The sequence below is a fragment of the Impatiens glandulifera genome, chromosome 2 (genome assembly GCF_907164915.1).
Source record: "Impatiens glandulifera chromosome 2, dImpGla2.1, whole genome shotgun sequence".
Classification (NCBI taxonomy): domain Eukaryota; kingdom Viridiplantae; phylum Streptophyta; class Magnoliopsida; order Ericales; family Balsaminaceae; genus Impatiens; species Impatiens glandulifera.
The window spans coordinates 28,466,092-28,538,180 of NC_061863.1; the positions used below are offsets into that span (position 1 = coordinate 28,466,092).

At 35.7% G+C, this 72,089-nt stretch overlaps 1 protein-coding gene, 1 long non-coding RNA gene and 1 pseudogene across 2 annotated transcripts; all 3 read right to left on the minus strand.

Moving 5' to 3' along the window:
• Positions 1-27,721: 27,721 nt before the first annotated feature.
• On the minus strand, positions 27,722-29,293 carry LOC124926933 (annotated as a pseudogene).
• Positions 28,955-30,791, minus strand: LOC124924548. The gene is made up of 8 exons (XM_047464569.1): positions 30,776-30,791; positions 30,612-30,693; positions 30,521-30,563; positions 29,815-29,931; positions 29,638-29,727; positions 29,461-29,559; positions 29,300-29,386; positions 28,955-29,105 (listed from the first exon to the last, which is right to left on the minus strand). Exons 1-7 carry the CDS (start codon positions 30,789-30,791, stop codon positions 29,303-29,305), a joined length of 531 nt encoding a protein of 176 aa, XP_047320525.1. The 3' UTR covers positions 28,955-29,105; positions 29,300-29,302.
• A 13,511-nt stretch (positions 30,792-44,302) lies between these two features.
• LOC124924024 lies at positions 44,303-47,459 on the minus strand. Its single transcript, XR_007098289.1, has 3 exons — positions 47,361-47,459; positions 44,447-44,511; positions 44,303-44,373 (listed from the first exon to the last, which is right to left on the minus strand). It is a non-coding gene; the product is annotated as an uncharacterized LOC124924024 (long non-coding RNA).
• Between the last annotated feature and the right edge of the window lie 24,630 nt (positions 47,460-72,089).

Below are 72,089 nucleotides of genomic sequence, written 5' to 3' on the forward strand. Positions count from 1 at the left end.
TTATTTGCTTACTTACCTATCATATTTCAGATTTTCCTCCACCCTCATTTCCTCTCTCTTTGTCATCTATAGGAAGTTTTCAGTTTGCAATTTACTGGTACGCATGAGATTTCTACTTTTTAACCTTCTTTCATTATTTGAATGAAAAATCAAATGTATGAAAAGAAACGGTTTTTAGAATAATTTAAATGTCAATTTTATTCCGAAAGTATTTAAAACTAATGTCTATTGTGGGTATGAAAAAAATAGAGATTAGTCATTGTTGTTACATGTTTAAATGTTGAAGAAATACTAATAGTTTTCAATTAAACAGATTTTTAGGTTTTTTTGTCTCAATTTTACTCTGTTGTTGATATATTATCTGTTCTTACATGAACAGATACTTATTTTTGTTTATAAGTGAACTAATTAAGTGAATTCAATGTTAATTACTGAAACCATACTCTTTTTGATTTTTTGATCTGTAAATGATTTTTTTCAAATTTGTATTGTCATTTTACAATATTATCCTTTTTTGCTTATCATAATGTGAAATTTTCATCAAATAAAAATATCAGATCTGTATTGGTTCAGTTTTACTTTATTTGAAAATAAATCTTAATTAAACTAACGAAGCTATATGATTTGATATATTAGTTACATTATGTTATTTCATTCCCATAAGAGTGTTTAAGTTCCATTATTGATAGATTCTCTATACTAATCATTAGTTATGTCTTTTTCAAAAGAGTTCAAGAACTTTAAATCAAAATAGTTTTGAATGTGAGGTGAGAAATTAAATAAATTGGAAAAACAATAACTATGGAATGGATCAATTTAATGGGGTATCTTATTTCAGATGAAATCTTTAGTGTTTTGTTATACACATGTCTTCTTGTGCTGATTTTTATATCTCCTTGTTGCAGAAATAGGAAAAAAAATTACAGACCTTTTTAAAAGCTCATAAAGCAGATTATAAGAATTCAGATAAAGAATCCACACTAAACACAACCATGTGCTGCATTTGCTTTATGATAAGAATCATCTAAAGAAAATGAAGAACAATGAGCAAGGATATGTTTCAGTTCTTATAAAGAAGATTGAAGAGACATAGAGCAATTCAAGATCCAAAATTGAAGTCTTAATGGCACATTCCAACGGCCTTCAACTGAAGATGAATAAAATGACTTCAAACAACATTTAAGCTTCAAGTCTAGTAAACAACCTAAACATCGGATCCAACACCAACACCATCGAGAGTATGATAATAGAACTGGACGCATTAAGAACAGAGAATAACCGTCTACCCGTCTACACAGTACAATATCTGAAATGGAGAAAGAGAATAGAAAAACAATGAGTCATCAAAACAACATCATAAAAAAGTTAAGCAACGAGAACAAGGAAGTGAAACAAATAACGGAGAAGAAGACCAACAATACAGCTGGAGAGTTACGTTAGAATTTAGAAGACCGTATTCAAATGATGAGCAGGAGAATAAATGTGACAGAATACCTTCATATTGAGAACAAGATAGTCTACATGAAAACAAGAGACAAGTAATCGAAAGAAAAGACTGATATGATAATTATTGAGGACATGATGGAGGAACTCAAAGGGGTGAGAGTTAAGTTCGAGAAATTCAACAATTATATTATGAAGAGAGTTTCAACGTTTTCTTGTTGGGCTGTATTTGCGAAGAATGGGATAGGAAGAAAGTAATGGAGGAGAAGAAACATGATGAAGATAAAATGGAATTAAGGGAGAAGGTGAAGGAAATGGAGAAGGTTGTGAATGAGAAGGAAGAAGAGATTGCTATGATTGGGGAGGAAAAGATGAGCCTATTATACAGTAATGTTATTGGATTGATTATCATCGAAACGATAGAACGGCTTACTTGAAATAAATTTTCTCAAGAAATCGTCGAAACCTTAGGATTTTGCGAATTAGGAAGAGCTCAAGTATGATGTCGAATTTTGGAAATGAATGAAAGGCGCTTCTATTTCAAAACAAATAATTCCTGAAACATTATAGAAACTTTAGATTTTGAATTATGAAATTTAACATTGTTCAAGATTTGGTTAATCTAAACTATATTATCAACCTCTAATAAGCTTATGAAACAGGAATAAAATGTATTATTTACAATTGTGGAAGCTTGGTGGGCCCATAACCCACATGTCCAAGATCGAAACCTGGTTTTGATATTTTTTGTCTTTAACTATTTAATTTAGTTCATCTTCAATTATATTTAGGTTTGAATGTTTTTAATCTAGGTAATTAAGATATAATCATACAAATGTCCTGATACATATTTATTGTTTATAGTATGTTCCTACATACAAATGTTATGAAACATATTTTTTGTTTATAATATGTTCCTATAAAGTATTTGTTAGTAGACAAATGGGTATTGAAAACTAATTAGTTAAGAAGGTGTAGATTTGTGAGTTTTATAAAAAGTTTGAATTTTGAAGTTAGTCAATATTCTTAAAGATATATTAAATATATTTTATCTAATCAATTCTAGACACCTCTTTAATGAGTTATGAGAATGATCTTGAAAAAAGATATATTCTCTCTCAAATGTTATATGATATATCTGGCATTCTTTCCCATAAGAAATTATTAATAAAAATGCGTAAAATAATTCATAATTTAAAATGTTATATTTTAAAGATAAATAAAAATAGTTTTTGTTATTTTAGTTTATGTTTTTTTGATTGATATGATATGAGAAGGATTTTCAGACGACAGTATAGTCAAAATAATATTTTTCTAACGAAGCACATTGTGCGATATCATTATGTTCGTGATGTTATTGCTCATGGTGATAATTATGTGAGCAGTACTGTTGATATGATGATGAAGAAGCTCCCTATTGCTAAGTTTAAACTTAGTTGGTCTTGGTTGAAGCACATTGGGCTTTTGAAAGAGGTGGACACTACTATGGTTATTGTCTATATTTTGAAGATCAAATTTGTTTTAACATGCTAGATCCATGTCAATGTGGAGATTGTTAGATTATGGTGACCCGGATGGGTTTTGATCGGGGTTTGGGCCTAGGCTCGAGATATAATAATATAATATGATATAATATAAATCCTAACTATTCATTGGGCCCACTAGACCCAATTATGATAGGATCGGCTTTATAGATAGAGACGGGGTTCTGGCTAAGGATGAAGGCTTATTAAAAATGGTTTGAAAGAAATCCTGTTAGGGATTTAATTCACTTTCTATTCTACGCAAACACTTGTAAACACCTGAAACAGATTCAAGGCAGAATTGTTTACTTGGGTTTGAAGCTCAAGATGAAATATGAAAAGATGACAAAAATGAAGAACACAGTAGTTTGTTTATGGATGTTCGGAGAAACTCTCCTACGTCACCCCATCTTCCAACCACCAGAAGGATTCACTATAATATGATTCGAATCAAATACAGTTTACACACACTTAGCTCACTATTGAACAGAACACTTTCTGTTCAATTACAAGATGAAGAATATCACTCAACTAAAGGTGTTTTGATTCTAGCTCTCTCTTGATTTACACACAGTACAATCAGAAAGCAGCTTCACAGTATGAGTTTAGTAAGAAAGATGATTGCGTAGTTTCTCTCTCTGTAAAATCAGATTGCTTGTTTGTTGTGTAAGGTAGATTGTAAAATCCAGTAAGTTCAAGTGCTTCGTCCGTTGTCCTTGAAATTTTTTAAATACTGAGCAGGAGAAAGGAACTTCCTAAGCCCGGAGGCTTTAAGATACTCAAACATCCTTTGTATTCCGGGAGATTGGAAGGGGATACGGATTGAAAATCCACTTGAATCGACTTTGGATGGCAAGACGACATTTCGATTTGATGAACAAGGGTTTGAACGATTCGAGTTTTAAAGAGAGAGATTGATTTCAAAGGTCTTCTATCTTTTAGAGTGAATAATCCTATAAATATCAGGGTTTTTAATCATATAGGAGAAAACTAATGATTATTCCTACCGTCAAGAACTTCAAAAGTTAGTTCCCAATAAACATAGCATTTAATGTTAGCATGAAACCGAACGTTTAATAATAAGTGTACAAGCAAAAGTTGTCAGAAATATTAGTCATTCCTTGCGTATTGAGAGACACGTGTCTTCAATTCTTTTGAGCAATGACTGATTTAGTTTTCAACGGGAAATAAAACTTGAGCAGAGATAATTAAAGGACAGCTGCCCAAATATCCAGAAGATGAAGAGTCTAATTACATCAGTAGTTAGACGTTTATTCTCCTTTTCACATTTTCACCTCCCTTTTGAAAATCAGTCTATTAGACGTGTCCGTCTAATTATGCAATAACATCACGTGAGACACGTGTGTCTTGTTAAACGTGAGCATCCTCTTGCTCATGACGTAAAAACGTCTAATCGTCTATTAGACGTATCCGTCTAACCATGCAGGTTAAAATAACTAAGACGATAATTTCAGATGAGGATGAAACTGCTAAAGTAGACGAGTGTCTAAGTAGTTGTGTTTCTCAAAACTCTGAATCCTTAGGACAAATTAAGATCTCCGTCCTTTATATCTGTTCAGTTGCGTTTTGAACAATATGTTTCCCTTAATTTATGCACGTAATCACATCAATCAAGATCAACAAGACCTAACATGTTTCTAAAGTGAGAAAAATTAGCTTCCGGTATGGGTTTCGTGAAAATGTCTGCAGTTTGTTGATCTGTAGGAACATGTTCAAGATGAATCTGCTTCTGATTGACGTGTTCTCGGATGAAGTGATGCCTGATTTCAATATGCTTTGTCCGAGAATGCAGAACTGGGTTGTAGGAGATTGCGATATCACTTGTGTTGTCGCAGAAAATTGGAGATTCATCAGCCTCAATCCCATAGTCTATGAGTTGTTGTTGAATCCACATAAACTTGAGAGCAACAACTTCCAGCTGCAAGATACTCTGCTTTAGCTGTAGATGTGGTGACTGACGTCTGCGTCTTACTGAACAATGTGATTAGACGATCTCCAAGGAACTGGCAAGTTCCACTTGTGCTTTTTCTATTAATTTTGCATCCTGCATAATCTGCATCTGAGAAACTAATTAAATTGAAACTAGAATCCTTCGGATACCACAGTCCCACATTTTGAGTTCCCTTTAAGTATTTAAGAATACGTTTAGCAGTAGTAAAATGAGAGAGTTTAGGATCAGTTTGAAATCTGCCACAGACACCAACAACAAATTGAATGTCTGGTCTGCTAGCAGTTACATACAGCAAAGAACCGATGAGTCCTCTATATGCTGTTACATCGACACTTTGGCCACCTTCATCTTTATCCAATTTAACTAAAGAACTCATTGGAGTAGCTGCTGCAGAACAGTTCTCCAAACCAAACATCTTTAGTAGTTCTTTTGTGTATTTGGCCTGGTTGATAAGAATTCCGTTTTCTAGCTGACGGATTTGAAGCCCAACTGAATTTGTTTTTACTGCATATGAACGCTTTCTGGTTCTTCTTTGCTTGAGAGTTTGCACCGTAGATCTGATTAAGCTTATCCCATATCTCTTTAGCAGTGGAACATGACTTGATCTCACAAAACATATTCATGTTGAGCGACTGGTACAAAATATTCTTAGCAACGTTATCCAGGTTGTTGGTTATCTTATCTTCAGTAGTCCACTCACTTCTTGGCCTCGAAATCTTTATGGGGCCATCGGTAATACCGCTCCAGATATCATAGTCAATAGCAGCCAAGTGAGCTTGCATTCTTATCACCCAACATTCGTAGTTGTCCCTTGACAGAAAAGGAATTTCATTGATGATAGACATGCTACGGGTTCTTGATGCTTGAGAATAGAAATAAGGCTCTGATACCAATTGATAGGATGAACTTTATCGATAGAGACGGGGTCTGGCTAAGGATGAAGGCTTATGAAAAACGGTTTGAAAGAAATCCTGTTAGGGATTTAATTCGCTTTCTATTCTACGCAAGCACTTGTAAACACTTGAAACAGATTCAAGGCGGAATTGTTTACTTGGGTTTGAAGCTCAAGATGAAATATGAAAAGATGACAGAAATGAAGAACACAGCAGTTTGTTTATGGATGTTCGGAGAAACTCTCCTACGTCACCCCTTCTTCCAACCACCGGAAGGATTCACTATCATATGATTCGAATCAAATACTGATAGAAAAATTAAGTAAAGTTAATTTTTGGACCGGCCAGAAAAACTAAACAACTATTAACTTCTATGTGCAGGAACAGATCGAATTGCACAAACCGGCTGGAGCCTCATAAACCGGTTGAAGAACACTTCAAAGAAATCCAGTTCCAAGTGATCAAGTCAATATCAGAGGAACTGGTTTTAACTCTCTCAAGAGACCGGCTAGCAAAGACCAGTTTACATTCCAGCCGGACTATACTGTGTAAGAAACAACCGGAAACTACAATCTGCAGAGATGACGTAATATGACGAAATAGACGTGTCTCGAAGGGATAAACGAAGATAAGGTCCGATCAGAAGCATGCGAGGAAAACAATGATGCTTTACTGATCCGACTTCGACAGCCGGAAGGTGCATGCCTGACACGTGTCTGAATCTGCAAACCGGCAACGTCATCTTTACCTGAGGAGTGTCTGCATGCTTGCCAAGTGTTGAGGAAGGTGAAACGTGCAACCAACCTCCCTGCACCGGCATGACGCTGGATTAACCAATCCCATGGTGAGAGAAGAAAGTAACCGTTGGGATCATCCTCACTATAAAAGGAAGACGAAGCGACCTCATTAATGGCGACACAAGTTACGAAAATCTTAGAGAGATAAAGAAATCTTACGCGCGATCTAAAACCGTTGTGTCATTTACCGGAAGCTTTGCTTTGTTTGTGTTTTGTGTTGTGTATTACATCAAGAGTGAGTTGGTGTAACCGGCGAGTAGCGAGTTGGGCTCGACCGACTGTGTAATTGTTGTAACTCTGAAAGTTAGTGGAGATCCTTCTCATAACCTGAGAAGAAGGGGTGACGTAGGAGAGTTTTCTCCGAACATCCATAAAAAATCTTGTCTCGTGCTATTTCCTTTATTTACTGCTTACTCACCTAACCTAACCACAAACCAGAAACAATCTTACTCCTTATATCAAAAACCGGTTCACTCATATTTCTAAAACCGACTCCTCCTAAACATCATCTAAGTCGCATACGTTGCTTCAGACTGAAACAGACATTTCCGCCCTTGAACCCAGTTCAAGAGTCTGTGACAGTTTGCGAAGTGCTGAGAACGGTTATAGTCTCTAACCGGACTATCACCAAAGTGTTGTGCATGTTGTAAGAGGCTACCCTTTCAGAAACCGGAAACACCCCAGTCCTCCAAGGGCGTCCCCGATTCTAACAAGTGGTATCAGAGCGAGGTTCTTAGCACTCAAGCAATCGAAGAAGATGGGAAGCATGACCCACAGCGACAAGCCGCCAATGCTAAACAGTGAAGCGTTTAGCAGTTGGAAGAAACAAATGTATCTACATCTGATTACTCTAGATGATGAGATGAGCCAATCAAGATCAACAAGGAGCTAGACGAATGGACAAATGAAGATCGAAGACGGAGTAATCTGGACAACCATTGCATGAGGCACATCTATAAGACAATAGACGATAACACCCTGAACAAGATATCAGCCTGCGATAATACAAAGGAAGCCTGGAAAACGATCATTCAAATCCATGAAGGAAATGAAAGAATAAAGGATAACAAAATCTTGGTGGCTACACAGAAATATGAAAACATCAGGATGAAACCGAGGGAAAATATGAAGGAATTCAGTAACCGGTTCACCAGTGTGGTCAACGAGCTTCAAACACTCGGAAAGAAATACGACAACCGAGAAGTAATTATCAAAGCCTTAAGATCATTGCCGAGCACATGGGATATCAAGACCATGGTGATGAGGGAATCAAGCACCCTCGGGCAGATGAAGTTGCATGATGTGTTTGAGGATCTAAAAGCCTACGAGTTCGAGATTAAGTCTCGGATCGAAGATGAAGCATCCACGTCAACGGCAACTAGAGCTTTGGTTACATCGGTGGAACCGACGGTCCAAGTATCAACCGTTCCGGCTCCAGTCAAAAATGTTGATCAGATCAGTGAGGATGTGATGGCGATGTTAGCTCAGAAATTTGGGAGATTCATGAAGAAGAATCAACCACCATCTAACAACAACTTTAATTATAATTATGTAGATAAATCAAATAAAAGATGTTATAACTGTGACGGTTTTGGACATTTCAGGTCAGAATGTAGAAAATCGAGGAGAGATGACAGAAAACCGGAAGGAAACTATCAAGGTAACTATCAAGGCAACAACTATCAAGGCAATCGGTAACAGGGTAACAACTACCAAGGGAACAACTACCGGAAAAATGACAACCAACGGAACGACTACCGGAGAAACGACGACCAACATGCCGACGAAGGGATGGAAATTCAGAAAGCACTCATTGCATCCGACGGAGGAAGCGAATGGGCGTATTCCGACAACGAAGATAATGAAGAAATGGTAACATGCTTCATGGCAAACGACGAAGAGGTATTTGATTTCTCTTCTGATGAGTTCTCTAAGGAAGATTTGATTTCTGCACTCAACGAAATGGTCGCTGAGTTCAGAAACATATCTGCATACATACCAACTCCGGTAGAACCTAAAACCGTAGAGTCAAGTGGTATCGCTGATAAGTCATGCGAAACCGCAATGTATGAACCAGATGAACAATCCTTAGATAATGAGGAGACAGATCAACCGGTAACTAAAACCGATGAACGAGCACTGTATGTTACGGCTGCGTGGGAGAGATCTCGTCAAGCCGTAAAACAGATGTGTAATTATAAAAGACACCCTAAATGTAGATTTGGTATCGGTTACGAACAAAACAAACAAAACGAATCAAATCAACCTAACGAAATGAAACTCACGAAAGACAATCTTCCATTCATAAGATTTATCAAGAGTTCAACAACCGAAAATGAGGAAAAACATGATCTAAAACCGGAAGAAGAACTAAAATATGTAAGTCCGACTGAATTAGAAAATTGGCCTCATCTTGAGAGAAGGAAAGCCAACAGGAAACAAAATAAAACAAGCAGATCTAGGTCTCAAAGAAACTCATCACCACAACATAAGGCATTCTTGAGTAATAGTCAAGAAGTTAAGCCAAACATTATAAGAACAGATACTGGGAAAGTGATCCGACTTATTCAAGTCTGGATCCCAAAGGGACTAATCAACCATGGACCCAACTGAATGTGGGTACCAAAAGGGTGTAAATAATTTTCTTTTGCAGATTAGGAGAAGCAACCGGCTAAAGGACTCGGAATGGTATCTGGACAGAGGATGCTCAAGACACATGACCGGCAACGATGAGCTACTAACCGACATCAAGTATGAAACCGGAGCAGTCATAACATTCGGTGACAACTCGAAAGGTAAAACCGTGGGCAAGGGTAAGATTGTCCATGGTAACCTATCCATAAATAATGTATTACTGGTAGAAGAACTGCATTTTAATCTATTAAGTATAAGTCAAATGTGCGATGTAGGTTATAAAGTTAAATTTCATAAAAATGCATGTTTAGTTAAGAATCAGCAAAATGATATTCTTTTAACCGGTAACCGAATGGGAAATATTTACAAAGTTAATTGAAAAACTGATTTTGAAAAACCTGTGTGCATGATAGCCGGAAATTATCCAAACTGGCTTTGGCATAAACGGCTAAACCACTTGAATTTCAAAACAATAAGCTTTATATGTTCTAAAGAACTAGTCTACGGCTTTCCAAATGTTAAGTTTTCAAAAGATAAAGTATGTGTTGCATGTCAAATGGGTAAACAAATAAAGTCATCTTTCAAAAGTAAAGGAAATTATCAATCTGAACGATGTTTAGAACTTCTACATATGGATCTGTTTGGTCCGGTTAAAGTAACTAGTCTAGGAGGCATGCATTACACTATGGTAGTCATTGATGAATATTCTAAATTTACTTGGGTAACATTTCTAGCCTCTAAAAACCAAGCAACTCCAAACCTGATCAAATTGATTTTGAGAATACAAAATGAAAAATCTATTCGAGTAAAAAAAGTCAGAAGTGATAGAGGAACTGAGTTTATAAATAGAAGATTAACCACTTTTCTTGATGATTCCGGTATTAGACACGAGTTGTCTAGTGCCAGAACTCCTCAACAAAACGGCCTGGCTGAGAGAAGAAACCGAACTCTCAAGGAAACCGCAAGGTCAATGATAGCTGATTCGGGTATTGTTCAAAAGTTTTGGGCTGAAGCTATCAATGCCGCATGCTATACACAAAACCGATCTTTAGTAACTAAACGTTTTTCCAAAACCCCTTTTGAAATATACTATGATCGAATACCAAACATACGGTATTTTCGAATTTTTGGTAGCAAATGTTTTGTTCACAACAACGGCAAGAATTACTTGACCGCTTTTGATGCTAAATCCGATGAGGGAATAATGTTGGGATATTCAGCTATAAGTAAAGCCTATATGATATATAATACTAGGACTTTAACAGTTGAAGAAACAGCCCACGTTGTTTTTGATGAATCGGTTGAACGAAACACTGCATTACCCTTCGACCTTCACAACAGAATGGAAAATTTCAATATCTATTCTGATGATGAAGACGAGGTTTCGGTCTTTAGACGAGTTGTCAATGACCAAGCGGTTGATGTTGAACCTCAGCCTGTTCAAGCTGCAGTACCGTAGAAAGTTGACTCTTCAGTTTCGACTGAAGAAATCGGTCAGTCTGACTCTGTTCAGCCTACCGATCAGTCTAACCTTGACCAGCCAACCGAAAGCTTGATAGACACGTCTCGGATAAACCTCAGAAGGAATAAAAATCATCCTCTTGAACTAGTAATAGGTAACATATCCTCACCCGTCCGAACTAGGCAACAAAATTTGGAACACTATGAAAACTCCGCTTTCATATCACAAATTGAGCCGAAAAAGGTGGATGAAGCATTGTCAGATCCCGATTGGATCCTAGCAATGCAAGAGGAATTAAACGAGTTTGAGAGAAATAAAGTCTGGTATCTAGTCCCTTGACCGAAAAATAAATCGGTTATAGGAACACGATGGGTATTCAGAAATAAACTCAATGAAGACGGTTTAGTTACGAGGAACAAGGCCCGGTTAATGGCTCAAGGCTACAAACAGGAAGAAGGTGTTGATTTTGAAAAATCATTTGCCCCTGTAGCTAGACTTGAGACCATTAGAATATTTTTAGCATATGCAGCTTTCAAAAATTTCAATGTTTTTCAAATGGATGTTAAAAGTGCTTTTCTAAACGGTAAAGTAAATGAAGAGGTATATGTTAATCAACCTCCAGGTTTCAAAAATCCAGAACACGAAAACCATGTTTACCGGCTAAAGAAAGCCCTTTACGGTTTGAAACAGGCTCTAAGAGCCTGGTACGATACGTTAACACAATTCCTATTTGATCACAAATTTACAATAGGCTTAGTTGACAAAACACTTTTCAAATTTGAGAGAAAGGAACACATATTACTTGTTCAAATTTATGTCGATGATATTATCTTCGGATCAACTGATCCAAAATTATGTGATAAATTCTGAAAAATGATGACAGACAAATTTCAAATGAGTATGATGGGAGAACTGAGTTTCTTCCTAGGACTTCAGGTTAAGCAGATTGAAGCCGGAAATTTTATAAGCCAACCAAAGTACACAGCTGAACTATTGAAGAAGTTTGGAATGGATACATGCGCGGAGGCGGCTACGCCAATGAGCCCTTCCGTAAAGCTAGACAAAGATGAGGATGGTCAAGCCATTGACATCACAACATATCGAGGAATGATTAGATCATTGCTTTACCTAACAGCCAGCCGACCTGACATTTTGTTTGCGGTTGGAGTATGCGGGAGATTCCAAGCCAATCCAAAGCAATCACATTACACTGCGGCCAAAAGAATATTAAAATATCTGAAGGGAACTCAAGAAGTGGGACTTTGGTATCCAAAAGACTCGAGTTTCAACCTCATATGCTACTCAGACTCTGATTACGCAGGATGCAAGATCGATAGAAAGAGTACAAGTGGAACCTGCCAGTTCCTAGGTGACCGGCTAGTTACCTGGAGCAGCAAGAAACAGACCTCAGTTGTAACATCAACCGCAGAGGCAGAGTATATAGTAGTCGGAAGCTGCTGTGCACAACTCCTCTAGATCCAACAACAACTAAGGGACTTTGGCGTAGTAGCCAAGGAATCACCAATATTCTGTGATAACACCAGCGCGATAGCGATCACATACAATCCGGTATTGCACTCAAGAACAAAGCACATTGATATAAGACACCATTTCATCCGGGAGCATGTTCAGGAGAAACACATCCGGTTGGAATACGTCTCGACCGAGCAACAAGTAGCTGACATCTTCACCAAACCGCTATAGGAAGCTAAGTTCTCTCATTTTAGAAATATTCTAGGAATTACTGACGTTAAGCAACTTATATCATGATCATGCATGCATACTGCTTACATACATAATAATGAAAAACCGGGATATGTGTTCAGGGAGAAGCTCTCGCTTCTCTAACCATATTCAAATAGGTCATTGAAAATTCAAGAATGCTAACCGGGAGGAAGTCTCCAGTTATGCCTAATCACTTCATGATGTCAAATCACGTGTATAATTACTATACGGTTGAAATGACTTGGTAGAAGTGGATATACTTAATCCAAAGTTGAACAAATGTTGATGTGACTCAACATTTCTTCACAATCGGAATAAAGTATCCAACTAAAGCCGGTCATGGAAGACCGCTTAGTACAAATACACTCTAGTTTCGATGGACTGAACTTTTCCAGTTAACTTGGGATAGCTAACTGCGTTTTCATGCATATCTTGAAAAATGAAGCCTGTAATAAATAAAATCGTCTACCGCAATCGAGATGACGACATGTGTCCATCATCAAGAGAGGGAGACTCACATCTTGTCAATAGATTTTTTTCATCATGAATATCTTAGTAATAATTACATTTGCATTGGAAATAAACATTATACACTTCAACAAGTTAAAGCCTATTAACTAAACTGATGACATCACTGAGCATGCTTAACCTATTAATCTAGCCGAACCCCTGGCTATATAAACCACCCTCATAATCTCACAATTCTTCACAAAATTCACTATTCACAAAACTATCTTGAGCTTAAACTATCTCAAGAACATGAACTCCAACTCACTAGCAAAGAAAATTTTATTGGCTGATTTCAACTCGATCTACCAATACGAAGATCATGATGTCAAAGAAATGTTCTTAGCCGTTGAAAGAAGCGGGCTAAGAGGATTTCTTGAAAACAGATTCATCATCGACTACTTAGTAGTCGATGAATTCTTCCAGATCGCAAAGGAGGTGCATCGAGACATAATCGTTGCACGGGTTTACGGTCAATCCTTTCTATTCAGCGAGACGGATTTCGCTGAATACTGCGGTTTGCCCACTGAAGGGGTAACCGATTTAACCTACTCTCTGGTGACCATTGAAGAAATGTGTCATCGGTTCTCTAACTCTGACATCCCGGTTAGACCCTGGGGTGTTAAAAGCCAACTCTCTCACAAGTACCAGCTTCTTTGTGAGATTCTGGGAAAGTCTGTTCTGGGCAGAGAGAAAGGTTATTACTAAACCCAAAGGCTTTTCGAGATGATGATCGCCGTTACGATTGGGACACCGGTAAATTGGTCCTGGATCATCTTCAGCAACCTGAAGAAGATGCTTCTTTCAAATAAAACCGGCTACGCTCCTCAACTAAGCGGTTTTTGTGCTAGTCTGGATATCCACTCCGGACCCTTCGTCACTCTCCATCCAAAGCATGTGCTCACAAAGGAGAGAGTCTAAGAGCTGATCGACCGGTGGGAAGCAGCTAAGGCAAAGAGGAATCAAGCGGCTGGGTGATCTAATGTTTAAATCATCCCTCATCCTTTTATCCTTTCCCAAACCGGTAAGTTTGTTGTACTACCGGTTTGGTACCTTGAATTAATGAAGATAATTTCTTTCCATTTCAGTAAAAAATCAAAGAAAAATCCTAAAGTAAATGACCAGCATTAAATGCGCCGTATCAAACCAAATCAAATCACTCTTGGAAACAGAAATATTCGCTTTCAAGAAGCATGCCTAATCCGATTTGACTAGACATACTCTTATCCTCTTGAAAATTGACAAAACATTTATGACCAAACATAAACGGTCTGATTTTTCAAAATATTCTCATTTAATGCACCCAACCGCTCAAGCTATAAAAAGGGCTCAATCCTTCATCTTCAAACACGCTTCCATTACTCTTCTCTCTAAGCTTGAAAGTTCAAAGAACTCCTTTCGATTCTCATTCCCACTCTTCTCCAAAATGACTGTTGAACTAAGAAACTCAATCGTAGTCAACTTCGAAGAAATAAAAGATGGCCGGTTTCACGATACCATCTTTCAACCGATCATAGAATCGGGGCTTCAAAACTTTCTTGAAGGATCAGACACCATCCTCGTAGAGGAGGTGTGCGAGTTCTTCAACAATGGGCACATTCTTAATGATGGTAGTATAAGGACCATCATTGACGGAAAATTTTTTCGGCTTACCGAAGAGCATTTTGCTGTTTTCTTCAACCTTCCAACCGAAGGATTCTCTGACTTCCCAACGCCATTCTTTCCGGCTAAGGAAGACTTCGGCTATATCTTCTCCTCTTCCATCGAACCGGTCGACGACCACGGGAAGAAAGAAAAACTCGCTCCTCACTACCAGGTCTTTCATGATTTGGTTCAGCGGTCTATCATGGGCCGAATGCCCAACCAAAACTATAACCGGGAGGCTTTCGACATTATGATAGCCATCATCCGCAAATCGCCAATAAACTTGAAGCATCTCATCACCGCTCCAAGAGGAAGGATCGGTTTCGCTCCACAAATCACTCGATTTTTGGAGACTCATCGCCGCAACCTCGGGCTCGGTGTCCCTGTCGGACCGGCCAACACTCTGACTCTATCCATGCTAGATAGATGGATATCGAGGATTGAGGAACGGACACCCGACAACACCGTGACCAAGTGGCTTGTCAGAATGCTAGAGGGGGATTTGATCGATCTAGATTAAATTGTCTGTTTTTCTTTCCGGTTTTTGGTCATTTTGTTGTACGACCGAAAACCGCTTCAGTACTCTTTGCTTCAGACTTATTTATAAAATTTCTAAATTTTAAAGTCTCCAGTTATTCACAATATCTTTCTTTCCGTTTTTGACCTCAATAAACATAAGACTTCATGTTAAACGAAACTTCCGGTTAACAAAGCTTCCGGTAAATCAAAATCTCAAGCAAAAATGAAAAGTTTGAAAAACTTACCGCCCACGGTTTTACCACACAAATTTACCGCCCATTGTATTCTCCGCATTTACCGCCGAAAGTTACTGCAGTAACTTTTGGTGGGAAAGTTGGCGCCAAAATATAACCAAGCGACGGTTCATCTTCCAACCGTTCAAAACCGCCTCCTATATAAGTTTAGAACAGTTCATTCTCTACACAAGCTTTCTCTCTCTAAAAATTCTCAAAATCATAAAAGGCTCTCTAACTTCTGTTCATCGATGTTCTTCATCTTTTTCATTCACAAGATCGACATGGTCTAGGTAAAGCACCATTTCAATTCATGTTGCAGGTCGATTTCCACGATATCGACGAACACGCCGGGGAGGAGAACAAGGCTGTGCTTCAATCTCTAAGGGATGCGGGGTTGGAAACGTTCCTGTCTGGTCCGTTCGTCGTGCACCCAACGGAAGTCATGGAGTTTCTGGCGACGTCGACTTTAACGAAGAGGACGGTCTCCGCCACCGTCAGCGGCAAAACTGTTAACATCACGGATGAGCTATTCTCTTAAGCACTCGGTTTACGAACACCGGGCTGGACTTCAAGACAAGCCTAACTGATGTAGAATCAAATGCGGTCTAGTTGGTGATATCGGCTGACGACCAGAATCTGGTGACTCATTCAAGCCGTAATAATAAACTCAAGCCGGAGTTCAAATGGCTATTGAACATAATCTCTCGTTCACTTCAGGGTAGAGGAGGTAACTTCGATAACTTGACCAAACTCAAGTTGAAAATGATGATGGCGATTGTCCGCGGTGACAAGATAGATTAGGGAGCCATTATCTTCGAACAGTTCTGTGAAATGATAGTAAAGAAGGATGGCCGGGTTCAGGCCTTCGCGATGCAAATTGTCAAAATTCTTAAGTTCCTTAATGTGGAACTTGGTGAAGGTGAACCGCTCCCACCCGCTAACATTCTTACCTCTGAGCCAATGAGCAAGAAGACTGCCAAAGCGGCCAAGCCGAAGTCCTCCAGAACGATGTCCTCAAAAAGAACAGGCTCATCCGCACCGGCTGAAGAAAGTTCGAAACAAGAAATCCCAAGGGGAAGGCGGTTCAAGTCGAGGCCTCCCAGAAGAAAAAGGGAAGGAAGAAGTCATCCGCAAAGAAGAGCTCCAATAAACCGGCTGACTCCGAGAAAACTCTTTCCTCGGATCATTCGCCAAAGAGAACCGGAGACGTCTTTCAGCCTATTCCCATCAACACCGTTCATCCCATCCATGTCGACTCTCCATCACAAGGCAAGCCGAACCCTCGGGGAGCCAAGAAACCGAATCAACATCAAAGGAGGCAGCAGAGGTTAGTGTTCACTCTGAAAACTCCAAGTCTCCTAACAAGAACCTCGACGAGATAATGGCCGACGTAGGTTTAAAGACTTCAGAGGTCATTGTGGACATAGTCCAAAATATTGTTAAGGAAACCGAAGACGATGTGTCAAGTCGTCTTAAGCCAGCTGATCAGGTTGAGATACCCGGTCAGAGTGAAATCCATTCGGTCGAAGAAACGACCACAACTGTGAACATCACCCCTCCGGCTCAGGAGGGAAATACTGAATAAAAAGAACCATCCGGTTCGGCGGGGAACAAGTCCGTTCCAATCGATACAACGCTCCAATCGGCCCAAGATGGGGCAGCTGATTCAACTTTAACACCTGAAGGTCCAATTCAGGTTAACAAAGGCAAAGAGGTTTTACTTGAAGATTCCGCGGTAAAGGGAAAAGGTGTTATGAAGACCGGTTCCCAACCTGAGATTATAACCGAGGCCGAGGACCTCATTTCAGCAGAAGAAGAGGAGGAGATGTTTGAGCAGCTACTTCTGAATATGAACAAAGATGCTGGTGAGTTGATATCACCATACCACTTATGGGTCAAGCTCTGTTGTGAGACAAAGCTATCAGACATGATCCCGGAGATGAGCGGTAACAGACACTGGGAGAAACTATTGGAACTAGAAGAAATAGCTCTCAAACTTGCGGGTACCAATGTCATTCAAGCCGCATTCAGCAAAACCGCGGCGATTCACGAATGCGCCCGGTTACATGCAATAGAAGATGCATTGAGAGAGGCAGAAGGAGCAACATTAACTCCAATCGAAGCGAGAATGTTTGAGCGGTTTCACCCAGTGCGTGAAAAACTCATTAAAAATATTGACCGGCTCGAAGCAGAATGGAGGAACGATTGCAGACATCACTTAACCCATGCGACCTATATCAAAGCAAGCCTTTCTTTGCTACCGGAGAGACCTCCATGACAGCAGAAAACCGGGGAAGTGATCCTCCTCAAACTGATAAGGCCTCGGAACTTGAGCAGGTAAAGCAAGTGGTGATCGATACACTCATCTCTTGCCTTGGGAAATACAGTATTGCAACCGATGAGAAGATTGCAATAGTTGAAACTAATCTGACAAACACTATCCGGGGATCCGTTCAAACCGAAATTGCCAACACCGCTCAAACATCAATGAGGTTGATGATAGATGAAACCGTGCAAACTTCAGTCAAGTCATTGATCGCAGAATCCATCCAAATCGCAATCGCTCCTTTGATAGATATAATGCAGGCTATAGCTGCTCAGATTGGGGAACTGTCCAAACTTCAAGTGAACAATACTCAAGCGCAAATCAATTCTGATGCCGAAACTGCAAAGATACTTCAAGACGAAGAAAGGGAGAGGGAACGGTAAAAGAAGGAAACTGAAGAGAAAGATCTTGCGCTTGCCAAGCAATGCGCTGAGGAAGAACAAGCCGCTCTATCAGAACAAACACCGGCTCAACCCTCACACTCTATGAAGATAAGGAATAAGAACAAGCGAAAAGCGGTTCCGGAGGTGATGAAGTTGGCAGAACGAAACAGTCGAAGAGAGACTCAACCGGTCGGACTAAACGAAGAACCTCTTGACGAAGAAGAAGAAGAGGACCTCGAAGAACTCAACCGGCGTAAGAAGAAAGCAGTCGAAATTTCAACCGCAACCCCAAGCTCCAGACCGATTGTTGCTCAAACGTCTCGCCCACCCAAACCAGCCTGTGGCGGTTTTGGATTCGGCAAACGAACTCCCGGCATCTCAAGTGTATCGGCCGGATGGCAATTCGACGCTGAACGACGAGACAGGGAATGGAAGGCAAGGGAAGAAGAAGAAAGGAGGCGGAAAGAGAAAGAAAATGAAAAGGGGGGTCATCCAATCCTTAGCTTATTCTCTTTCTTTTGAACAATTTATCTATGTTTGGTTTTATTTCAGAACTCATTCACTTTTTCTCATACGTTTAAGTACTCAGTTTACTAAATATTCCTTGAAAAATCAAAACATGCTTTGAAATTTTTCTTAAACACAGAAAAACATCAAAAGAAAGAAATTGTTAAAACACATTTTTCAAACCGGCCATACATTACAAGTTTTGAATATTTATTCTAAATAATCAAAAAGGGATAAATTGATAAGAAAAATTAAGTAAAGTTAATTTTTGGAACTGGCCAGAAAAACTAAACAACTATTAACTTCTATTTGCAGGAACAGATCGAATTGCACAAACTGGCCGGAGCCTCATAAACCGGCTGAAGAACACTTCAAAGAAATCCGGTTCCAAGTGATCAAGTCAAAATCAGAGGAACTGGTTTTAACTCTCTCAAGAGACCGGCTAGCAAAGACAAGTTTACATTCCAGCCGGACTATACTGTGTAAGAAACAACCGGAAACTACAATCTGCAGAGATGACGTAATATGACGAAATAGACGTGTCTCGAAGGGATAAACGAAGATAAGATCCGATCAGAAGCATGCGAGGAAAACAATGATGATTTACTGATCCGACTTCGACAGCCGGAAGGTGCATGTCTGACACGTATCCGAATCTGCAAATCGGCAACGTAATCTTTACCTGAGGAGTGTCTGCATGTTTGCCAAGTGTTGAGGAAGGTGAAACATTCAAGCAACCTCCCTACACCGGCGTGACGCTGGATTAACCAATCCCACGGTGAGAGAAGAAAGTAACCGTTGGGATCATCCTCACTATAAAAGGAAGACGAAGCGACCTCATTAATGGCGACACAAGTTACGAAAATCTTAGAGAGATAAATAAATCTTACGTACGATCTAAAACCATTGTGTCATTTACCGGAGGCTTTGCTTTGTTTGTGTTTTGTGTTGTTTTGTGTATTACATCAAGAGTGAGTTGGTGTAACCGGCGAGTAGCGAGTTGGGCTCGACCGGCTGTGTAATTGTTGCAACTCTGAAAATTAGTGGAGATCCTTCTCATAACCTGAGAAGAAGGGGTGACGTAGGAGAGTTTGCTCCGAACATCCATAAAAAATCTTGTCTCGTGTTATTTCCTTTATTTACTGCTTACTCACCTAACCTAACCATAAACCAGAAATAATCTTACTCCTTATATCAAAAACCGGTCGACTCATATTTCTAAAACCGACTCCTCCTATACATCATCTAAGTCGCATACGTTGCTTCAAACTGAAACAGACATTTCCGCCCTTGAACCCGGTTCAAGAGTCTGTGACAGTTTGCGAAGTGCTGAGAACGGTTATAGTCTCTAACCGGACTATCACCAAAGTGTTGTGCGTGTTGTAAGAGGCTACCCTTTCAGAAACCGGAAACACCCCGGTCCTCCAAGGGCGTCCCCGATCCTAACAAATACAATTTACACACACTTAGCTCACTATTGAACAAAACACTTTCTATTCAATTACAAGATGAAGAATATCACTTAGCTAAAGGTGTTTTGATTCTAGCTCTCTCTTGATTCACACACAGTACAATCAGAAAGCAGCTTCACAGTATGAGTTCAGTAAGCAAGATGATTAAGTAGTTTCTCTCACTACCAAATCAGATTGCTTGTTCGTTGTGTAAGGCAGATTGTAAAATCCAGTAAGTTCCAGTGCTTCGTCCGTTGTCCTTAAGATTTGTTAAATACTGAGCAGGAGCTAACGGTCGAATCTTCAAGAATGATACGTGGCACTCTTCCATTGGAAAGACTCCATTGTACACAGCAGGTACTGAGCACAAGGATCGTGGCCGTACATCACTGGTAGTGCGCCGAATATTCCATCAGGGATGTACCTACAAAACAAGTAATATGAGGAAAATTCTCTTACATGGCATTCCGTGGTTGGTTGCATATAGCTATTGTACTAATCTTCACTGGAAAGTGGAGCAGGAGTAAGGTACAACTATAGCACGTAGGTAGGTGAAATGCTAGATTCAAGCGTACTACTTAAATTAAGCATTAGACGTATTTCAGTTAGACGGATTGTAAAATTAGTCTAATGAAATCACACATCTCCTTTGAATAAAAACGTCTATTAGACCGCCTGGTCTAATAGAATTAGACTTACGTCTAATTACAATAACCACTGAGTTAGACTGCACGTCTAATTCCGAACATATTAGACCATCTGTCTAATTACAAGTCTATTAGACTACACGTCTAACTCCGATAAGTTAGACTGTACGTCTAATTCCGAATATATTAGACTTACGTCTAATTCCGAATATATTAGACTTACGTCTAATTCCGTGTATTCATTAGACTTACGTGTAATTCTTTACATTCATTAGACTACATGTCTAACTCCGATGAGTTAGACTGTACGTCTAATTCTATCTATTAGACTTACGTCTGATTCCGTGTGTTCATTAGACTATCCGTCTAATTACACGTCTAACTTCGATGAGTTAGACTGTACGTCTAATTCTATGCATTCATTAGACTACACGTCTAACTCCGATGAGTTAGACTGTACGTCTAATTCTATGCATTGAATGCCAAAATCGGTCTAATGACCCTCATTAGAACCAATTCATATGAAATATTGTTTCGATACACCTGCATCAAAACTCATAATTCATTTCATCATCAAAATCTCAGTGGTTAAATTATTTCAACACTTAGTCAAAATAATTTGACCCAACAAATTATGTGACTATAAATATATTGTCTTTGTTAGAGTTTTATTTACAGCATTCACACACATAATATTTGCCATAATTATTTTTTTTTCTTTCTAAGTTGTAATTTTTTACTTTAACCATAGTGAATTTTTCCTACTTTGCCCGAGGTTTTTCCGTCTTGTGTTTCCACGTAAATCATGTGTCATTTATCGTGTTTGTGTGGTTAATACTTCATCTCTTCTTTATCTTATTAGTCTTAGATTCATATAGTGTTTTTCAAAACTAAAAAAATCAGTGCCTCTATAATCTACGGGATAAAGTTCAGCAAGCCAGATGAGCGAACATCAAATTGAAGAATGAATTTCTTGGATGAAGACATGTTATCAAACCAAGAAATTGCGTATTAACTTCTAAAAAACGATTATTTATCTCTTACATAATCAAATCAACAACCTAACATGAAAATTCAAAATTGTGATAAAATTAATAATAAACAAAAACTATTAACAAAAAGCATATGTGGAGAGTTTCTTTAAACAACAAGGGGCTAGGTTAACTATTCAATCAAATGCTTATTCAAATCAAATATTGTGATAAAGTTCAATTGGAAAAATTTATTAATTTGGTCCAAAATATCATTTCATCCATTTTCTCTAAAGTTTTGAGCATGGAGTAGTGAAATTTAAAATAGAAAAAGAACTCACTTCAAACTCCTAAGCTCTAAATTACTAATTGAAATTGGTTACCACTTACCACTTACCCAAAAACCCTAAATGGCTTAATCCTTAATCCAATATTATTGCTCGACTAATTAAATACGAAATACCTAAAAAGAATAAGGTATCGTATTAAATTCGCCGTCTCAGATTACGGATAGTTGAAGGCTGAAGCGGTGAATAAGATCACTAGCTGGCTAGATGTTGAGTGCTGAATTGGTGAGTGGTAAAGAGTCTTTGTAATAACAAACTAAAATCTTCACTAAGGGCTGAAGAGTATAAGAGGAATGACGCAACTAATATAGTTTAGGAATTTTTAGCCTTTTTAGTTTTAAATTTAGTTTAGGCTTTTTTATTAATGGTTTAAAAGTTATTTGAGTTTCCCAACTAATTTATTATTATATTACATATAACATATGTTTGGGATGCGTGTCCACCCTTTCCATCTGTCCCTACATATATTTTAAGTATTTATTATATTTTTATAAATTTTAAATAAAAAATAATTTAATAATTTATTCTACTTAATCCAAACAAATCTCACATTTTCATCAAAAATAAAATTTTAATCTATATCTTTCAAACGCCTGAAGTAACTCCATAAAAAACAAGTTCACCTAAATATATAATGAAAAATAATTTTAAAAAAACATGATTGATTATTTAACATATTTTGATTCGAGACCGAATTATTTAAGATTAAATTCATATCATCACGTAAATCTTTAAATCTGACTTGTCTAGTTATTTCTTCTATATGTTGACGACAAGGGTAATTGAAATTGCATTTAACATGTATAGAAATGTATAGAAGTAGTTCTTTCTAGTATGTCAAAAAGTTTTAACTTTATTCAATTTCTGTAAATAGACTTCTTTCAAACTTATCCTCTATAAAAAAAAATTCAAAGCAAAACTCTGTAGAGACAACGTGTGTCCTAACTGTCACACGATTTATCAATCGGAAGACATTATTAATCTTGTCATCTATTTCAATATACTATACAATTAGATTAGAATCTTATTGTTAAAATAATTTAGATTAGTGTAAAAATTCTTTTGTCTTAAAACGATATCATTTTTTGTCGATTTATTGGTTTTTATTTGTTTCATCATTTTAAATTTTTTCAAAAATCAAATCAAAATATATTTAACTGATAAAATATCAAAATTTTTGTTGGTAATAAGCTTTTAAGATAAATAAAATGTATTATTTACAGTTTTATAAAATAAATTAGAGTGGCACAATGAAAGCGTGGTAGACCCATAATTTAATGGTCCAATAATTGAAACCTGACTTTGATATTTTTTTGATTTTTTTTGTTTAATTTAATTTTGTTGATCTTTATTTACATTTAGGTCTCAATATTTTTAATCAAGATAAATCCAAGATACAATCATATATTAAACATATTTCTGTGTTTATAGTATGTTCCTACACAATATTAGTTAGTGGACAAATGAGTATTGAAAACAAAGAAATGGGATATATACATATTTGCATGCACAATTATATCTTATATAAAATATCAACATTTATTTCTACTTAAGATAATTCCATAGAATTTTTCAAATTAAGTGGAATTGGAGCTTAGGAATGGTGTAGAAAGATTTTTGGGAGATAGAAGAATCAATTTTGCTGTCATAAGATGAATGAGAGACACGTCTATACCAAATCGAAGAATTCCATAGCTTTTTATATTTTTTGTTTCATTTAGTTGATCTTTACTTATATTTAGGTCTTAACGTTTCTAATCAAGATAAATATAAGATACAATCATACACATGTTACTAAACATATTTCTTTATTTTGAGGATGTTTTTACACAGTATTAGTTAGTGGACAAATGTGTATTGAAAAAAATGATATAATGTACATATTTTCAAGCTCAATTATATCTTATATAAAATATCAACATTTATTATAAGACAATAAATTCATAGGATTTTATAAATTAAGATGAATTGGAGCTCAAGAATGGTGTAGAAAGATTTTTGGGAGATAGAAGAATCGATTTTGTCGTGATAAGATGAATGAGAGACACTTCTATACCAAATCGAAGAATTTCAAAGCTTTTAATATTTTAATATTTTTTGTTTAATTTAGTTGATCTTTACTTACATATTTCTTTGTTTATAGTATGTTCCTACACAGTATTAGTTAGTGGACAAATGGGTATAGAAAACAAAGAAATGGGATATGTACATATTTTCTAGCACAATTATATCTTATATAAAATATCAACATTTATTCTCACCTATAGGATTTTGTAAATTAAGAGAAATTGGACCTCAAGAATGATTCAGAAAGATTTTTTTGAAGGTAGAAGAATCAATTTTGTTGTCATAAGATGAATGAGAGACACTTCTACCAATTCAAAAAATTCGGAATTTTTTATAAACAATTTTGATTTTGAAGATGAAAATTCAATATTCTTAATGATTTTATTAAATATTGTTCATCTATATCAATTCTAGTAACCTCTAATAAGTTGTGAAATAATCTTGAAAAGAAGATTTATTTACAAAAAGTATTGTGCTATTTTACTTTATGATTTGAATAATATGATGAAATTTGGATTAAATTCTAGGCTTTATCTAAAATCTGGTTATTTTCAAAAATTATTTTTGTTTTTGAGATATTTAAAAATGAGTTAATTCATTAAAAAGTCTGAGCTAGTTTGATATTGAGTTATTTGGGTTTTAGAAAAAAAAAATCTTAATCATATTATATTAGGTATATTCTTAATCATCAAATTACTTAATTAATTTAATTTAAAATACTAAATATATTTATATTATTTTTATAAATTTTAAATATAAAAAGTCATTTTAATAAAGGTATTTAATTATTTTAGTTTATGATTTGAATAATGCATTTTAATTTGGATTAAATTCAAGGCTTTTTATCAGAAATCTGGTTATTTTCAAAAATTATTTTTGGTTTTGAGGTATTTAAAAATCATTTATTTTGATAAAAAGGACTGAGTTAGTTTTATATTGAGTTTTAGAAGAAAAAAAACATCTCAATCATATTATATGATATATATTTTCATTCATCAAATTACTTAATTCATTTAATTTAAAATACTAAATTTATTGTCATTTTTAATAATTTAATCTAAATGATAATATAAAACCTACATTTTTCTTGAATGAAATTTTATTTCATACCTTTCAAATAATTCTACAACAATATCAAGCTTATCCTTGACACTTTCTTTTTCAAGGTCGAGCTGCGTATAGGCAATGTTCCCTAACCATCATTATCGAGTCGAGATAGCTTATTAATTAGTATTATCTACTATTTCGGTAGGTATTTCGGTAGATACAAGTATCCGGTTATAAGTATCTTCGTCTATTAATAACATGGTTAGAATCTTATTATTAAAATAATTTAGATAGTAACAATATTTTTTTTGTCTTAAATCATAATTGTTTTGTTCAATTTATTTGTTTTATTTCTCATCACTAATATATACACTTAAAACTTTTTTTTTATTTTTTATTTTTGTATGAATGAAAAATGTTAGCATGACCTATACAATAATGACATTCACATTAACATTAGACATTTTAAGTGAGAAGCAAACAAAAATATATCAATTTTATATATTATATAAAATAAAATATTGAATTTTTGTTTTAAATACATTTATATTTAACTATTCAACTTTGATAGGGATAAAGTATTAAAAATCTAGTTATAACAATTCTCCTAGTTTAAAATATTATTTGAATAAATTCTAACAACTTTTATATATAAAGAAAAACAATGTTTAGCCGTATTTTCAATCAAACTTTGTTTGGGTAAGTTATTTGAAAATAATTCGTAGTTTGTTTAATCTTGAACTATTTATTGTTTGATTTATTTTATTTTAATTAAATAATTTAAATATATAAATTTTATTTTAAAATATTATTATAAAATATAAGAAATATGACTTCCTCATCTAAAACACTTAAATGTAACTAAATTATGACTATAATCATTCAATTTTAATGATTTCAGTAAAATAATTTTAATTTAATTTAAATTTAAAATGTAATTAAAAAATTATGAAAAATATATTTTAGTTAATAACTTAAATATTAACTTTATTGTTTAAATAAAATTAAAACAAAATTTTTTAACGATTGACTAACATCATAATCAACCTGAGAACTTGGATTCTTACTATTTTTATCCATACAAATAAATAATTAAAAATAATTAAAAAATATATGATTATATAGAGATAGTTATTTGATTACTTACGTATCATATTTTCCTCCACTCTCCTCTCCTCTCTCTCGGTCATCTATATGAATTTTTCAGTTCGCAATTTATAGGTATGCATGAGATTTCTACTTTTTAAACTATTTTCATTACTTGAATGAAGAATAAATATATGAAAAGAGACGATTATGAGAATAATTTAAATATCAATTTTATTCATAATGTATTCAAAACTAATGTCTATTGTGGATATGAAAGAAATAGAGATTAATCATTTCTTTTACATGTTTAAATGCTGAAGAAATGCTAATAGTTTTTAATTAAAGAGATTTTTAGGTGTTTTCTCAATTTTACTCTGTTGTTGATTTGTTATCTGTCCTTACATGAACAAATACTTATTTTTGTTTATAAGTGAACTAATCAAGTGAATTCAATGTTAATTTCTTAAACTATACTCTTTTTATCTGTAAATGATTTTTCTCAAAGTTGTCTTGTGACACTACAACAAAAAAGACCAACGGCGACGCTTAAAAAGATCTCTGCCAACCCTTAAAAGCGTCGCCAAAAATATTACCGACACTTATTCTTGCGTCGCCAAAAGCAGGGTGGGCGCAAGTTTTAACAACGCTTATTTAAGCGTCGGTATTAAAATTTTAAGCGTTGCCAAAGGGAGAATATTTAACGACGCTTATTTAAGCGTTGGTAACAGTAATTAAACGTCGCCAAAAGTCTAATTTATTTTTAACCTATTATTTTAACAATTCTTTTAAAATTTTATTTATTTTTATTTATAATTCTACATTTTTTAAGATGTTTTTATTTAATTTTTGTTATAAATTAAATAATTAAAGAAAAACATCAATACAATTTTCAAAGTAATAAAAAAACTTTAATAATTAAATAAAAAGAACATTAATTAATTAACTTACATTTAATGTTAAATTTATTTAAATAAAATACATTAAATTTCAAATAAATAGTTCCTGAAAATAACTTAACTACTTTCAGTCACACTTCATTGATATCCTTTGGCTGACTTCATTGATATCCTTTGAAGATCTCAAATCCTTTGGCTGACTTCATTGATATCCTTTGGCGATCAGTGTTGGTATAATTCCCTTAACTTGCTTATCAACTTCTATTAATGAAGTTGTGAAAACATATTAGACAAAATTACTCAATACCATTAATGCTAAAGATAACTGTAAGTTTTTACCTCACTTTGCAGTCTGGCATTGTCACTAGTAAAACCTCTATTTCTTCACCCTAATTAAATATAGAACATAAATTAGAAAGCAAAAGAATCAGACAATTGAAAACAAGAAAATAGTCATAGTTAATGTCAAGTTTGGTTCTCCTTTCGAATTTTATCACAAGTAACGAAATCATTTATTTTCAAAGAAAGTAAAAGGAGTATAACTAAGACATGCACTACAAACATGAAAGAAACATTTTCTCCTAGAACACATGATGAAGGCATGTAGAATAATAAATCAGAATAAATGAGGTTTACTAACCAGTCTTCTTAGAGAAGGTATAGCCTTTTTTGCTAACATAAGTACGAGGATTAGGCGCTAGATGGTTTCTTAAATACTCTGTTTGTCCCTGCAAAGATCGTACACAATCATACATTAGGGCCCATCATAATTCACTTCATTATCAACCAAACTATCAAAAAATTATCCTTCATATAACATCAAACAAACTCTAGATGTCTAATATAAAACCTAAAATAACTGACATTAAGAAAGTGTTTTTTCAAAATGGTAAAAATTGTCATCTTTGTTTGACTCCTAAAACAAAGTGAGAAAGTGAACTAACCTTTGTGATCACACAAAGGTCAACATTGCTTCCACTGCCCAAGTCATTTAATATACTATAGCAAATAGCCTCAATTACCAACTTGACCCCATCCTCCTTCTGAGGACCGAAGGCCATAATCAGGAACAATAATTCAAATGACTGTTTTTTTAATAAGTGATAACAGAATCTTACTTACAGTAAGACCTTCACCATATTTCATTCAAATATCGCCATAGCAGCAAGTGAACCAGAACTCATCGTGGCAAATGGAAGAGTATCGGTTGATCCATGAGGATAAATCTGCAAACCGATTATTGCATAAAAATAACATTTTCTTATATAGTTGATTATATTTCTGTAGATATAACTCATAGTGTGTAAATGTGGACCAATAATGTCAACTCCGCCAAGAACCAAAGCACCAAGAACCAAATCAGTAGAGACATGTCCTTGGTAACTAAATAATCATCAAATCTGAGTTTATAAACTATTCTAAACAAAAAACATTCAAATAACAAGATAATATTAATACCCGAAAAGACGAGTTTTCAACAATGTAAGAGCAGTTACCACTCTCGAATTACGACCAGTTTGGAATCGATGTAACTTCAACTGTGAACTAATCATATCTAAACAGACAATAGAAACGACAAAAGACGTTTAACATTTTGTAAATCGATGCTATCATAATAACATATAGAAAACTATAACATCACCTGTAATAGCCTTGGTATCAGCCGCAGTACCAGCTCCACAACAATAGATGTTAGGAGCCATGTAATGAATTTTCTCACAATTTTTATCAGCCACAATTGGTCCTTCAGTAGCTCGGGTATCAGATCAAAAAAAACACCATCCTGTAAATCAATTCAGAAACAATAATTAATGCTTGTTCAATAGAGAGAAGTCAGAGAATCGTGAAGAAAAAAGTTACCTAGAAGATTAAGCCAACAATGGTAGTTCCAGTCTTAAGGAAAGTTAAAGATTTCAGTCTTTTCTTCAATAGAATTTCATTTCACCGACATAGGTCGAGATTAAATCCACCTTTAGGAGTAACATCAATAGTTGTTGACATCTTCGGTTCAAAAAACACCTAATTATCACAAATCATGAGAATAATTCATCATTTGATTTTAACCTATGGTATATACATTTCTAATTCATATAAGATCAAGAAATCGAGATCAGAAATAGATAAAGCTCGAATCGACTTAATAGAGATGATAATACATGAATAAATGCAGATCTATAGATAGATATTTTATGAAATGAAGGAGGAATACTTACAAATCACGAAATGGGAAGAACATAGAGTGATGAAGATATTTTATTAATACCAATGAAGAACAGTATTGCCCCAAACAATGCCAGACTCTAAACAAAAAAAATGACCATCAATTATGTTCCTTATCTTGAATCATAAAGAGAAAATGGACTGTTATTTGTACCTGTGTAAACTTAACAAAAAGTTGACCATATTCTTTTCTGTCATCATCGTAGTTGTAGAAGTCGTACAAGATTGGAGTGGCTATCAATTTGTGAAGAAGCTGAAACAGAACAAAACTGTGAGATGAATTCAATATCAAATTCTGATAAAAAAGAAAAAGATTATACCCACTAAAGACCAGCAAATAGGCTCTAATTGAACTCCCAAATATGAAAAGAAAGCTTCCCAATCCCTTCATAACAATTGAAGCTGCAATTAAATGTTTGATCTGTCAAAGAAAAGAACAATCATATCAGAAAACAATTTCGTTATTTTTCAAAACCATCTTATAGCAGACTAACTAGTTGATTATTACTTCAACATCTGACACTTTCAAACCAGTGTGATCAGTTGCATGCTTCAAGAAGATGTTGAACTTCGGTTTCAGGGTCTTAGCCGCTGGTCCACCATCAACCCCAAATTCACTGAACCCCTGAGAGCCAACATCAATGGTTTATTAGAAAATCTTATCATCATTATATTCTATTTGCTTAAAGGGAAAGATGAATACTAATATATTAACAAATATCAAAGGCTACCATTTTCCTTTTGTTGCCTTCAGAATCAATAACTTATAAAAACTTAGATAAGAAGATCTACAAATCTGTGTTACAAATATACTAAAGAAGATAAGATAAACCTAGGTCGAGACCTTCATAGCCATAAAATTTGAGAAATTACAGTCAATGTTCTGTTGAAGATACTTAACAAAACCACAATCATATATATACACTATTTTATCACAAAAGAATACACCCTAGAGCGATCAATGGCCAGGAAAATCATCAAATGCGGTACTAAACCAACGAGATCTATTGATTAGAATTCGCATCATGATAAGCAGAAACTAGCTAAACATATTCTTGGAGAATGAAACAGAGTTCATTTGTATCTTCCACAAACAACAAACTACGAAGCAATAAAACATAGCATGAGATGAAACTACGGAATCGTGCTTAAACAGGAAGAGCGAAAACATAAAATGATGGATCTGATTAAAGAATGCAAAGAAGCTAACTTACTCTTGGCAATCTGAGAGAATGAAGACGGAAAACGAAGAGAAGTCTGTTTACAGAAATCCGTAACTTAGAAGAATTTAGATCAAACTCTTACTCTTCTTTGAATCTCGATGCGTAGATGGTGTCCGGGAAAGACGAAGCGGCGCGGATGGATGATGCAGCAAAATTAGAGAAACCTAGTGGAGAGAAAATATTAATTGTTGTTCTAAACTTTTCGGTTTATTAGTGCCCAAATGAATAAATCCATTAAGAAGGCACCATTAAAATAGCCCATATATCATTTGAAAAAAGCCCATACAAAATTCACAATACCATTAAATTAGCCCAATTATAAATTTATTAAATTTAACTTGAAATTATAAATAATTTATTTAATAAATAATTTTATTATATTATTTATTTAAGAATATTAATTCTATTTAATTAATTTAATATTAATATTGACTTTATATTTAATTAACTCAAAATATTAATAAATTTTAGGTTTGAGATAAAAATAAGTATATAATTTAATTTTAAAAAATAATAGTCTATATAATTACAAAATAAAATTTAAAATAAAAATTATAAAATATTAAAACAAAATTTTATCTAATTATTTACTTATAAATTTTTTTAAGGAATAATAAAATAAAGGTTGTTAAAGATATTGAAAGGTTGGCAAAAACATTTTTTTGCTGACTTTTGCCAACGCTTAATATGGGTTGGCAATTATGTGTCACCCAAAGCCCATTTTGTTGTAGTGTGATTTTTTTATATTGATCCTTTATTGTTTATCCTAATGTGAAATTTTCATCAAATCCAAATGATAGGCCTGAATTACTTTATTTGAAAATGGATCTTAATGAAACAACAAAGCTATATAATTTGATATATTAGTTACATTATGATTTTTCATTCCCATAAGTGTGTTTATGTTCCATTATTGATAGTTTCTCAATTCTAATCATTACTTATGTCTTTTTCAGAAGAGTTCAAGAACTTTGTATCAAAAAGGTTTTGAATACGAGGTGAGAAATTTAAAAGAATGGAAACACAATAACTATGGGATGGATCAATTTAATGGGCTAACTTTATGTTTGATTTAATATGCTTATTTCAGCTGAATTCTTTAGTGATTTATTATACACATGTCTTTTTTTGTGCTGAATTTTATATCTCCTTGTTGCAGAAATAGAAAATAAAGTTACAGACCTTTTTAAAAGCTCATAAAGAAGATTACAATAATTCAGGTGAAGAATCCACACTAAACACAACCATATATTGCGTTTTCTTTATGATAAGAATCATCAAAAGAAAATTAAGAACAATGAGCAAGGAGATGTGTTGGGATCGGTGTTAATAATAGAGACTGGAGTCTAACTATTGTGAACAACTTACAATAAACTCTTTAATAATAATCCTATGAGGGATTAGTATCTGTCCCTATTCTTCACAAATCCTCCAAACTCTTGAAACAGATTCAAGTGTGGAACTGTTCGTCAGATTTGAAGCTTTAGACAACTGAATGTAAAATGGTAGAACGTAAGAACACCATGAGTTTTATGGATGTTCGGAGATTAAACTCCTACGTCACCCCTTCTTCTACAACCGAAAGGATATCCACTAAATACTTTGAAAAAAATACTGCTCATTGATCTAGCTAACTTTATGTTGAAAAAATAAACATTTGTTCAACTTACAACAATGAAGTTTCTCACAGAAAAGACAGTATGTAATTACAATGTATTCACAACTAGATAGTAAGTGAGATGTTTGATTTCAGAAACTTTCTTGAATTGAATGTGTGAATCAGTTTGATTGTTGCCCTTGAGCCTCCATATATATAGTTGAAGTATACCAATGGTTGAATATTCTTTGAGGACATGTGGCATGTATCCATTGGACGACCGCCTATAGTATAAGAGTACAACATATTCTGAATAATTTGATTGTGGACGTACCAAACAGATAGTATGCCTAATATCCCCTGATCTTGTCTTGTACTGAAAATACAGTTAAGGGATATTCGCGTACGTGGCGTTCATTCATTGATGGAATTAGCAGGCTTGTCAGACTACTGAAAGAAGTGGAGTAGAAGGACGTGGAGCAAACAACTAATTGATCGTGGGGTAGACGGATGCTTCCTTTAAATAGCTGTTAAAGCAAGGCATCTGACATTCTTCTTTAGACCAGGTCTAAAGGGGTTAGACGCCATCTAACTACGCTTCCCTTTAGACCGCGTCTAAAGGAGTTAGACGTGGTCTAACTACGTATCCCTTCAGACCGCATCTAAAGGAGATAGACTTTGTCTAATTACGTATCCTTTTAGACTCCGTCTAAAGGAGTTAGACCTCGTTTAACTAGATTTCCTTTCCGACCGCGTCTGAAGGAGTTAGACCTCGTCTAACTACGTTTCCCTTCAGACCATGTCTGAAGGAGTTAGACCTCATCTAACTACGTTTCCCTTTAGACTTCTGGCTAAAGGAGTTAGATCTCGTCTAACTATGTTTTCCTTTAGACTCCGTCTAGAGGAGTTAGACCTCGTCTAACTACGTTTGACGTCTAATACAGTCTGCTATAGACCACTTCTAAGGTAGCACCGTCTTTAGATTTGTTCATGCACAATATAAATAGACCACTCAGCTTGAACTTAATAACATCATCAAGATCATGTTCCAAAATATAAAAGACTTATATATTCTTTTAAAGTTAATTAAACTATGTCTTTTTTAATTAACTTTCTTCCTTTTCTTGTTTTAATTTTTCCTAACAATTTACTCATTTTTGATGATGTTGAAAGCAGGCAATCAGTAGTTATGTTGAGAGAATAAATAAAAATGTCAAAGTGAATTTAAAACATAGTGAATTAACCAAAGTATTCAAACATGTTCATCTAAATTCAGGAAATGTATAAACGCAAGATAATAGATTTAGGATCCTTCCCTTTTAACTCTTGGATCTGGATGTTGAAAGACATCTTTCCCGATAAGAAGGTTTTGAAACTGAGGCAATTTTCGACCACCACTGTCACCGCCTTTATCACCTCTGTCTCCTCCACAACTATGGTCGTCTCTTTTAGATTTGCATCTTCCTCTGCCACCTTGAGTGATTTTTCGTTTGGAGCGAGAACCACACGCTGAAGTTGACCCCCCTCTATTACTTCTTTCCCCCTTTTTAATATTATCAGGGTTGGCAACAACAAGGGTTCTCTCTTTTGCAGCGGCGGCTTCAACATCTTCTTCAGCCTCAAAACTCCTTGCAACAGTCTCCGTTTTCTCAAGTCGTTTAGCTTCTGTATTTCTCAGAGAATTGGAAACCTCCAATACTTCGGACTGAACCATTTCAATCATAGACCTTGTCTCTTGGTGAAGCTCTAATTTGAAGTTCTTTGATTCAGTAAGGTTGTCTGACTATTGTTTGTGAAAGTACTTTTCCAGCTTTTTGTATTGAGTATGGAGAAGATTAACCTCATATGTGTTTCGCTTCAGAATTTTGTCATTTTCCTTTTGAGTGGAAAGAATGGAAGAAACATTTTCTTTACTCGATGCTGACCCTTCTCAAGATTTTCCAATCTGGACGACATGTCCATTATGTTCTGTTGCATAGCGCTCAGCGCATCCATAATTGCATTGCGAAAATTTGCACTTCTATGAGAGGCTTCTTCAAACGAGGAAGCATCAGAGAATACAACATGAGAGTGTTCTAAAACTGAGCGAATGGGGTCGACATTCATATTTACCTAAATCAATCGTTCTAGGTCCTTATCTTGGGTGGGTTCTGGAGGAGCATCCTTCATAATCCCGACATCATTACTTTTGTCTTGGATCTCATCATCCAACTGATTGGCAACATCTGAAATATTCTCATCTTGAGGAGGATCTTCACAAAAATGTTCATGAAGAGAACCAGCTATCCTCATAGGAGATAGTTGACAATAGATTGGAGGAGGAGACATTCTTTCTTCAGATGAGGAAAATGACTTATCTTTTTCGGATTTAGAATCTTTTGGGGAATGTTCCCCCTCAGTAGATGGAGTCTTCTCTTGATCAATTGGCTTCAAAGTTCCCCCCTCAGCTTGTGAACTCGGTGTTTTTTCTGAAACCTTAGAGGGTTCCCCCTCAATGGATGGAGACTTTCTTTGTTCGGGCATCTCTTTCTAACAGCCTGTTCAGAGTTAGGGACAACAACTTCATTTTCCTCAAGAATTGGGGGATCTGACACAGGCATTGTCTGCTCAACATTAGATGGAGGGAGATGCTCACCTTGAGGAGAAGGGATGCCATTAGTGCGAATGACCGTTTTTTCCTTCAGCCTCGCAATGAAGCTCTGTCCTAGATTATTTAGAGCGGAAGATTTCATAACTAGAGGATCTAGTACCATGAACATATTGGAGGACAGTAGAGCAGTATCCATCCAAAAGAGGGTCGAGACGTTTAAGTGTCTTTTCTTCTGAATTGGCATTCCTATCAAGGGGGTTGAAATTAGGTTTTCTCGCCTCAAGCAACGGAAAAAGGGCACGACCCATTGTATTTTCCAAAACTAGTTCCCTTCTTTCAAGAGCCTCATGGACACTTGATTATTTTTCCCATTTGAGAACACTCTTCTCCATTCTCACTAATTCTTTTCATTTCGTAACGATTTTTTTGTTGGTGATGATATCATCATATTGCAAAAAGAGTCTGTGACTTTTCCAGGTCTCGAAGGCTTCGATCTTCCCAGCAGGTTTTACTTCAACCTACTCCATGATTAGATTTTGTATAAGGTTGACCGCCAAAATATTTTCCGGTGTTTCTTCAGCAATACCCTTTCCTTTTCAGGAACCATGGTTGGTTTTGGAATAGCCGCTGGTTCTTTGAATGAGATGCCTGGAACCCTTCCGACTGCTCTTAGAATATCGTAAGGAGAGAGGGAATTTTAAAATTTACCTTCTGGGAGTTCAGTTACAACTCCAGTTGCCTTTTGAACCGGCGGTTCTTTAAATGTTTCATCAACAGGCGTCGTAGAATTCGTTTGAATGGGAGCCTATTCGGAAGTGACAACAACAGCAATAGACGATGGAACTTCTACATGCTCTATTTCAACTGTAATAATGACATTACTAGTAGCATTAGCAGCTACTAGTTCATCAAGGAAAGCATACGTGTTTTCCTTGTTACTACATTCAATATTTTGATCAATTGGCTCAATAGTTGGTCCTTCAACATGTTACACTATTGGAACTTCAATATTTGGCACTACGGTCGTAGGAGTACAGGAGGTTACCTTGGATGTCGTTTTGGCAGCTTTAGACGCCTTCATTTAATCAGCGGCACAAGCAAACGACATAGCCCACTTATTCATTGGGTTGGCTGAAGGTGATGGCGTGAGAGAAGATATAGGGACGGAAGCTATGGGGGGTTTCTTGTCTTGACCTTTCAAGAATGGGGTCAACTACTCCAGAGTCCCTCTTCGATGTCCTCTTCTGGATGTTTGAGCCCGCAACCGACTCCATGACAGAGGATTTAGCTCTTTTAGCACTCGTCGTGCGGTTGGAGGCCGCTTATCGCTTGGACCGAGTTAACGATTGATCGCTGGTCTATTAACTAAAGGTTTAGGATTCAGTTCCTTAGATAGTTTCAGCCTTCCCACAGTGCTCTTTACTGACATTTCAGTTAATATCTGGCAGGGGTTTAAGGTCGCACATCTACCCATGGAAAAACCCAGATGCTCCAAATACTAGCCGAGTTGGACTGAAAAGCTCGTACTCTGCTAGCTCTTTAAATATACCAGCTGGTAGAGATTTGAGAACAGGGTAGACACCCAGCTAGTCGACATAGCTTTGGTTATGGCTACCATGTAGTCAAATCTATCTTGGGTGTACTGATCGAACGATCCTGCCCTAGCCTGAAGCGCCTTAGCTATAATATCGTTTAGAAGGTAGTACTAGGGATTCATGACTTTCTTCTTCCCATTTATGTTAATTGGACTATCGGAGTTTGAGAAGGCAATCTTCATTTCTGAAATAATCTGGGCAGGAATCACAATGTCAAAGGTATGACCCTCGGACGGTAGTTTAAGGAACTCGGAGAACGTAAATTTAGAGAAGGAGATAGATGTGTCGTTCACTGTCGCCTCTATAGAATCATCAACCACCTTCCCTGTCTTGAAGAACTCACGCATTTCTCCTTCAGATAGAGAATAAGAGCCGTTGAAATATTTCTTGAGGCCAGGAGACTCAAGAGATTTGAACATGTTCACGATGTCTTGTTGCTCAAGAGAATAGACTTAATCAAAGTCCATCTGCAAGGTATTATGAGAAAGGAAAACAATCTTCTTATCAACAATCTTTGAGTGTGAGAAACAAATTAGACAACAAACGATGTTTGAGTTTCTTTTAGAGAGACGACAGAGAAAATAATAGGGTTTCAAGAATGCAAAGCGTAAAAATCCTTTAGGCATGCAATATATCCTTGAATAGAATTTGAACTGTCACATGTTCAACCATCACTTTTTAAAATTGGACCGTCAATTAATTTTAGACGCCTTTTCCCAAAAGCAGACATCATTAACTGAATTTACCAAGTTCCAATTAATTACGAACCTTGAAGTAATTAATTTAAGGGTATATCAATCATATTCTTAAACTTTAAGACACACAGACTCTTGAACCGAGTTCAAGTGCGGAAATGTCCATTTTAATCTGAAGCAACGTATGCGACTTAGATGATGTTTAGAAGGAGTCGGTTTTAGAGATATGAGTGGACCGATTTTCGGAGTAAGATTGATTTGGTTTGAAGTTAGGTTAAGTGAGTAAGCGGTAAATGAAGGAAACAACACGAGACAAGATTTTTATGGATGTTCGGAGCAAACCCTCCTACGTCACCCCTTCTTCTCAGGTTATGAGAAGGATCTCCACTAACTTTCAAAGTTACAACAACAACTATGTCGGTCGAGCCCAACTCGCTACTCGCCGGTTATACCAACTCACTCTTGATGTAATACAGTAACACAACACAAATACACACAGAAAGCTTCCGGTTTATAACACACCGGTTTTGGATCGTAAAAGTTTATCTCTCTAAGATTTTGTAACTTATCGCTTTTCTCAGAAGGATGTGATTCATATTAAATGAGGACGCTTCATCTTCCTTTTATAGTAGATGAGATCCCAACGGTCATTTTTTTCTCTCTCCGTGGGATTGGTTGATCATTATCACGCCGGTGCAGGGAGGTTACTTGCACGTTTCACCTTCCTCAACACTTGGCAATCATGCAGACACCTCTGAGTATAGGATGACGTAACCGGTTTTCAGATTCGAACACGTGTCAGGCATGCACCTCCAGTTGTCAACATCGGATCAGTAAATCATCATTGCTTTCCTCGATGCTTCCGATCGGATCTTATCTTCTTTTATCTCTTCGAGACACATCTATTTCGTCATGTTACGTCACTCTTGCAGATTGTAGTTTCCGGTTTTGTCTTTTTCATAATATAGTCCGGCTGGAATGTGAACTTTTGTCTTTGCTAGCCGGTCACTTGAGAGAGTTAGAAACCGGTTCCTCTGATCTTGACTTGATCACTTGGAACTGATTTTCTTTGAAGTGTTTCAGCAGCCGGTTGATGAGGCTCCAGCCGGTTCATACGATTTGATCTGTTCCTGCACATAGAGGTTAATAATCGTTTAGTTTTTCTAGCCGGTTCCAAAAATTAACTTTACTTAATTTTTCTTATCAATTTCTCCCTTTTTGATTATTTAGAATAAATATTCAAACTTGTAATGTATGGCCGGTTTGAAAATTAACTTTCTTAATTTTTCTTATCAAACTGTCCTCAATTGGTCCAAAGATGAGAGGTCAAATGATACACATAGTTAGACGTCTAACTTGCCATCTGCATACATTGCGTCTAACCACGTGCGTCTAAAGGCATTTTAGACGTCTGTCTAACAAGTATATGTCTAACCATACTTAATTTACAAGTTGCTTAGGCAAACTTTCATCTAAGTACGTTATTTTCTTTTAAAAAATTGGTCTAATTAGACTGATTAGGACTTCCATCTAACCTCGTCTGTTTGATATTCAACCATTTCCCGGTACATTGTAAATGATTAGATCACTAAATGATTTTAAGGTCAACAAGACCAAAAATATTTTAAGGAAAGAGGGCTTAGTCTGATGAGTGGCATTACGTACACGTCTACCACTTGCTGAGAATCTTTCTTATAAGAACATGCTTCCGAATTCCTTCATGTAGCTAACCTATTGTACCTACACAAATACATATTTATAATGTTTTGGTAGCCACATTCATTTGGGTCCTCGATCAATCAGTCCCTTAGGAATTCATATTTGAGTTATCTTGATGGATTTTCCATGTTGTGTTGTGATTAATGCGTATGATTTAGGCTTAGCAAACGTCTTCCTGCTAGTAGTTGAACTATTAACTTTAGAGGATGGTTTTTGTCTAAAACTCCTTGATTTCGTGTCAGATTTTGATTTTCCAGACTTGCTAGTTACTTCATTCTAGGTTTCACTTAGCTTACAATTAGTGGAACATAAATAATCTCATCCTTTAAAGTTAAGTATTTACAGCTTGGATCAGTTCCATTATCAGTTAAACTACCCCTGACAAAGCTTATTGGCTTAAGATTGTCTTTAACTGAGTTTAACTTCTTTGATGACTGGTCTGGGTTGGCATTGTAAATCCAAAACCGGATTTGCATTCGGCAGGCCTCAACATACTTATTTGTTGTCTGACTGCATCTTCAGACCTTGTCCAAGAACTGACCATATATGTCAACCATTGGTTTTCAGAAAACAATGTTTGAATATTTTCCTTGAGCTTCTCATTCTCAGATGAGAGCTTGACCATGTTATTTTAAAAAACGTTTGGTTCAGAAGTTTGAGATGAAGAAGGTTTATCAGTTTCATATTTCAATCTCATTTCATTACAAGAGTCTGACAACTTCTTGTACTTACTGACCATGTCATTGAGTGCATCAGTTAATTCATTTCTTGTAATTTCTTCAGAAGAGAAGTCAAATACCTCAAAATCAACTTCTTCTTTTTCCATGAAGCAAGTGACCTCTTCATCATCACTATCACTTGATGATTAGTCATCTAAGTCGCTGTAGGACCACTTGACTTTGTTATCAACTGCCATGAGAGCCTTCAGCTCTTTGTTGTTCTTCTTCTTCTCATCACATTTTGGCTTCCTGTACTCCGATTTGTAATGACCTAGTTTGTCACAGTTAAAATACTTCATGTTAACTTTATAGTTATTCTTATCATCATTGTTATTATTTCAAGAGTTTGAGTTAGAATTACTCTTCTTCATGAATTTTCCGAATTTCTTGACGAAGAGAGTCATGGCATGATTGTTGATCTGCTCGGCAGCAGTCTTCACATCAGTTGCAGTAGGTGGATCCTCAGCAGTCACTAGTGCCTTAGTTGCAACATCAGAAGTGGAAAGCTCCTCTTCATTCGTAGAGTTTATCTCAAACTCATAGGACTTCATATCGACTAGCAAGTCAAAGAGCTCCATCTTGTTGATATCCCACTCCCTAGGTAGAGCACGCATGATTTTGATTGTAACATCTCTGTTGCTGTAAGTCTTGACCAAGGTGGAGAGTGAGGTGATAATCTTGCTGTACCATCCATCAAATTCAGACATCGTCTCTCCAAGACGCATCTTAAAGTTGTCAAACTATTGTGTGGCAACCATAAGTTTGTTCTCTTTAGACTACTCGTTTCCTTCACTGAGTTGAGTTAACCTCTCAAAGAACTCCTTCACAAAGTTGCATGATATGATGTAGTTAAGCATGTTGTCATCTAGAGTTTTGTACAGAATATCCATGGCCAGGTTGTCGAGATTGTTCTTCCTCTTTTCTTCACTAGTCCACTCAGATCTGTCTTTATCAATCTTTATCGGGCCTTCTGTGATAAAAAGCCACATGTCATCATCAATGGAAGATAAATGAGCATGGACTCTCTTCTTCCACACGACATAGTTTTCTTTCGAGAACATGGGAACCTTAGTTGTAGCAGCCATAGACATGATTCAGATTCTTGTTGATGCTTGATAATAGAAAATGAGGCTTTCATACCACTTATTAGGATCGGTGTTACCAATAAAGACTAGGGTCAAACTATTGTGAACAACTTATGATAAACTCTTCGATAATAATCCTGTGAGGGATTAGTATTTGTTTCTATTCTTTGCAAATCCTCCAAACTCTTGAAATAGATTCAAGTTCGGAACTATTTGTCGGATTTGAAGCTTTAGAAAACTGAATGTAAAATGGCAGAAAGTAAGAACACCAGGAGTTTTATGGATGTTCGGAGATAAAACTCCTACGTCACCCCTTCTTCCATAACTAGAAGGATATCCGCTAAATACTTTGAAACAAATACAGTTCACTGATCTAGCTAACTCTCTATTGAACAAAACAACTTTTGTTCAACTTACAGCACTGAAGTTTCTCACAGAAAAGACAGTATGTAATTACAATATATTCACAACTAGACAGTAAGTGAGATGTTTTATTTTAGAAACTTTCTTGAATCGAATGTGTGAAGTAGTCCAACCATTGTCCTTGAGCCTCCATATATATAGTTGAAGTATACCAACGGTCGAATATTCTATGAGGACACGTGGCATGTATCCTTTGGACAACAAACTCTGAATAATTTGATCGTGGTCGTACCGAACAGATAGTGCACCGAATGTCCTATAATCTTGTCTTGTATTGGAAATACGGTTGAGGGATATTCGCATGCGTGGCATTCATTCATTGATGGAATTAGCTGGCTTGTTAGACTACTGAATGAAGTGGAGCAAAAGGAAGTGGAGCAGACAGCGAATTGATCGTGGGTAGACAGATTCTTCCTTTAGACATCTGCTAAAGCAAGGCATCAAATGTTTTTCTTTAGAACGCGTCTAAAGGGGTTAGACACCGTCTAACTACGCTTCTAATTAGATCACGTCTGAAGGAGTTAGACGTCGTCTAACTACGTATCCCTTCAGACCGCGTCGGAAGTAGTTAGACCTCGTCTAACTACGTATCCCTTTAGACTTCGTCTAAAGGAGTTAGACCTTGTCTAACAACATTTCCCTTTAGACCGCGTCTGAAGGAGTAAGACCTCTTCTAACTACGTTTTCCTTCAGACCACGTCTGAAGGAGTTAGACCTTGTCTAATTATGTTTGCCTTTAGACTCCGTCTAAAGGAGTTAAACCTCGTCGAACTATGTTTGACGTCTAAGATAGTTTGTTATAGATCACGTATAAGGTAGCACTCTCTTTAGATTTGTTCTTGCACAAAAAAAATAAACCACTCATCTTGAACTTAATAACATCATCAAAATAATGTTCCAAAATATAATAGAATTTTATATTCTTTTAAAGTTAATTAACTTATGTCTTTCATAATTAACTTTCTTCCATTTCTTATTTTAATTTTTTCCAACAAGATGTTTAGTTCTTATAAAGAAGATTGAAAAGACAGAGAGCAATTCAACATCCAAAATTGAAGTGTTAATGGCACATTACAGCTGCCTTCAACTCAAGATGAAAAAAATTATTCCAAATAGCATCGAAGCTTCAAGTCTAGTAAACAATCCAAATATCATATCCAACACCAACAACAATGAGAGTATAATACTAGAACTGGATGCATTAAGAACAAAGAACAACCGTCTACACAAAATAATATTCGAAATGGAAAAAGAAAATAGGAAAATAGTGAGTCATAAAACAACATCATAAAAAAGTTAAGAAACGAGAACAAGGAAGTAAGAAAAAGCAGAGAAGAAGATCAACGAGACAGCCACTACAACAAATTAGACATCCGCCGACGCTTAAAAAGACTTATGCCGACGTTTACAAGCGTCACCAAAGATGTCACCGACGCTTAAACTTGCGTCGCCAAAAGCAGGGTCGTTGTAGGTTCTAGCGACGCTTAAATAAGCGTTGGTAAAATTAAAATAAGCGTCGCCAAAACTATATATTTTTTAATTAATTTTTTGCCCATTATTTTTTCGGTTTATTTTTTTATTTTTTAATTCAGTTTATTTTTTTTCTGCAGATTTTCTTTTCTGTTTTTCAAGCAATTATATTTTCATTTTTTTACAGTTATTATTTATATATTTTAATAATTATTTTCAAATTTAAACAAAAATTCTAAATACATAAAAAATACTAATGAGATACAAAATTTTTAATCAAAAATATGAAAACCATTAAAATACATCCTAAGTTGTGTCTATTAATTGCATATACACAAACTATAGTTAAAATATTAAAAGCATTAACACTTATATTCTACTACAAATTCAACCAAATAATATAAAGATGTTAGAGCATAACAAAAAAAATTATCCTGCAATCAAATATAACTCATCAAAATCTCCATTATTATACCTATTTACAATGAACTAATTTAATCATTCAATTGATACCAAACATATATGTTTTATCATAATAATTTATTTGAATTCACACAATTGCCTAATAAAAAATTATGCATATGGCTTCTAAAATAAGACAAAACCCTTCTATTAAAGTCTTAAAGTCAAGTACTTTCCCTTATTTATCCATACTATTTTTCTTATTGGTAAAATGTACTTTACATTTATATTTCTTTAATAAGAAAAGAAAACAAATATCAAAAACTATGTAGATGAGAGATATGTACATACCTTTGAATCAATTGTTTGTTGTATGATAAGAAAATCTGCAATAAAATAAATAAAATCAGTACTTAAATTCAATATTTAGGAGGAGCATCAATATTACATATTTGTTTTAAGAATGCTCAAATAAAAATGATTGAAATCAGAAAAACTCACATCGATACAAAATTAGGAATAACTCAGGGAACTCTTGGTAATTATGTGTGCAAAAGATCTCGTAAGATTTATTTATAGTAACTGAATATAAAGACAATGAAACGATAGCATATAATCAAAATGTGGTTATCCTATAAATTAATAATAACAAATGATCATAAAGATCAAATAAGATGAAAACCTAATCTTATGATGAATCTTACTTTTTAAATCAGATTTATAAGGCTAGTGAGATTACCACGAAATGAACCTGTGAATGTAAGTGAATAGCTATGTTAATAATAAAATTTGTGTTACAGATCCAAGGAATATTTAATATGAAATTATTAATCTTGATATTAAATCAGTTCATTATACCAATACAATATTGCATTCCTTTCCTATTCTCATCCTTATTGATATAGTTACTAACATGTTAATTTATGAAACCACAAAACAAAATTTTAATTTAATACATATTATAATTTATAACGTACTTACTCAAAATCATTCTTTAAAACTTATTGAAATTCAATAGTTCAACAAAAATCAAGCTACTACGAGCTAAAATCAGGCATTAGATATGATTAATCAAAAGAATAACTCCTGATTCTTTCTATTCTAATACTTTTTTCCCTCTTCCAACTTAAATAAATATTCCTAAAATAAACTTGTATTATTAAATTTAAATTGAATGACTCAAAGTATCTAACATGTAAATATATATAAAACAACATGTTTATGTATAAAGAAAGTTAATCAATTTCAATTTAATCAATATTTATTGATGAATATTTTTATTGATTGAAATTTCAATTTAATGTTCATGTTTTATCTAGTCAGGAAACACTTCATTATAAAACACAAGCATAATCAAATAACATACATATACATGTGAATTCTTGTTGAATTATTTATTTAGAAACAATTGTTGATAAATAATAAAAATTACCTGAAAAATTATTGATGCAACAAAAAGTGACTGATCTGATTTTCGACCCATAACCCTCGAGGACACGTACCTGTCTTGCCTTTTGTTCCGGTCAGTAATTCTGTTTGCTGGCCAAATCTAGAAAATGTATTAAAAATATTTATCATATGAGTGTCAATGTAGCATCAATAACATAAAAGTTGATACTTACACTGACAATAGATGGCGTGGACAAAGGATAATATCAGTATAGGCATCATTAATTATTATTACTAGCTGAAAGAAAGTAAAGCCAAGCAAATTGTGAGTAATTGTTGAATAAGATCAATATAAAATACACATGCTGGTTTGTACTCAGAATTAGAACATAATCCAATTTGCATACCATTGTTTCTCAACATCTGCAAATGACGTAAAACATCTCAAATACTTTTTCTATATATTATTATTAACAAACAAATCATCATCCAAAAAACATGGCTCATTTACAACAAATGCAATAACAACTATTTTCCTAACTTCAAGCCCATTTATGTCGGCATGGATATTGATAGAGTTAGTACAAAATATTGGCAATAACTGCATATAACTTGTATATCCAACATCTTTATGTCAACACAAGTTAAGAGAATACAAAGAACAAGTCAATGGGGCCCTACCCCAGAAGATTCTTTTTTTCAGTTGTAGAGTGTTGCTTTTTCCTTCCCCTTTTTCATTTTCTTTTCAAAATATTAATAATAAAAAATTTAACATTTTAACCAAAAGAAAAAACAGACAGAAAGAACCTAGATGTAATTAAACATGTTGGTTTAGTTTCCAAACCAAGACAAACAAATATTGTTTAGTAGCTAATACAAAATTAAAAGAGAAGAAACTACCAACCTAGATTAAGAATCTCAAACCTAATATAAAGGAAATAATAGGCTTTAGTATGAGAATAGTTGTATGGCCGGCATAAGCCCGTCAAAAGAGGAAGAGCGCCAATTGATGGCAACAAGTGTTTCCTATTCCTAGAATAATCCCATTGAAACACAATTGTTAGTAATTTTTTTTCAAGAATAGTAAAATTTAAATATGATCAAATTAAGTTAGGCATACTCACTCTCCAAGGAACATCTAGAACGACGTCTACAAATCCAAGCAATGTCATGAAGCAGGTGGTGCTAGAGTACTCACATTATACTCAACGTAGCCACCTCAAAAGACAAATCAAATCAATCTCAATAATATAATGATTGAATATTACTGTTAGATAAAATTAGACCGGTTAATAAAACTTAACACAAACAAACTTCCCATGCAGAAACAGGCAAAGAACCGAACCGGTCAAATTACTCAACCGGTTAAGAAACTCAACCGGTCAAGCAAGAAACATGACCGCACAAGAAAGTCAAGATCGGTCACTCAGAAGCGAATGGAAAAACCGGAAGTGATCCGGTTAACATACATAACCGACCAGCATAAAAAGACACTTCGGGTATCTGTTGAGAATGATACCGAAGGAACAGACTGAACATTACCACATTCATACAAGTCTGAGGAAAGTCTGCAGGCTGCAGAAGACCGTCCTACAAGATCTTTCTACTTCAGGATAAATCAGAAAGGCAATCTTCCAAGTATAGACAACTGTCCAACCGATAGTTGCCATATTGAGTAAAAGACAAACCTAGCCAGTTTGACCTACACTAGAAGACTAGACCGCCAGATCTGAAGACTAGACCGCCAGGTCTGAATCACTGAACCTCTGCTCAACCAATTAGATTCAAGGAAATGAAATGTGACCGTTGGCACATTTCACCTATAAAAGAAGGAGCTGAAGAGGAGTAAATGCGGGGATTTTAAGGGTGTTACAATTTCTGAATTCTCAATATTGTGTTCTATCTCTAGAAAGCTTAAAACGCTTATTTGAAGTGTATTCTACAATTTCGGTTAAAATTGTATGAGTGTTATCGAGCAGGAAATAAGTCTCGATCGGATTGTGTTTGTATTCCTTAGTGAATATCCTTCTCGCGGTTTTGAGAGAAAAGGGTGACGTAGGAGTTTTATCTCCGAACATCCATAAAAACCTGTCTTGTTACTTACTTTCTGCCTGCTTTACTTTATAACCGATCCGCACTAACCGACTAATACCGCTCCAACCGAATCACTAAGTTCCTAAACCGACCCAACAATCTCCAAACCTGTCGTATTCAAATCTGGTTCTGCCTATTCCGTGTGTGTGCTGCTACAACTTGAAACAAACCACTTCCGCGCTTGAACTTTGTTCAAGGGTTTGTGACAGTTTGAGTAGTATTGAACCCCGGTGTTAATCTCTAACCGGATTAATCACCACCCTTTGAGTGAGACGCGATAACCGGCCAACCCCGGTCCCCCAGCCGCGACCTAGATCCTAACAATTACTATACAATATTGTAGATTCCATGGGACAAATAGAAGAAGATGGAAGAGGCAAAGTTCAGGGGAATTGAGTAGTTACATTTGAATATGCACTTCAAATTAAAATTCTGAAATATGATAGTCATAGCTAAGAAAACAATTCCAACAACAATACCTAAAGAGAAACTACAACGATTCCCCAACAAACAAACAAAAACACTAGAAATCAAAACATTAACAAAGAATGCAATCATCAAACATGAACTTAGTATTAGTGTATTATCCTTACTAATGTTCTGTAATATAGTGTCGGATAAAGAGGGCAAAGCCCAAAATGAGAAGGGTTACCGAGAACTGTAAGAACTTGATGGGAAAATCGGATGTCTTATCAGGATTGTAAGGTGATTGTTGTTGAGCGGAATATAAGGTCGTTTCAGAGGAGGAATGGTTGATGAATCGATCTAGCCGATTTTTCTATCATATCCCTAGTGGAATCCTTGTGGCCTACATCTTCATACACTAGCTTGTTTGTTTTTTGGAATTAAAAAAAATATTAGAGAAAATTCTACAAAATTGTAATATGGAGTCTAAAACAATTATTGAAAAAGAAGACATGTAGAAATTTACTGAGCAGAAGTAAATAAAAATTATAATATTTGGATAAATGAGAACATAATAAGCTAGCATTGAGTTGAGTATTTGAATAGATCGTGAATCAATTGGGTAACAATATTAGCTGTAGGATTTACCGGTTGAACATTGCTCTCATACATGCTCTACGGAAGCCCTCGCGACTAAGGAACAACACACAAGTGGCAAATAGATGAAACTGGACGACATTTATCAACATTTAAAAGAACAAAACAGAGTATTATTGGAACATGGATGGGTGAGAATCAAATTGAGATCAGAATTCATTCCCTATTGCTCTTTAAATTCTGTAATAAACCAAACACATCACTTGAATATCTCAAGGGTGTTTGACGAGGTAAAGGAAAAAATTCTCCTCTAAACATAAGCCCCATAACTTTCCAATCCAAGAACAAATTGTCTCCTGATTAAAAGGGTCAGTCATCCTAAAATTTGAATTCATTTGTTGTCGCAAATATTCACTTGGGGGAGTTCGCTGCAACTAAAAAGGGATAAAGCCTAAATGACAAATGCCTCTTATTCCTTGTAAAAAAATCAAAAGAGTTAAATAAACAAGTATTAACATTTCTAGCTGATATACCACAAACTGTTTAATGAATAAACAATTGTATAACACATTTCTTCACATTTAACTTCCACCAAATTTTGTTTCATTTACATGGGAAGCCAAAAAAATTCTTAGAAAAAGGAGAAGCACAGTTTATGACTCAGAAGAATGTAAGAAAAAATAAATACCACATAATCTTTTATGATTAGGTTCATGACCATCCATGAATTGAATATGAATGGAATCCCTCCTGACAATAACGGTGTAGTTGTTCTCCCATAAACAGTGTATATATGCAACAAAGGTTGACTTGGAGCAAGAATAAATTAGACATGGGATTAAGAAGATGATAAAAAATAATGCATTTGACAGACCAAATAAATACTTGAAGGTGATGGAAAGACTCGGAGAGTGATCAACACTTCAGCCATCAACAACACTTCACAACTACCAACTTCAACTAAATTTAGTCAGAAACCGCTTTCAACTCCATGTCTCATCAACTGGATGCTTTAAAAACAAATAAAAACATGCATTAGGGTGAGTGTATAACGACATGTGATTTTATTAAAATCTCTAAACTATCTGAGTAAAGAAAGTTCAAACACTAAATCTCATTGATTGAAGCATTTTATCAAACATGTGGATGGAACAACATAAAGTAACAACTAATCAAACTGATAGTCGTCCAAATTGAAAGAAACATAAACCAATCTCGACTTAAAAACAAAACTTTAAAGCTAGATCGAATTGCTCTGAAATAATAGTTACAATCGATCAACCAAATTTCTCAATAAACTCGCTATGATTCATTAGAGGTTTATAGCTATTTTTTACAACTTACCAAGAATTATAACGAAATGCGGGGTAAACCCCTTGTGCCTCCTTCAAATCGATCTACAACCAGTAGCGGAGAAGAGGACTAGTAGCATACGACTCGATCCCTAACCAGCAACAATGAAGACGACTCGATCTCAAATCGGGAGTCGACTTCGGTCATTCCTTTGCCGCTCACTGTAGGAGTCAGCTATTTTAGAAGCTCCTTCTCTTTTTCTCGGTGTTGAATTTCATCACTGCTCACAATACTCATCTTCTTCGTCAAGAGCCTCAGCGAAGCATTTCAGAAAAGAGAAAGAAAAGTAAAAAATAGAATTAGGTTAGATTGGAATGTCTATATATTTAGTTTCATAAGAAAATCTAAAATATTAATTTAATATAATATAATATAATACCTAATTTATATTTAGTTTATATATATTTTTTAATTAAATTTAAATAATAAATTATTAACAGAAAGCTGGTTAGTTATGTTATAAAAAATTAATAATTAAATTTTAATATTAATAAAATTTTAAAATTAAATTTGTTTATAAAAAATTAAAATAATGAAATAAAATATTTATAAAGTAAAAAATATTAAAATTATAAGGACTCAATTATAAATTTGTCAACAAGTATATATAAAAAAACAAAAAAAAATTAATAAAGGTTGTTAGTATATATTTTAAAGGTGGGCAAAACCTTTTTTTTCTTGACTTTTACCCACGCTTAATATGCGTTGGCATACAAGCGTTGTCGAAACTATATTTTGTTGTAGTGACGTAAGAATTTAGAAGACCGAATTCGAATGATGAGCAGAAGAATAAAGGTGGCAGAACAACTTCATATCGAGAACCAGGAAGTCTACATGAAAACAAGAGACAAGTACTCGAAAGAGAAAACTGACATGATAATTATCGAGGGCATGATGAAGGAACTCAATAGGTTGGGAGTTAAGTTCGAGGAATTCAACGATGATATTATGAATAGGATTTCGACTTTTTCTTGTTGGGTTGTGTTTGCGAAGGAATGAGATAAGAAGAAAGGAATGGAGGAGAAGGAACATGATGAAGAGATAATAGAATTAAGGGAGAAGGTGAAGGAAATAGAGAAGGATGTGAAAGAGAAGGAAGAAGAGATTGTTATGCTTGGGGAGGATAAGAAGACATCTATTAGACAGTTATGTGTTTTGATTGATTATCATCGAAACAATAGAAGGGGTTACTTGAAGGAAATTGTCTCAAGAAATCGTCGAAACCTTAGAATTTTGCGAATTAGGAAGAGCTCAAGTATGATGTCGCATCTTGGGAATGAATGAGAGGCTCTTTTATTTCAAAACAAATAATTTTTGAAATATTATAGAAAGTTTGGATTTTGAATTAAGAAATTTAATGTTGTTCAAGATTTGGTTAATCTAAACTATATTAGCAACCTCTGATAACCTTATTAAACATGAATAAAATATATTATTTACAACTACAGAAGCTTGGTGGGCCCATAACCCACATGTCCCAGATCGAAACCTGGTTTTGATATTTGTTTCCCTTTTACTGTTTTATTAAGTTCATCTTCAATTATATTTAGGTTTGAATGTTTTTAATCAAGGTAATTAAGATACAATCATATAAATTTTATGAAACATATTTATTATTTGAAGTACGTTCTTACAAAGTATTTGTCATACAAATGTTATGAAACATATTTCTTGTTTATAATATGTTCCTAGAAAGTATTTATTTGTTAGTAGACAAATGGATATTCAAAACTAATTAGTTAAGAAGGTGTAGATTTGTGAGTTTTATAAAAATTTTGAATTTTGAAGTTAGTCAATATTCTTAAATGTTAGGATCTAGGTCGCCGCTGGTGGACCGGGGGTTGGACCGGTTAGCGGTTCTCACTCGTAGGGTGGTGGTTAATCCGGTTAGAGATTAACACCGGGGCTTCAATACTACACAACCTGTCACAAACCCTTGAACCAGGTTCAAGCGCGGAAGAGGTTTGCTTTCAAGTTGAAGCAGTACACGTGTATGATAGGCGGAGTCGGTTTCGGATGATGGAGATTTGAAGAATGGTGGGTCGGTTTCGGTTATCTGGATATTCGGTATAGTCAGTATGGAGTCGGTTTGGAGCGGTATGGTTAAGTTAGTCGGTTATGTAATGAAGCCAGCAGAAAGTAAATAACACAACAGATTTTATGGATGTTCGGAGATAAAACTCGTACGTCACCCCTTCCTCTCGAAACCGCGAGAAGGATATTCACTAAGGAATACAAGTACAATTCGATCGAGACTTATTTCCTGCTCGATAACACTCTTAAAATTCACACCGAAATTGTAGCACACACACTTAGAATTTAGCACTTAGGCTTTCTTAGAATACCACACTGTTATCACTTGTAGTAAATGCTCTCAACGCTTCACTTGTCTGGCTTAATGTCCCACTTGTCCCACAGTATGTTACTCAATGTCCCGCATTTACTCTTCTGCAACTGCCTCCTTTTATAGGTGAAATATGCCAACGGTCATATTTCACTGCCTTGAATCCGATTGGCTGATCAGAGGTGCAGTGATTCAGTGTCTCAGACCTGCCGGTCGTCTCCTCAGACCTGACGGTCAATCTCAGACCTGGTATCCTGTTTCAGACCTGCCGGTCTGTAAGGCAAACCTGCTGGGTTTGTCTTTTACTCAATGTAGGCACTGTCTGTTTGGACAGTTGTCTGTACTTTGAAGATTTCCTTTCTGGCTTATCCCGAAGTAGAAGGATCCGGTAGTACTGTTTTCTGCAGCCTACAGTCTTTCCTCAGACTTGCATGGATATGGAAGTATTCAATCTGTTCCTTTGGTATCGTTCTCAACAGATACCCAAAATGTCTTCTTGTACTAGTCGGCCACTTGACTTGGCCGAATGTCTTTTGGTAGTGAAGTAACCGGACTTCTTCCGGTTATTCTTGTCTTGTGGATAATCGGCTGTTTGATGGATCTGGTTTTAAGCTTTGGCCGATCCTTTGTGCGGTCACGTTCAGAATGCTTTTGATCGGGATGGTGACTTGACCGGTTCGGTTTCTTCAGTTGGTTTTCTTTTGTTCATCCGGTCCGGTTCCTTGTTCCTGCATGGGAAGTTTGTTTAAGTTAGGTTTATTTGAACCGGTCTGAGTTTATCTAACAATTTCTCCCTTTTTGATTATTTTATTTAAAATTATCAAAATCATGTAAGTTTGCAACCGTAGGCCGGTTGTTTTGTTTGGCCGGTTTTTGAAAAAGACTTAGAGAATTTTTCGAAAAATTTTGAGGGAGGAGTTTTGGAAGAGTCTTTATCTTTTATCTAACAATTTCTCCCTTTTTGATTATTTTATTTAAAATTATCAAAATCATGTAGAGATGCAAAATAAGGCCGGTATTCAAAAATAACTTTATATATATTTATAGATAACCGGAAAAGACAAAGCATAAATACTAAGGCAAATAAGAAAAGGAAGGATAGTCCCTATTTCGAGTCCGTGAATTCGTAGGCGCTCTTCTTTTTCTTCGGTTGCGGTTGCGGTTGCCTGGTCTGTTGGGAGGATCGTTGTCTTTTCGATCGGGACCGCAGTTGTTCCTCGACTTCGTCCTCGACTAGGTCGGCTTGCTGCGTAGTACCCGTAGCAACCGGGTCAGAGATTTCATTTAACGTTTCGACTATCCGAACTCTTTTAGAGGCCACCCTCTTTCTCTTCTTCGGTTCTGAGGCGGAGGCGGCCGCCTTCTTCTTTTTCTCGTTTTCCGTTGCATAGCCCGCCAGCCTTCGTGCCTCCCTTTCCAACCGTGCGGCATCCTTCGCAGCCTGACTTGCCACTTTTTCAGCATACCCTGGATATAAGACCTCGGCTCTTCTTATTCTTTCGGCTTCCAAATCTGCTTCGGTCAGCTGAGACGATCGCGGCGCCTCTTTGTCTTTGCCAGCTTCGGCGTCCAGCGCATCCTGGACCCTTTTAGCAACCTGAGCATCAGCCTCTATAGCTGCGGCGTCCGCATTCTCCTTAGCTTTTAGGATTTCGGCCATCTGTGCAGTAAGTGCCTTTACTTCGGCCACGAGGCTCTCGTTCGATTTTTCGAGTTCTGAGACCCGGTCGATTGTCGCGTCGACCCGTTCGAAATCCTTCTTTAAGTTTGAGGTCATGGCCTCCAGAGCTGCGGTTCGCTGAACACAATTTTCGCGCTCACCGGCCTCTTCCCATAGTCCGGTGCTGAGTTCTGCTAGGCGTGCTTGATGTTGATCCAGAAGCTGTTTTGTCACATTGGCGAACTGCAGGGCCGAATCAAATATTTTATTGCAACTATCCTTGAGCGGTTGAAACTTGGACACTTCGTGTACTTGCACGCGGTCATCGATCCGCTCTGAAATGGATGTGTCAAGCTGCTGAAGTCGGTCCTCAACCCGCTCCGAAACTGATGCTTCAAACTTTTGAAGTCGGTCATCAATCCATTCTTGAGGAGGGACTGAAGCGGTGACCTCCGGTGGTGAAGGAAGCATTGATTGCTCGGTGGGGTCAGGATCGGCTCTTGCACTGGAGTCTATCAGTGCAGCATTCTCATTAGGAGGTTCTAATGTGACCGCATCCTCCAAGTTCGTTGCCGCAATTTTTGAGATTGGTACCTCGACATCTTCTAAAATTTGTATCTCAACAATTTTTGAAGTCGGTACCTCAACGTCTTCTGGCATCGGTGCCTCAATATCCCTTGGTGTCTCAACTTCCTCTCATGAAGGTGTTGGGCAGTCAACTGGAAATTCTTCGATTACCGGAGCAGTATAGACCGGTACTTGCTTTTGGTTGCATATTGCTTCCAGCCGCTCTATTTCTTGACGTATTTCCAGTTTGCCCTTTTCAAGCTTTGATAATACTCGCGGCGCTATGGTAGACACCGATCCCCCTTCGGCATATTCCTCCTTAATCTTTCTGATGCGCCTTTTTAGTTTCCGAAGGTGGCTTCTCGGTATCAGGAGGCAAGTTCGGCATTGTACCTCCTGAATTGTGTTGGATTTTGTGAGGCGGAAGATCATGTCCTCTACTTCCTCCAATCTGTTGAGGCAATCCTGTTGCGGGAGGGCCGGTAGGATGTCTTTATATTTTGTGTTGAAGCGGTACTCATGCCACTCCAAATATAAGTCTATGACGTCCTCGTCTCGCTTGTTGATGCCGTGAAAGATATTCTGGGCTAGTCTTTCGGCCTCGGCTTCGTCGGCCTCTTCCCTGTTGAAGCCTTCATCATTGGCTCCTGTATCAACCCCGTCCTCACCCTCGGTGGTCTCAGGATTAGCGCTTTGTTCGGCATCGTTCGGACTCCGAGCCGAGTGATCGTCGTCGTTGACCGTTCTATCATCGGTCCTTTCCGTTTCGGTTTCCTCAGGGGCCCACTCCTCATCATCTGTTTGTTGTGGCAGGTCCGCGAAGATTATCTTTTCTTTCCTCTTACCTCCGGTCTTTGCTTTTGCCGGGGCATCTTTCTTCGCGGCTTTCTTCTTTTGGCCACCTGTGGAACTGGAGGCCGACTGCGTTCTTGGAAGAAATTGCCTCGATCGAATGATGCAACGTTTTATTAGCTCAACACCGGGACCGACGTTGAGGTTCAAGTGAATGAAGATCTTACCGAGGGGCACGGCATATCCCCATGACCGGGTTGAATCCGGTCTCACCATGTCCATGAGGTTGCCGAAAACTGGTCTTGCCCAGTTAACCTCTTTTCCTTCCAGCAGACCGATTATCATCTTGATTTTGTCTTTGGTGAGGTTGCTGAAGTTTCCTCCTCTTGCCAGTATCGCCCTGGCGAAAACGTCACATGCAGGGATATATTCCGGCTTCAGCATATTTTTACTTCCGGATGTCGTGATCGGCTCAGTGGTTGCCGATAAGAAGCGGCACGCTGTCTCAAAGGTGTCATTGTCTATTTCCGCCTTTGCATCCTGGCCAGTTGTTGGGAGACGCAAGCTTTCGGCCACCAAAGCTTCGGTGATCTCGATTTGGGAACCGCAAACCGTTGCGATTATCCTGTCGTAGGAGATGACTGCGGTGTTGAAGAATTCTTCGACCGCTTCTTTATAAATCACGTGAGGACCGTCTAGGAAATATCCCAGACCGGTTTTAATCAGCTTATCAATAACGTCCTTCGCTTCGGTCGTCCCATTCTGCCGGATTTCCTCGAAATCCACTTGAGAGTATAGTTTGAACAGCGCCGAATCACGACCCATGTTGAAGAGTTTGAGAATGAGAGAAAAACGCTTCAAAGAGTTTAGAAAAGTTAGAGAGATAAAGTGAATTCGCGTGAGAATGAAAGAAATGACCGAAGGCCCCCTTTTATAGTCACGGTTTGGAAACCCAACCGTCCCATCATGAATGGGCGGGAATTTTCCCTCCAAGATGAAAGTACGCCAAACTATGGGCGGTTAAGTGTGAAAAGGTGGGCGGCAACTTTGGGCGGGAGATTTCCCTCCAAAACCCTTAGCCTATGTCATGGATGACGCATGCTTTCCTTTGAGACCGAATGAATGATCGGTTTCTAAGTCTAATCAGATATTTTGATTAACAGTTTTGATCAGATTTTATGAAACCGGATAAGAACGAGTTAATTTTCGGTTACTTAGATAAATGCGCAAAGAGTAAAGAGAAGCGGTCATTGAAACTCAAACGAAATTTTATTCAAGAGACCGATACGAAAGAGTACATAGAGAAAACCGATAGAATGATGCGAAAGATAGACATTTAAGCAGTAAGCACCATTCTGGAATATTTTTCCACCACCGCATCTGCATCAAGAATGTTTGAGGGGGATGCCGGCGTGCCCGGTCCAAAATCTGGCCGGTATTTGAGAATCAACTTGCTGATGTGAGGTGCAAAGCCGAGACCTTTCTTGGTCAGCACCATATTCCTCAAGTTTTGAAAAAGGACCGCTGACCAATTGATGGGCGTTTGGTGGTAGATGTGGGTCATGATGTTGTAGGTATTCTTTGAATACCGCTGATTTGGAGATTGGCACAGAATGGACCGAGTGACAATCTCAAGAAGTAGCTGAGTACTACGACCGAGGCGGGTTTTTAACCCATGGGTTTCCACCGGATCAAGGGTGGCAGAGCAGCGTAACCCATAGTAGTATTCATCAAGTCCCTCCATGGTTGGGAAATCAGAGAACCCTTCTTTGGGCAGATTGAAGAGGGTGGCAAATTCGGCTTCATCAAGCCGGAAGGTATGATTCCTTACAGTGGTGACAATACGATCGCCCCAGTTGCAGGCATTTCTGAAGAATTCCTTGACATCCTCAATTAGTATGGGACCGGATTCTTCGAGGAAGGTTTGAAGACCGGTAACAATAAGGCTTTCAAACATGTGTTTCTTTGCATGGTCATAGTCCCATTCTGCCATACATGAGTTGAAGTCGACACTTAGAGAGTTTCCCAAAGTTCGGCTTGGCATGATTATAGTGTTGAGAGAGAGATTCAAGAGATGTTCAAGATGAATACAAGTGTTTTGCACTTTTGGATGTGATAAAATGAAAGGAGATTGGCTCCTTATATAGGATCGGTTTTGGAGGGAAAATCTGTGCATTGATGGTCAGTTTTGTTTTATTAAGGAAGAGAATCTTTCCCTTTTAATGATGCATGGGGAAGCGGCAGATTGCAAGGCTCGAGGTAAGTGTTAGTTGGGAAGTGACCAGATTAGTTGGAAATTAAATATGCGGGTGGTTGGGAGTTATCTCATTAAATGGGATTATCTCATTAAATGCATTTAACACATAATCGATATTGATTAGATAGAGACCGAAAATGGTATAGATAATGCCGAAAATGACATACAGAAATGATGAAGTTAAGAAAAACACAAATAAAAACCGAAGTGGACATGGATGAAGCCGATATGATCAAAGTTGAATTGGTTAAGGATGCATCCGGTACATGCTGCAAAACGACCGGATGCAGGAAAGAGTGACTTAACGTGCGCGGGGATTGAAATCTTGAGGGAGATTGAAGTTCCCCCTCCTCCATTCTTTCTCAAACTGTTCATAAAATGAATCAGTTGCTTCCCTTGTGAGCACCTGAGCATGGTTTAGACCTTCGCCGGGACAGGTCGGGACGCCAAGCTCTTCAAGAAGTCGGCTTACTTGGGGAATGAGGGCCACTGACCGGGTGCCGATTATCCAAATAAGGACGTCAAACAGCACTCTGGACCAGTTCACCGGCGCACCGGTGACAATGGCCGCCATCATGTTGAAGACCGCCACGCAGTAAGTGTTAGTGACATCTTTTCCCAAGATGCCCCTTCCTAACACGTCGTTGAGTAGCTGGTATTCAGCTCTCAAGTGGGCCTTGCTGCCGTGGTCATCCACCGGCTCATTCGACCGGGCTAGGTTGTGTGAGACCTCGGCCTTTAGGTTGGCCGGGGGGTTAAGATCGGTTAGCCCTTATTTGGGCAAGCCGAAGCACCGAGCAAAGTCTTGCTCGGTGAAGTCAAAGAGAATACCCCCCACTTTAGATTGAATGTGGGTGTCAAAATGTGGTGTTCCTCTGAACACTCTGGCATTTTGGAAAAACTCCAGAACAGACCCAGGATAAATGGTGAGTTTATCATCATGGAAGTATTGGAGGCCGGTATCCTCCAAGGATTTTATCATTTTGTAGATGTCGTAATGATCGGTGTTGGAGCACGACTCAAAATCAACCTGAAGGATATTTGTGAACTGAGACATATTTGCCTTAGTTGTAGAGAGGATGTTTTGTTTTTGTGAGTGTTTTGATGAGTGAGTGCTTCCTTTAAATACTGGTTTTGGGGCTAACCTATTATCCGGGCATTAAATGAGATGATATGTATTAACTGCAGGATAAGAAACTTTGCACGAAATAGGCAGTTTTGCAGGTCTAGGTGTCGGTCATAGGCCTGGACTGTGAAAGATATCAAAAGATCTTCACGTCTTTTTAGGCGCGACCAGGTTTACTCTGAAAAGGCAATGATGCAGAACAGATACCTTTAACCTCTGATAACTATTCCTCTTCTGTTTGAAATTCAAATAATCTGGGGTAGCGTGCTTCCGAACCGGTCAGGTATCAGTTGTTCATCCCGATGCGGTTACATGGTGCATGCACCAAGTAGCCGGTCGGTTTACTTTCTCTGATAGACTGGGCGGTTCTTCCGCAAACACCCCGAAGATTCAAAGTTCAACTTCTTAGGAAGAATTACCGGTTTGTCTGTCTGAACCGATTTCCCTTTAATTATCCTTTGGAAGGATTTGGCTAATATCGGTTAAGCCGAGAGTAAGTCTAAATTGAGAAAACATAGCTTCCTGTAGTGGCTTCGTGAAGATATCGGCTACTTGTTGATCGGTTGGTACGTATTCCAACCGGATATGCTTCAGCGTGACATGCGCTCTGATGAAGTGATGTATGATGTCGATGTGCTTGGTTCTGGAGTGGAGAACCGGATTGTAGGTGATCGCAATGGCACTTGTGTTGTCATAGAAAATCGGGGACTCTTCGGCTATAATACCGAAGTCCTTCAGCTGCTGTTGGATCCAGAGGAGTTGAGAGCAGCAGCTTCCGGCCGCCAAGTATTCAGCCTCCGCGGTTGATGTAGCCACCGATGTCTGCTTCTTGCTGTGCCATGACACCAGTCGGTCACCTAGGAACTGACATGTTCCACTGGTGCTTTTCCTGTCGATCTTGCACCCTGCATAGTCTGCGTCTGAGTAGCTTGTTAGATTAAAGGATGAGTCTTTTGAGTACCACAGACCGACATCAGGAGTGCCCTTTAGATACTTCAGTATCCTCTTTGCGGCTGTGTAGTGGGATTGCTTTGGATTTGCTTGAAATCTCCCACACACACCAACTGCAAACAGGATGTCCGGTCTACTTGCTGTCAGATACAATAGGGAGCCGATCATGCCCCGGTATGCAATCTGATCTATTGATTGGCCTTCATCATCTCTGTCCAGTTTAATGGATGAACTCATTGGGGTGGCCGCCGAGGAGCATGTGTCCATACCGAATTTCTTCAGAAGCTCCTTGGTATATTTAGGTTGACTGATGAATGTTCTTTCCTTGAGTTGTTTAACCTGAAGACCTAGGAAGAAACTTAATTCTCCCATCATACTCATTTCAAATTTGTCAGTCATCATTTTTGAGAACTTGTCACAGAGCTTTGGATCAGTGGAACCGAAAATAATATCATCTACATAAATTTGAACAAGTAGGATATGTTCCTTCTTTTCGAACTTACAATGTCTTATCCACCGAACCGATGGTGAAATCATGTTCTAATAAGAATGCGATTAGCGTATCATACCAGGCCCTAGGTGCTTGCTTTAGACCGTATAAAGCTTTGTTCAGCCGGTATACATGGTTTGGAAATGTAGCATTTTTGAAGCCGGGTGGCTGTTCAACGTACACTTCTTCACGTAGATCACCGTTCAGAAATGCACTTTTAACATCCATTTGAAAGACTTTGAAGTTTTTGAAAGCAGCAAATGCAAGAAAAATCATAATGGCTTCAATCCTTGCTACAGGAGCAAATGACTCTTCAAAGTCAATGCCTTCTTCCTGTTTGTAACCTTGAGCCACTAATCTGGCTTTGTTCCTCGTGACCAAACCGTCCTCATTGAGTTTGTTTCTGAATACCCATCTTGTTCCTATGACCGATTGATCTTTCGGTCTGGGAACTAAGTACCAGACTTTACTACTCTCGAACTGGTTTAGCTCTTCTTGCATTCCCAAGATCCAATCCGGATCTGACAATGCTTCATCTATTCTTTTCGGTTCAATCTGGGATATGAAAGCTGAGTTAAAATATCCTTCCAGAAGTTGACTCCTAGTTCGAACAGGTTCTGAAGGGTCACCTATAATTTGCTCAGGAGGATGTTTACTATTTCTTCTGAGATTCAGTTCAGGGGTGTCTACCAAATTACCGGTAACTTGACCAAGGCTAGACATGTCGGTAGGTTGACCGAGATTGTCAGACCGACCGACTTCCTCGGATTGGACCGAAGTGTCAGCTTCCTGTTGTGAAACAGCTTGATCCGGCTGGGTATCAATATTACCCATTAGGTCATGGACAAACCGCCTGAAGACCGGAGTCTCATCTTCACTGTCAGAATGAATATCATTATTTTCCAATCTGTTGTGTAGATCAAAGCATGAAGCAGTGTTGCTTTCAACCGATTCATCGAAAACAACGTGAATTGTTTCCTCCATGGTTGCAGTTCTATTATTATACACTCTATATGCTTTACTTACTGACGAGTATCCTAGCATAATGCCGGTGTCGGTCTTTGCATCGAAAGCGGTGAGTTGGGTTTTACCATTTATGTGAATGTAACATTTGCAACCGAAAATCCTGAGGTACTTGAGTTTAGGAACTCTGTTAAAATAAACCTCATATGGTGTTTTGTTGTGAAATCTGTTTAGTAGAGACCGGTTTTGTGTATGGCATGCAGTGTTGATAGCCTCAGCCCAAAATTTCTGAGCAATGCCGGAGTCGGCTATCATAGACCGTGCGGCTTCCTTGAGAGTCCGGTTTCTTCTCTCGGCCAGGCCATTTTGTTGAGGAGTCCTAGCACTAGACAACTCGTGTCAAATGCCGGATTCATCAAGATATGCAGTTAATGTACTATTAGTAAATTCGGTACCTCGATCACTTCGAATGCTGTTGATACGAGTTGATTTTTCATTTTGCAACCGCTTAAGAAGTGTGATCAGGTTTGATACAGTTTCACGTTTAGATGGTAGAAATATCACCCATGTATATCTAGAATAATCATCAATAACTACCATGGTGTAAAGCATACCGCCTAGACTAATGACCTGAATCGGTCCAAATAGATCCATGTGAAGAAGATCTAGACATCGGCTAGATTGAATATTTTCATTACTTTTAAAAGATGACCTAGTTTGTTTACCCATCTAGCATGCTGAACAGACCTTATCCTGGTTAAACACTATATCAGGAATACCTTCAACTAGCTTTTTACCGCGAATATAATTTAAGGTTTTCATGTGATTTAGTCTCTTGTGCCATAGCCAAGTTTGATCGGTCTTAGCTATCATGCATATAGGATATTCTATTCTTGTTTTCCAGTCTACCTTATAAATGTTGCCTATCCTATTTCCAGTTAGTAGCACAATACCTTGAGAGTCCTTAACTAAGTATGCATGTTTAAGGAATTCTACCGTGTATCCAGCATCACACATCTGACTAATACTAAGTAGATTAAAACGTAGGTTTTCAACTAAGAGTACATTATCAATGGTTAGATTACCATGGACAATCTTACCCTTGCCCACAGTTTTACCTTTTGAGTTGTCACCGAAGGTAATTAGCGCACCGGTTACTGATCTGATGTCGATTAGCAAATTGCTATTTCCGGTCATGTGCCTGGAGCAACCGCTGTCCAAGAACCATTCGGAGTTTCCTAGCCGTTTCTTTGGATCCTGCAAAATGTACATATTTACAACTGTTTGGTACCCACGTTTACTTGGGTCCACATGCGATTAGTCCCTTAGATATCCAAACCTTGATGAACCGGACAGTTTTTTTTGCTAGGGTTTTAACTGTCCTTTTGGCACTCGGTCTCGTGTATTTCGGTTTTCCTTCAGATGACCTAAATGGAGATGGTCTTTGATTCGGTGATCTATAGTTTGACCTACGTGGTTCAGGAAAGTCTTTCTTATATTTGAGGATTTCGGCTTTTCTTTTCTCAAGGTCAAGCCATGAATCGGTTGGGCCAACATAATCGTATTTTAGCTTCCCTTCCCTATAATATGCGGTTTCCTCTTCTTCGGCTGTCCAGGTGCTCTTAAGGAATTTTATAAAGGGAAGGTTTCCTTTTGTAAGCCTTGCTTTCTCTATGGGTTTTCGGTCTTTGGAGCTATTCCCTGTGTATCCTAGACCACGCTTACAACGGGGATGCCTATAGTGTTTATTCATATCCTTTACTATATCGCTAGATCTTTTATAGGCGGCCATCGTATATTGAAATCGGGCATTTTCTTCCTCGGTTAGCTCTCTAGTCGGTTCACTAGGTTGTTCGATTTTAAGATCTAACTCGGTTTCTAGGGTGTGGGTATCATCAGGTTGTATGACTTCCGGTTCGGTGATGATAGGTACCTCTGGTTCTATTGGGATATGTACTATGGGATCGGGCTTGATGTTGAGATGTTTAGGTAACATGGTCAATAGGTTCTTATATTCTTCTACCATGTCATTTAATGCTTCATATAACTCATCTTTAGTAAATTCATCATAGGGAGAGTCAAATATCTGTTCCTCATTGGCCATGAGGCACGTGAGTTCATCGTCACTGTCACTGCGAGCCCACAAACTTCCTCCATCGTCGGCTATCAGTGCTTTCGGTACCTCACTTCCTTCACCAGTTTGTTGATAATTGTTTCTGTCATTCTGATAGTCCGGTTTCTGGGTATCCCTTCTTGGTTTTTCTGCATTCCCACTTAAAGTGTCCCAAACAGTTACAGTTGTAGCATCTTACATTGGATTTGTCACCATAGTAGTTGTTTGTCGGTTGGCTCCTTTTCATGAACCTCCCAAACTTCTGTGCGAGCATGGCCATGGCGTCCTCAGTAAACTGTTCGGCTGTTCTGATAGGTGCAGGTGCAGGAGCCGGTATCGGTGCAGGTGTAGGTGCAGGAGCAGGTGCAACCGGTTCTGTAGATGTGATTAGTGCTCTGGTTGACGTTGAGGCCGAGACTTCCTCTTCGGTTCTAGATTTCATTTCGAACTCGTATGCCTTTAGATCTTCGAATACATCGTATAGTTTCATCTTACGTAGGCTCTTTGATTCCCTCATTACCATTGTCTTTATATCCCAGACACTTGGAAGAGATCTCAAGGCCTTCATAACTACCTCTTTGTTCTCATACTTTTTGCCCAGAGTTGCTAGTTCATCTAGCACACCAGTGAACCGGTCACTGTATTCCTTCATAGTTTCTCCTGGTTTCATTTTGATGCTTTCGAACTTCTGTGTAGCCATCATTATTTTGTTCTCCCTTGTCCTTTCATTTCCTTCAAAGATCTGGATGACCGTGTTCCATGTCTCCTTCGCAGTTTTGCAATCTCTGATCTTGCAGTATGTGTTTCTGTCTACGCTGTTGGAGATCCGGTTTCTTGCATGGTTATCCAGATTGTTCCTTCTCCTATCATCAGCCGTCCATTCTTTTCTGTCTTTATCAATGACTATCGGTCCTTCGGTTAGAACGAATTCCATTTCATCATCCAAGGTGACTAGGTGCAGGTGCATGCGTGCCTTCCAGTTGGCAAAGTCATCACCCTCTAGCATTGGAGGCCTATCCTGATACATGTTTGCTTGAGTATTGAAACTAACTACTCTGATACCAATTGTTAGGATCTAGGTCGCCGCTGGTGGACCGGGGGTTGGACCGGTTAGCGGTTCTCACTCGTAGGGTGGTGGTTAATCCGGTTAGAGATTAACACTGGGGCTTCAATACTACACAACCTGTCACAAACCCTTGAACCAGGTTCAAGCGCGGAAGAGGTTTGCTTTCAAGTTGAAGCGGTACACGTGTATGATAGGCGGAGTCGGTTTCGGATGATGGAGATTTGAAGAATGGTGGGTCGGTTTCGGTTATCTGGATATTCGGTATAGTCAGTATGGAGTCGGTTTGGAGCGGTATGGTTAAGTTAGTCGGTTATGTAATGAAGTCAACAGAAAGTAAATAACACAACAGATTTTATGGATGTTCGGAGATAAAACTCGTACGTCACCCCTTCCTCTCGAAACCGCGAGAAGGATATTCACTAAGGAATACAAGTACAATTCGATCGAGACTTATTTCCTGCTCGATAACACTCTTACAATTCACACCGAAATTGTAGCACACACACTTAGAATTTAGCACTTAGGCTTTCTTAGAATACCACACTGTTATCACTTGTAGTAAATGCTCTCAACGCTTCACTTGTCTGGCTTAATGTCCCACTTGTCCCACAGTATGTTACTCAATGTCCCGCATTTACTCTTCTGCAACTGCCTCCTTTTATAGGTGAAATATGCCAACGGTCATATTTCACTGCCTTGAATCCGATTGGCTGATCAGAGGTGCAGTGATTCAGTGTCTCAGACCTGCCGGTCGTCTCCTCAGACCTGACGGTCAATCTCAGACCTGGTATCCTGTTTCAGACCTGCCGGTCTGTAAGGCAAACCTGCTGGGTTTGTCTTTTACTCAATGTAGGCACTGTCTGTTTGGACAGTTGTCTGTACTTTGAAGATTTCCTTTCTGGCTTATCCCGAAGTAAAAGGATCCGGTAGTACTGTTTTCTGCAGCCTACAGTCTTTCCTCAGACTTGCATGGATATGGAAGTATTCAGTCTGTTCCTTTGGTATCGTTCTCAACAGATACCCAAAATGTCTTCTTGTACTAGTCGGCCACTTGACTTGGCCGAATGTCTTTTGGTAGTGAAGTAACCGGACTTCTTCCCGTTATTCTTGTCTTGTGGATAATCGGCTGTTTGATGGATCTGGTTTTAAGCTTTGGCCGATCCTTTGTGCGGTCACGTTCAGAATGCTTTTGATCGGTATGGTGACTTGACCGGTTCGGTTTCTTCAGTTGGTTTTCTTTTGTTCATCCGGTCCGGTTCCTTGTTCCTGCATGGGAAGTTTGTTTAAGTTAGGTTTATTTGAACCGGTCTGAGTTTATCTAACATTAAAGATTTATTAAATTTGTTTCATCTAATCAATTCTAGACACCTCTAATGAGTTATAAGAATGATCTTGAAAAAAGATTTACTTACAAAATGTATTCTCTTTTAAATGATATATGATATATCTAGCATTATTTGCCTATAAGAAATTATTAATAAAAATGCGTAAAATATTTCATAATTTAAAATGATATATTTTAAAAATAAATAAAAGTATTTTGTTATTTTACTTTATGTTTTTGAATTATATGAGAGGGATTTACCGACTTTGTGATAGTCAAAACGATATTTTTATGACGAATCATATTGTGCGAGGCTTTCCCATCTTGGGTTTCTACGTAAATCTTGTGTGATTTATTGTACTTTCGTGGTTGATACTTCATCTCTTCTTTATCTTATTAGTCTTATATTCATATCTTAATTTTCAAAAATAAAATAATCAGTGCCTTTAATCTCTAAGATAAAGTTTAGCAAGGCGGATGACCGAACATCAAATTTGAGAATGAATTTCTTGGATAAAGACATGTTATGTAACCAAGAAATTTCATATTAACTTCTGAAAAATGATTATTCACCTCTTACATAATAAAATCAATAACCTAACATTAAAATTGAAAACTGTGATAAAATTAATAATAAACAAAAACTATTAACAAACAAAAAATAATTTTATTATACCTCACAAAAAAATTCATGCGATAATAATAAAGATTAGTGATGAGTTACCCTTTTTCTCTCGGCCTACCATAACTATCAATTAGCATATGCTCATTCATATCAAATATTGTGATAGAATGCAATTGACAAAATTTATTAACTTGGTCCAAATTATCATTCCATCCATTTTCTCTAAAGTTTTGACCATAAAGTAGTTAAATTTAAAACAGAAAAGAACTCATTTCAAATTCTTAAGCCCTAAATCACTAATTGAAATTGGTTACCACTTATCCAAAAGCCAAAACCCTAAATAGCTTAATTCCTAATCAATTTAAAATTATCCTCGATAAAAAAAAACAATTTCAAAACAAACTTCTGTAGAGGCAGTGTGTCATAACTGTCACACGACTTATCAATCGAAAGAGATTATTAACTTGTCATCTATTTCAGTATACTATAGTATTCAAATAAGAATCTTATGGTTAAAATAATTTAGATTAGTGCAAAAAATATTTTGTCTTAAAACGATATTAATTTGTCGCTTTATTGATTTTTATTTGTTTCAACGTTTTAATTTTTTTCAAAAATTAAATCAAAATATATTTTACTAAAAAAATATCAAAGTTTTTGTTTCTATTGTCCAAAGTCATTGTTTTCATCGACTTTTATTTTAAAGGTTTATTTAATGTAAGTCAAATATTTCGTATTAAATAATAATAACATTATTTTCATTTCTAATTTATAAATGTTTAAAAGTGGTTGTGATGATGATAATGAGAAAATATACTTTATTAAAAATGAGATATCTTAATTGAATTGGTAATTCAAGTCAATATAAAAAGCTTTTAACATGAATAAAATGTATTATTTACAGTTTTATTAAATAAATTATGGTGGATCAATGGAAGCGTGGTGGCCCATAATCCAAAGGTTCCAGGATTGAAAAATGGCTTTGGTATTTTATTTTTTTTTTCATTTAGTTGATATTTACTTACATTTAGGCCTTAATATTTCTAATCAAGATAAATCCAAGATACAATCATACACATGTTATTAAACATATTTCTTTTTTTTATAGTATGTTCCTACACAATATTAGTTAGTGGAATATAAGTATTAAATACAAAGAAATGTGATATATACATATTTGTTAGCACCAATATATCATATATAAAATATAAACATTTATTCCCACCTAAGACAATAATTCCATGAAATTTTACAAATTAAGATGAATTGGAGCTCAGAAATGGTGTAGAAAGATTTTTGGGACATAGAAGAATCAATTTTATTGTCATAAGATGAATGAGATACACTTCTATTCCAAATCGAAGAATTCTTAAGTTTTTTATATTTTTGTTTCATTTAGTTAATCTTTACTTATATTTAGGTCTCAACGTTTTTAATCAAGACAAATCTAAGATACAATCATACACATGTTATTAAACATATTTCTTTGTTTATAGGATGTTTCTACACCATATTAGTTAATGGACAAATGTGTATTGAAAAAAAATGGTATAATGTACAAATTTGATAGCACAATTATATCTTAAATAAAATACCAATATTTATTCCCATATAAGACAATAAATTCATAGGATTTTGTAAATCAAGAGTAATTGGAGCTCAAGAATTGTGTGAAAACATTTTTGTGAGATAGAAGAATCCATTTTGTTGTCATAAGATGAATGAGAGACACTTCTATACCAAATCGAATAATTCTAAAGCTTTTTATATTTTTATATTTTTTATTTCATTTTGTTGATCTTTATTTATATTTAGGTCTCAATATTTCTACTCTAAGATAAATCCAAGATACAATCATACACATGTTATTAAACATATTTCTTTGTATATAGCACATTATTAGTTAGTGGAGAAATAAGTATTCAAAACAAAGAAATGGGATATGTACATATTTTCTAGCACAATTATATCATATATAAAATATTAACATTTATTCTCACCTAAGATAATAATTCTATAGGATTTTACAAATTAAGAGAAATTGGAACTCAAGGATGATGTAGAAAGATTTTTTTGAAGGTAGAAGAATCAATTTTGATGTCATAAGATGAATGAGAGACATTTCTATACCAAATCAAATAATTCCGAATTTTTTATAAACAATTTATATTTTGAAGATGAAAATTCAATGTTCTTAAAGAATTTATTAAATATTGTTCATCTATATCAATTCTAGTAACCTCTAATAAGTTGTAAGAATATCTTGAAATGAAGATTTATTTATAAAAAGTATTATGTTATTTTACTTTATGATTTGAATAATATGAAGAAATTTGGATTAAATTCAAGGCTTAATCTGAAATTTTGTTATCTTCAAAAAATTATTTTTTGTTTTAAGTTATTTAAAAATGAGTTATTTCAGTAAAAAAAAGTCCAATCTAGTTTGATATTGAGTTATTTGGGTTTTAGAAAAAAAAATATTAATAGGTATACTTTTAATCATCAAATTACTTAATTCATTTAATTTTAAATATTGAAAATATTTATTTTATTTTTATAAATTTTAAATATAAAAAGTCATTTTCATAAAGGTATTTAGTTACTTTAGTTTATGATTTGAATAATACGATTAAATTTGGATTAAATTCAAGGCTTTTATCAATAATTTGGTTATTTTCAAAAATTATTTTTGATTTTGAGATATTTAAAAATCAGTTATTTCGGTAAAAAGGACCGAGTGTGTTTTAAATTAAGTTTTATAAAGAAAAAAACATCTCAATCATATTTTATGATGTATATTCTCATTCATCAAATTACTTAGTTCATTTAATTTAAAATACTAAATATGTTTATTTTAATTTTATAAATTTTAAATACAAATTGTCATTTTAATAATTTAATCTAAATGATAATAAAAAAACCCACATTTTCATTGAATGAAATTTAATTTCATACCTTTCAAAAATTTCTAAAACAATATGAAGCTTATTCTTGACACTTTCTTTTCCATGGTCGAGCCACGTATAGGCATTGTTCCCTAACTGTCACTATCGAGTCGAGATAGCTTAATAATTAGTAATATCTACTATTTCGGTAGATATTTCGATAGAATATAAGTATTCGGTTATAAGTATCTTCGTCTATTAGAAACATTGTTAGAATGTTATTATTAAAATAATTTAGATGAGTAACAATTTTTTTTCTTAAATCATAATTGTTTTGTTTGATTTATATGTTTTATTGGTTTAATTTCTCATCACTAATATATACACTTAAAACCTATCATATTTTAATTTTATTTTTTGTATGAAAGAAAAATGTTAGCACGACCCTCACAGTTATGACATTCACTTCAACATAAGACGTTCTAAGTGAGAATGAACAAAAAAACATATCATTTCTGATATATTATATAAAATAAAATATTGTTTTTTTAATTTTAAATATATTTATATTTAACTATTAAATTTGGTTTAAAGTGATTAAATATTATATTTAATCAAATAAATGTTAAATATAAAAATAAAATAAAATTGATATTTTTTTTATTATTTGGTTTAGTTATCGCCGGGTTATATGATACTAACCAATTGTAATTGAACGCTTTTATGCCCATTTATAAGAACTAAGAAGATTCTCGTGCGATGCACATGAATAAAATTATAAAAAAAATTAATAAAAAATTAATAATATGTATTTAGTTTTTAAAATTCTTAATAAATCACGAATAATATATTAAAATAAAAAATAGAACGCTCTCATTCCACATTTTATTCACTTCGGTAAAACATCTTATCTTCTCACATATCTCATCACATATTTTTTTCGAATGAACTTCTCATTTCGTGACTTTATACTTTCACTTTTGTCAATCAAATATTTTATTCATATTTTTTAATATTAAACATTGTGACCTCTTTTGGTCAATCAAATATTTGATTCATATTTTTATAACCAGTTTCAATTGATATCGGTCTATTATCCCTCGGCAAACAACATCACAATCACACTTCGTTAAAAGGTTGTACTTATTTTTTTAGGTTGCAAGTTCGAAACATACATATAGTATTTTTTCTTTTATTTTTAACCATTTTAAATTTATGGCTGATCAACCCACATTCCGACCAAGTATTCATTTACTCTCACATATATATCCAAAATAATCATAGCTCTCGACCCGACAATCCGGACACATTAAAAATTAAGCATCATTATATATATATATAGATTAGTTAGTTAGTTAGTTAAAAACTTGAACTTATATTGTTAAAATGTTCCGCGTTTATCTAATTTGGTGTTGAATTAAAAATATAAGTTAATTAAATGGTTGTTAGGGTTTAGGGTTGTTAGGTTACAATTTCAAAACATACATATAGCATTTTCAATTTTATTTTTAACCGTTTTAAGTTTATGGGCGGGTCAATCCACAATCTGACCCAAGTATCCATTTACTCTCACATATATATCCAAATTAACCACAACTCTCGACCCGGCAATCCGAACATTTTAAAAATTAAGCATCATTATATATATATATATATATATATTTATGAGTTAAAAAGTTGAACTTATATTGTTAAAATGTTCCGTGTTAATCTAATTTAGTGTTGAATTAAAAATATAAAGTGTTATTAGCCTATTTGGTTAAAGGCTTGTGCTTAATTTATTAGGTTACAAGTTTAAATCATACATATAGCATTTTAATTTTATTATTAACCGTTTTAAGTTTATGGGGGGTGAACACAATCTGACTCAAATATCTATTTACTCTCACATATATAATTAAATTAACCACAACTCTCACCTCGGCAGTCCGAAAACTTTAAAAATTAAGCATCATTATATATAATAGCGAGGTTTCTGTACATTTGTACGGTTAAAAAAAATAACAATTTTATCCTCACCTAATTATCGACTCATTTTCGTCAATCAAGCAACAATATTCCTTATTAGCCAACTATCTCTTCTTTACCTAGATTTAACAATTCACTTCGGTCAACCAACAATCTTATTTTCACCACTTACAAACTCACTTTCGTTTACCAACATATTATATATTACCCAACAATCCATCTCCTCTTCACTTAGCTTTATCAATTCATTTCCGACAAACAACAATATTATTTTCACCCACTTACAACCTCACTCTTGTCAACTAACCAACATATTCTTTAACCCCTCTTTATAATTATTATAAATTTGCACTAGATGAGATTCGAACCCTCAATATTTATTATGTACAATAAATACTTAACTATTACACCACTAAAGATTTTTGATTTCTTTTTATAAATTTATGCATAAATATATAATTGATATGACTAACAATTATATATATAGAATGTTATATATATATATATAATAAATTATATATAAAAAAATTAAAATATTATTAGTTTAATTATTAAAAATGTTGAAGTTATATTATTTTAAATTTTCATTAATTTTGAAGTTGATTTTAAAATATAAAGTGATATTAGCTTAGATAGTTTAAATGTAAAACTTATATTATGAGGTTAAAAGTTCAAAACTTGTGTATATATATCATTTTATTTATTTTTTCAAGTTTATGGGTGGGCGTATCAACCCTGACCTAGCCCAACTCAAGTATTTATTTACTCTCAAATACATATTCAAATTAACCACAATTCTCGATCCGGCAATTCGGACACTTTAGACATTAATCATTATTATTATATAAATATATAGATTATTTAGTTAAAAAGTGAACTTATATTGTTAAAATATTTTGCGTTCATCATATGAGGTGTTAAATTAAAAATATAAAATGTTATTAGCCTATTTGGTTAAAGGGTTGTACTTGTTTTATTAAGTTGCAAGTTCAAAACATACATATAGCAATTTTATTTTTAACCGTTTTAAGTTTATGGCCGGGTCAACCCACAATCTGACCCAAGTATCCATTTACTCTCAAATATAAATCCAAATTAACCACAGTTTTCGACCCCGCAATCCGGACACTTTAAAAATTAAGCATCATTATATATATATGTATATTGATTAATTAGTTAAAAAACTTGAACTTATACTGTTAAAATGTCCCGTGTTCATCTAATTTGGTGTTGAAATAAAAATATAAAGTGTTATTAGCCTAGTTGGTTAAAGGGTTGTACTTATTTTGTTGGGTTGCGAGTTCGAAACATACATATAGAATTTATAATTTTATTTTTAACCGTTTTAAGTTTATGGGCGGGTCAACCCACAATCCGACTTAAGTATCCATTTAATCTCACATATACATCCAAATTAACCACAGCTCTCGACCCGACAATCCGTACATATTAAAAATTAAGCATCATTATATATATTTAAATTTGTTAGTAAAAAATTTGAACTTATATTGTTAAAATGTCTCGCGTTCATCTAATTTGGTGTTGAATTAAAAATATATAGTGTTATTAGCCTATTTGGTTAGAAAGTACTTGTTTTGTTAGGTTGCAAGTTAGAAATATAAATATAGCATTTTTAATTTTATTTTTAACCATATTAAGTTTATGGGTGAGTCAACCCACAATACGATCCAATTATCCATTTACTCTCACATATATATCAATATTAACCACAACTTTTGACCCGACAATCCAAACACTTTAAAAATTAAGTATCATTATATATATATATAGATGAGTTAGTTAAAAATTTGAACTTATATTGTTAAAATGTCTCACGTTCATCTTATTTAGTTTTGAATTAAAACTATAAATTGTTATTAACCTAGTTTAAAAGGTCATACTTGTTTTTGTTAGGTTCCAAGTTCGAAACATGAATATTTTTTTTTATTTGTATTTTTAACTATTTTAAGTTTATGGGCGGGTCAACCCACAATCCGACTCGAGTATCTATTTACTCTCACATATATATCTATATTAACCACAACTCTTAACCCAGCAATCCGGACACTTTAAAAATTAAGAAACGTTATATATATATATATTTGTATATATATTAGTTAGTTAGTTAAAAAGATGAACTTATAATGTTAAAATGTCTCGCGTTATCGAATTTGGTGTTGAATTAAAATATAAAGAATTATTAGCCTAGTTGGTTAAAGGGTTGTACTTATTTTATTCGGTTACAAGTTCAAAAATACATATAAAATTTTTTAATTTTATTTTTAACCGTTTTAAT

Bases quoted from the DNA above. Each gene is read 5' to 3' on its own strand.
- LOC124924548 (XM_047464569.1), bottom strand. The intron at 29,728-29,814 runs GTAATAATCAAC...TTTCTTTGACAG, and splicing joins TGAAAGTGTCAGATGTTGAA to ATCAAACATTTAATTGCAGC. The intron at 29,560-29,637 runs GTCTTTAGTGGG...GTTCTGTTTCAG, and splicing joins CAATTAGAGCCTATTTGCTG to CTTCTTCACAAATTGATAGC.